General features: G+C 47.5%; 2 protein-coding genes across 4 annotated transcripts; one reads left to right on the top strand and one right to left on the bottom strand.

Annotated features, from left to right (window-relative positions):
* The first annotated feature begins 14,179 nt into the window (after nucleotides 1-14,179).
* Nucleotides 14,180-33,689, top strand: Strip1 (striatin interacting protein 1). Of its 2 annotated transcripts, none has more exons than XM_034499972.2 (21): nucleotides 14,180-14,390; nucleotides 17,642-17,711; nucleotides 18,416-18,490; nucleotides 18,816-18,950; nucleotides 19,039-19,159; nucleotides 20,166-20,234; nucleotides 21,240-21,346; nucleotides 21,458-21,585; nucleotides 24,014-24,196; nucleotides 24,592-24,809; nucleotides 25,858-25,923; nucleotides 26,024-26,087; nucleotides 26,950-27,021; nucleotides 27,517-27,591; nucleotides 27,776-27,873; nucleotides 29,201-29,327; nucleotides 29,529-29,629; nucleotides 30,307-30,373; nucleotides 30,814-30,918; nucleotides 31,405-31,609; nucleotides 32,769-33,689. In XM_034499972.2, exons 1-21 carry the CDS (start codon nucleotides 14,211-14,213, stop codon nucleotides 33,014-33,016), a joined length of 2,514 nt encoding a protein of 837 aa, XP_034355863.1. In that variant the 5' UTR covers nucleotides 14,180-14,210; the 3' UTR covers nucleotides 33,017-33,689. The 2 variants fall into 2 exon arrangements, with proteins under 2 accessions (XP_034355863.1, XP_034355864.1); XM_034499973.2 differs by having other exon boundaries at nucleotides 14,182-14,390; nucleotides 31,405-31,569.
* A 6,952-nt stretch (nucleotides 33,690-40,641) lies between these two features.
* On the bottom strand, nucleotides 40,642-51,128 carry Alx3 (ALX homeobox 3). 2 transcript variants are annotated; one of them, XM_034500648.2, is made up of 4 exons: nucleotides 50,820-51,128; nucleotides 45,528-45,855; nucleotides 42,082-42,210; nucleotides 40,642-41,726 (listed from the first exon to the last, which is right to left on the bottom strand). In XM_034500648.2, exons 1-4 carry the CDS (start codon nucleotides 51,094-51,096, stop codon nucleotides 41,459-41,461), a joined length of 1,002 nt encoding a protein of 333 aa, XP_034356539.1. In that variant the 5' UTR covers nucleotides 51,097-51,128; the 3' UTR covers nucleotides 40,642-41,458. The 2 variants fall into 2 exon arrangements, with proteins under 2 accessions (XP_034356539.1, XP_034356537.1); XM_034500646.2 differs by having other exon boundaries at nucleotides 45,539-45,855; nucleotides 50,820-51,123.
* Between the last annotated feature and the right edge of the window lie 907 nt (nucleotides 51,129-52,035).

The following is a 52,035-nucleotide window of genomic DNA, read 5'->3' as shown; positions in this document are numbered from 1 at the left end:
ATTTTGCCAAGCAGGAAATGAACCCAGAATTCCCGTGGGGCCCACATTAGACTGAACCTGAGTCTCCTGTGAGGCAATATAACTTTATACCATCTGAACTCACTGATTTACACTATCTTTCTGTTTGGCCCTCTGCCTAGAACAGCTTTTTATTTATACCATCTATCTGTTTGGCTCCGCACTCCAGAGCAGCCTCTATTTATACACTGTACTCTCTACTCTAGAGTCAGTGACAATTTCCCTATCTTAGTTCCATATCTTATCTTAGTGATAATCCCCATGTGATTCGGACAAATCTGTTTCTAAATCTATCTTAAAAACAAATAATCTCAATTTTAATTCACAGTTCAAATCTCTCTGCCCTAAAAGTAAACTACTTCCTTCTTTTCCTAACAAAAAGCAACCTGTGTTTCCCCACAGCAGGGGAGCTCAGTCTGGGGTTTCTTTGTGTAGTTCCTCTCCCCCCACCCCCACCCCTAGGAATCACATGACCTTGTCTCACTCGCTCACTTTCTTTTTTAAAAAACATTAAAATACAACTTTTATTCTCGGGTGAAAAAGACTTAGATTTCTAGTGAATTCATGCCAGAGGTTGTTCGCCACTTTGTTACTGGTAATATTTAAAACAGAGCACCCGATCTGGCTTGTAGTTACAGAGCTGCCATCTTCCAAACTAGGCAAGGCCTGAGGCCATAAGCGAGCGTGTCTATGCTGCCGTGGCTCAGGCCTCTGACTCAGGTGGGCCAGAACACTGGCCCTGGCACCCACAAGAAGCCAGCATGGGAGATGGCTCTGCCTATCTACCATGCTGTCTCCACAAGGCTGGGCTGAGCCCAGACCATCCTGCCATCCACTCAGTACCCGGTAGAAATGAGACTCTAATGTTTAAAGATTATCCAATAGCTTTATATATTTGGTAATGCTCAAAATAACAAGATGCCCACACAAATTAGAAGTGTTAACCAATTAACTAATCTAGATATAAGTTGTTACCCAGGGCTGCTCTTGATACATGCAATACATTCGTGGCTCTCCAAGGCTCCTCCATCTCTCTCTCCTCTTCCTTCTCCTCTTCCTCTCCTCACTCCCCCTACCTCTCATACAGCCCAATCGCCTAGCTTTATACAAATGTAGTGGGATGGTATCCTGCTACAATAACTTCCTACAATTCCAGTTCCAGGGTATCCAGAATTTTCTTGTGGCCTCCTTGGGCATCTCATGGCAAACACTCACACAGACACATCAACAAAAATTTTAACCACTTCTTTTTTTAATCCTTTTATTTTATTTATATGAATACATCGTAGCTGTCTTCAGACATACCCAAGAAGAGGCATCAGATCCCATTACAGATGGTTGTGAGCCACTATGTGGTTGCTGGGAATTGAACTCAGGACCTCTGGAAGAGCAGCAGGTGCTCTTAACCACTGAGCCATCTCTCCAGCTCCCTTAACCACTTTTTTAAAAGTTAGCATTTTGTTTTTAAAAAATCCTAAGATCAAAATTAAATACAGATATAAAACTAAACCCTAATTTTCTACTTATAGCAATAAGCCTTTACATTACAAAAAAAAAAAAAATAAAGAAAGAACAGAGATTTTATGTTTTGTCTCTTTATTGAATGGGCCATTTAAAACCTAGCAATTAGATTTTAATCCTGATTCCTCTGGCATTAGGATATAAATATGTGTGTATATTCTTATTGGGCTGAAGTTTTCTCTTGTCAGAAGGCTGCTTGTCAGAAGTATAAAAATTATTAGAAATAATTATTTCCATTTGGGGCGTCTCTGCTAAATTACATAAGTATGGAACTCATTTTACTAGGCAAATGTTTAAATCTTTGTAAAATTTGGGCTATTGTGCAATATTCTCCTTGTGTCTATGGTGATCTTTAGTCCTCTAGGTTAGTGGTTAAGTTAACATATAGTAACATTAAAAAAAAAAAAAAGTGGTTCTTCATATGCCATGGCTTGTTGATATCCAGGGGTGGCCTGCCCTTTTCTGAAGAGAAACAGAGAAGAAGTGGATGGATTGGAGTGCGGGGGCAGAAGGAGGGAAAACTGTGGTAAGGATGTAAAAAAAAAATCAGTTGTTAAAATTAATTGAAGCTCTCATCTTTCTTAGCCCAAAACATGCCCATTAATTCTAAATCTAATGTTTACTTCTTTTGGAAAACATCAATTATTTTCTTGTAAAATAATTAATGGGTGTACTGGTTAGTTTTGATTGTCAGTTTGACATGAGCTAAAACACACTTGGAGGAGGGAAACCCAAATGAAGAATTGCATGGATCAGAATAGCCTGTGGGTTGGTCTATGGAATGTTTTCCTGCTTGTTGGTGGATACAGGAGAGCCCAGCCCACTGTGGGTGGCACCATCCCTAGGCATGTAGTTTCCACAAGTAAAACAAAACTAGTAAAGCAGAATCCAGAGAGCCAGCCAGTCAGCAGCAGTCCTTTGTGGTTTCTGCTTCAGTGCCTGGCCAGACCTCTCTGGTTGTAACCTGAAGTGTAAGATGAAATAAACCCTTTTCTACCTGAAGTTGCTTTTGGTCATGGTGTTTATCATAGAAACATGAAGGACAATAAGACAAAGGACTGAACTATTGCCCAGAGGGAAACATTGCACATTATTAGAAGAGACTTTTAAAATAATACCTATATGCTAGAGAAATGGCTCAGCAGTTAAGAGCACTGACTGCTATTCCCATCAACCACATGTTGGCTGATAATCAACTATAACAGAGCTCAGGTGGGACAACTACTGGATTTGCATAGCTTCCAGGACACTGTTAAGGCTCAGCTATGAACATTTGTCTCCACCCGACTCCTGGACCAGGATTCCTTGTGAAGGTGGGAAAGCCTTCTGTCACAGGCATCCTTTCTTCATAACAATAATCACTCTCCCATTTAAAAACAGTGCCAGCCATTTTCAGGATAATTTCATATTTGAAATTTGAATTCATCCATAGCTTCAGAAGGTGCGTGTGATTGTCCTCATTCTTCAGACCAGGCAAAAGAATAATACTTGAAGATACTTCTGCAGCTCCCGCTCTTCCCCAGGTTGTACCTTCCTGGAAGTCTCCTTATGAGTTTATGACATGAGCTCTGCAGCTGTACTGTGACTCAGTACATTCGTGTTAGTCTGTTTTCTGATGCTAAAAGCAAAAGACCGCTGGCTACGTTGGAAAGGAAATGGGTGAGTTTGTCTCATGGTTCTTTCTTGCTGTGTACCCCATGGCAAGAAACATGTCACCAAAGCACCATCCAAGAGCTGAGTGGGGTGGTCAGTGTCTATAATCCTAGCACTTGGGAGGCTGAGGCAGGAGGATTACTACAATGTCAAGGCTAGCCTGGCCTACATAGTGTGTTCTGGGCCAGCATGCCCTATGGAGTAAGAACCTGTTTAAAACAACCAAGAATTCATGATAATATCAAATTCAAATACTAGAAGCTTCTTTGTATTCCAGCTTGCATATGCTACTTTATTTCTATGTCTCAGATTGGCTTTGCCTCTCCTTTATAGCATGGAGAATATCCTGCCTACAACATGCCACACAGATATCCTCATCAAAATCTCTGATGTTTCCTTAGGACCCATAATATTAGTAGGAAGGGAATTATTGAACCAGAGTCCAGTACATATGGTAGTGTAGCAGAGTAGGTTCAAAATCTGTTGTTCTGAAGGTTAACTGAAATAATCAAGCATGTTTCAAGGTTTAAGATGTTTTTCTCCATTGATAGAATTTATGGCAGCTCAGTCTGAGAACCTGACCAAGGTATGGCCACCAAAATGAGGTCATTTGTGTGTTAGATCCTGTGTGATTTACTACCTATCTATCTGTCTGTCTATCTATCTATCTATCTATCTATCTATCTATCTATCTATCATCTATTCATCCATCCATCTATCCATTTAGTAAGAAGCCTCTAGATTAGTGGTTCTTATGCTGTGACCCTTTACTACAGTTCCTCATGTCCCCAACCACAAAACTATTTTGTTGCTACTACATGACTGTAATTTTTCTACTGTTATGAATCATAATGTAAGTATTTGACATGCAGACTATCAGATATGCAACCCCCAAAGGGGTTGAGAGCCACGGGGTGAGAACTAATGCTCTAGATACTGACATGTTCTTCCTTGGTTTATCTCTTCTGCTTGGCCTAGTCCAGCATGAATGGAATGTTAATGAGTTTACTGGATATGAGGGGGCAAAGTGACAAAGCACAGGACCACATGAAGGACGAAGCAGCAAATGTTGGCTTGGGGGTTATTCATGAATTCACAGCAGCAGAGACTTAAAGCACCTTGAAGTGGAAACTTCTAGTTCTTTGGAAAATTAGTTATGTCAAACAATGTTTAACTGGGGTGCACAGATGAAAGGATGCTTTGACATAGCAAACACATGAAGGAACCCATGATGAAGGGGTATAAATATGGCTCCACAGACAGTAGGAGACGGGCACTGAGCTTGGGTTTGGTTTACTCTGCCCAGCTACTCTTCGCTAAAGGAATGCATGTATTTTGGTTTGCCTTACATAGTATTGAGCTCAACTTGTGGTAATGCTGCCATTGAGAGAAACTCACCTAAAAACTGCTCGTGAGGTTCCTGTGGCAGCTTGTCACCTCTGCAGCCGTGCCTTAAGCCTGTCGGTGAACCTGGTGATTTCTTCAGGAGTGAACTACAGCTGCCTGGTGTCTGCTTGCTGAAAGGACTGGGCTGTAGCTGCTGGTTTGGGCCTGGTGTCTGCCTGCCTAGAGCACTGGTCTGCAGCTGCTGAGTCGTATTCGGTGTTTGCTATGGGACTGAACTGCTGCCCAAGAAGATCAAGCTCGCCCCCAAAGAACTATGCTGAACAGGTCCACTCCCCCATAGCCTAATAACTTTTCTCTTTCACCATCTCTGCTGGGTGGTTGGCTAAAGGAGAGGTTGAATCCTTATTAAAAGTAGGTTGCAAAAAAATTATGCCTACAACACCTACTAGGTGCGACTCTAGGAGAAATCAAACAAGAGTTACATCACAGAAACTATTTTTTAAAAACTGTTCAATTCTGCGATTATTTTATCATATATAAATATTAATTTATATCACATCAAGAAAGATATATACTTTTAGTCCAAATTAAAATAAATGAGTAAAGCAGTTAGACCTAGAATTATTTATCACAAAATTTTAGTTAATTTTGAAACAGTTGCTTTCTTTGACTGTGTCCACATTTCTCCTCTCAGATCATCAATAGCAAATACCAGAATATGTCTCCCAGAACAAATATGACCTATCTCAATCTAAATAGCTGCCATAGGAAGATTTATCTCTGATCACCCACCAATAGGCCCAGTAAAAGGAAAAAAAAAAAAAAAAGGATACTTCCAGAGATTTAAGTGCTGGGTAATTGCTTTCTTATTTGTCTGGGAATAACAGTTGGATGCTTACATAGGACATTATATGTTTCCTCTGAAGTCATAATAAAGATATTTTTTTAGTATTTAAAAAATCTTTATTCTACCTAAATTTTATTGTATTAGTTGTCATGATTGGCTTGATTGGGTATTTAAATTTTTCATATTTTTTTTTATCATTTTGACCTTCACATGTAGTAGTTACTACTTTGTTTTATCATTTTTCCTTTCCCCCTTCTTCCTCTCTCTTCCCCCAGTTCCCCTTTCTCCCAGAACCACCCCCTTCCCTAACCTCCCCTCAGAAAGGGGCAGGCCTCCAAGTGAGTCAAACAAACTCAGCATGACAAGTTACAAGACCAGGCACAAGGCTGGACAAGGCAACCCAATAGGAGGAAAAGGGCCCCCAAATCAGGCAAAAAGAGTCAGGGACAGCCCCTCACCCCCATTTAGGATTCCAACAAGAACACCAAGCTACTCAGTCATAACATATATGTAGAGGCCCTAGGTCAGACCCCTACAAGTTCCCTGATCTTGGCAAGCCCCCAGTCAGTTGACTCTGTGGTTGTATTCCTCTGGTATCCCTGACTCCTGGTTCCTCCGACCCTTCCCTGCCTTCTTCAGCAGGACTCCCGAGCTCCCCCTAGTGTTTGATGTGGTACTCTGCATCTACTCCTATTGGTTGCTAGATGAAATCTCTCTGGTCTCTCTGATGACAATTCTGCTAAGCTCCAGTCCCAGAACACTCTGTAGGCAGGACAAACTGTAGCTTGAAGGTTTTGTGGCTGGGTTGGTGTCCCACTCTTTCCACTTGAGGCCTTGTCCATTGCAGAAGGTTGCTGACTGGTTTAGGCCCCGACATCACAGGAACTTCAGGAGACTTCAGCCGGGCCTGAGGAGCAGCAAAGATGTAGCACTGGAGAGACAAAGATGGATAAGATGCCTGTGAGCGTTTTACTGCCTAGAAACAGGTGACGGCAGCCAGTAATTATTAGCCAGTTCCTCTAGACATGTAATGGCCACTTCAGTGTGACATGTAAAACAGAAGTCTAGACTCTCCCCCTGAACCTGTTCTTTCTCTTCTGCCTTTCTTATTTGTTATAGTGATACAACCATCTACCCAGTTCAGTTGCTCTGAGCAGATTCCTAGGACTTCTCATTCTATTGGCAAATCTGTTGTCATAGTTTCATTTCTGTTGCTGTGATAAAACCCCCGACAAAGGCACCTTCAAGGGACATCAAGTTTATTACAGCTCCAAGCTATAATCCATTATTTCAAGGAAGTCAAGGAAGGAATGTAAACCAACTAGCCTACCTCAATCAAGAACAGAGAAAGAACCAATGCACATGTACTGCTTGGCTCCCTTTCAACTCTTACACAGTTCATGACTCAGGCCCAGGGAAGGGTTTCAGCTGTTTTTAAGTCAGGTCAGTCCCCCATAGACTTACCCATAGGTCAATTTTGATCTAGATAATTCCTAATTGAGAAAAAATTAACTCCATTAGTAATTAAAAATTGAATCAATACTGTTAATAAAGTTTACTGCTTTGTGTCTAAAAAACTTTAAAAAATGAAAAAGTTCAGCAGTTGTATTGGAAATCTATTATTGTTGCAACAAAAATAGTCAAAATAATAATCCTTAACAACACTCAGAAAATTCTGGTTTCCATACCAATAACTCATTACAATGAACATTTGCAAGTAAAGAAGTGTGAACAAAAGGGTGTACTGTGGGACACACTGTGACACACTACTCCTTCCACAACAAGACTTGTTTTTCTTTTGGGGAGGAGATTGAAAGAATGGAGGGCAGGTCTGAGGGGATGAGGAGATGAATGGGCACAATGCATAATGTGAAATTCACAAAGAACCAATAAAAAGATGTGTGTGTGTGTGTGTGTGTGTGTGTGTGTGTGCGTGCGCATGTATGAGTGAGAGAGACGGGTGCAGGGAGGAGATCCTGGTTTCTATGTACCTGAAGAAATGAAGCCAGGCATGGTAGCACACACCTGTAACCCCGGTACTGGGGATGCTGAAGCAGAAGGATTTCTGTGAGTTTTAAGTTAGCTGGGCTACAACAAACTAACAGAAACAAACAGACAAACAAATGCTTTGTTTAAAAAAAAAAGAACTTTGCACAAAAAAATTGGTTTATTCAGAAGGTTTTAGTTGATTTTCTGAAATTGTAATTATGGGGGGGGGGGTTATGATTCACAGAGGTCTCAGGAGAAAACAACCTGTAGAGATGTTATTATATCCTAACCGCGGGTCATTAAGAGAAAGTATATTAGATAGTGCCCTAGCTTGTCTCTTATTGCTGGGCTAAAAACAAGCAAATCCCACCAAGACCTAAAGTAACTCGAGGAGGAAAGGGTTTATTTGGCTTACACTTTCTGATCACAGTCCAACATTAAAGGAAGCCAGAGCCGGAACTGGAGCAGAGACCACTGTGACTGGCTTGCTCTCCATGTCTAGCTCAGCCTGCGTTCTTACACACCCAGAGCAGCTGCCCACCCATGGCATTGTCAGCATTGGGCTGGTCCCTCCCAAATCGCCATTAATCAAGAGAATGACTTACAGACTTGCATACAAGCCAATATGTTGGGGACATTTTCTCAGTTGAGATTCACAGTCCCAGACGGCTACCCAGGATGGATTTCCACCTGCTAACTGCAGGTGTCTAGTCACCAAAGTCTACTAGCATCTGGCGGCCTCTGTTAAGATCTGCACACCCTGGATAATCTTATCAATCAGATCATCCAGAAATCCCAATCCTTGACGTTCCCATGATCTCCACAATGAGCCTTCATTATAAATCCCCACTTTTAGGGTCTCAGAGTTAAGTCCAATCTCCCGATGGCCTTCCTTCCACTGCAAGCCACAGTCACAGTGACTCCTACAATTATTGCCATGACCCCCACTTCGAATACAAGCTGTCTTACCATCTTTTTAAACTTTAAAAATAATTTTTAAAAAATTTTGAGATTGTGCTATAATTACATCATTTCCCTCTCCCCTTTCCTCCCTCTAAACCCTCCCGTGAACTCCTCTCTTTCAAATTTATAGTCTCTTTTTCTTTAATTGTTGCTGTATATGTGTAGGTATATATTCCTAAGTACATAAGTACAACCTACATAGTTCATATACTTGTATGTATATGTTTTCAAAGTCGAGCATTTGGTGTTGAATAAGTGACTGGTGAGCTTTTCCCTATGGAAGACTGTTGCCCACTCTCAGCACGCCTTATTGCCTGTACTTCTTTGTCTAGGGTGGAGGCCTCATGAATTTCCCCTTTCCATGCTAGAGTGTCTGTTGCTGTCATCCTCACTCAGCTCACATTTAGGCAGCCGTGTTGGTGAGGCTCCATGAGTGTAGCCTCTGACATATCTAGGAGACACAATCCCACAGCACACTGTTCTTCTGGTTCACAGGCTTTCTGTCCCCTCTTCTACAATGATCCCTGGCCCTTAGGTGCAAGTGTAGTGTTGTAGATGTATCAGATGGGACTGTTGCTTGCCATCTTTTAAAAACTTTGGTAATTTCGTGCATGTATGCAACGTATTTCGATCCTAGCCTTCGCCACCTCCACTGCTTGCCATCTTTAACAAGTGGCATGGATAATTTTTGACAATTATGGTGCTGTGGCTCAGACAAGATCTGATCTATCATTCAATCCCAGGATCCCAGCTGTGAATCACTGAAGACTTAGGCTTCATTCTTGATGACTGATTGGTGTATTGGTTAATCTACTTAACCGAACTTAGGATCACCTGGGAGGCAACCCCCTGAGCATGTCTGTCAAGGCATCTCCAGAGAGGATTAACTGACATGGAAAGACCTTTCTTAAATTGGGCAGTGCCATCCTGGAGACTGAGGTGACAGAGGTGGGGCGGGGGTGAGGAGGGGGAAGAGGAACCAGCTAAGTACCAGCAGTGGTACTTGACTGTGGATGCAACATGACAAGCTTACACACTCCTATCACCAAATTTCTGCCACCATAGATTGTACTCTTCAACTGTGAGTCAAAACAAACCCTCCCTCCCTCCCTCCCTCCCTCCCTTCCTCCTTCCCTCCTTCCCTCCTTCCCTCCTTCCCTCCTTCCCTCTTTCCTTCCCTCTTTCTCTTCCTTTTTTCCTTCCTCACTTCCTTCAGATGATTTTGTTTGGTAATTTGTCACAGCAGTAAGAAGAGTGACAAACAAGGACTTAGCGACTTTGAACAAGAGCATATTGTTGGAGCTGGGAAGGAGCTGCTTTAAGCTCCTGTGGGCAGTTCCTGAAGCAGCTGCAGAGTGCCAGGCTTCTTTTGAGAGGCACCTGCAGGCAGAGAGGTCTTGCTGGGCCTCTTCCCTAAGTGGAAAATACTTCCTGACTCCGGGGCAGGAAGTCCTCACAGCTCTGTGTGAGGCCTTTCTATTCTCTCCACTTTTCCTTCAGCTCCCATGGGAACGTTCTTGCTGGATGACCTTCTTGTTGAGCAGCTCTGAGTCCTGCCAGGCTTCTCCCTTTCCCTGTCCAGAATTCTAGTCGTTTGAGCTTTAGGTCCCACTGTTTTTGAGAGACACAGGAGTCCCCAGAACTAATTACAAATAGACTGGATCTTTTATGTGTTCAGCTGTGATTTGGGAGCGTTCGTCCCAGTCACTCACTTAAATAAAGTCTAAGGACTCCACAAAACCGGCTGCTAGAAGACAAATGTAATGTAAATCTCCTTTTATTTTTATCCTAAAAACAAAATTTCAAAGCTAAAAAAAAAATCAGCAAAAGCAAGTGCACAAAATAAAACACAAATTTAGAAAGCGAACAAGGGTCTTGGAATGTATCTCAGTTGTCAAGTGCTTTCTGAGCATGGATGAGGTCTGGTGTTTAGTCTTCACTGAATAACAACCAACAAGAAGCATAAAAACTAACAACACACACACACAAACACACACATATGCACACACACACACATACACCAAGCACAGACACACACATTCACAGGGCATAAGAAAAACAGCTTACTTCTGTGTTTTAAGATATAAATCTTCTACCTCACCATCTCTAGGACCTGAGGTATCCTGAAGAATTTAGGACTCAGGAAGAGTAGAGGGGTTGAAAAAGATGGGGCAGGGGCTTCCAAAACAGAATGAATGTTCTTAAATCTTCCAAGTTTTCCCCAGAGAGCCTCGTAAGAAACTCTCTTTATTGTGAATAACCTTAACTTATTCCACCTGTCAGGAGCATGGCTTTGGTCTAACTGTTCTGTAATAGTGAGTTTGGTACAATTACTCCTGCCTAAAGGCTGAAGAATTTGAGTAAGAGCTCTGTGACTTGTGTTTGCATCTGTCAATATGTTTATAGATTTTTGTGTGTGCTATCCTCCTATCTCCTTAAAAAACTTGTAAGAGAGGCCTACTGAGTTAGCTTAAACCAAAAAGCTTTTATGTAACTGAGTAGTCCTAAAACTCTCAGGAAACGAGAATCAACCCAAAACTTTAAGATTCTGAGTAATCTTTCTTAAAAACACTGTTGGATTAGGAGAGGGATTTTGCAGTTGGGTGTGGTAGTGCATACTTGAGCCCAGCTCTAAGGAGGCCAAGACAGGAGAATCACAAGTTCGAATGCAGCCTGGAGCACATAGTGAGTTCCAAGCCAGCCTGAGCTACCAATCATGGCTTTATCTCAAAATCAAAACAAAAACAAACAAAATCCCAGTAAAATAGGGGGGGAAAAAGGATTTTATTTTAGAGTTGTATTAAATGTAATCCAGGCATAGGACTTTGACTCCATTTAGGTTTCCTAAATGGTAAATCCATATAATTTCAGTCATGGAGTTTATGAGAATGAGATGATTTTTAAGTGATTGAATTGGTAAACCAACTACAATTGTTACAAACAAGTAAATGATTAGACAAAATTACATAAACAAAAATGTCAGCTATGATTGTTGTATAATATGTCTACTTACAAATAATTTCCTAAGCTGGGTTTGGTGGCTCACACGCATACAGGCTATTTCCTAGTGAAAGGAGAGGCTGAAGGACATCGTCTAAAAACAAACAGACCTAACCTAAAGTGATAGAGAAAGTTGTAGAGAGAGAAAGAGAGAGATCAAACAAAGCTTAAATGCACTTAGTATACTTGTTTTAAAATAAGCTTTATTATAAAAAATGCACTGATTCAAAAAGTAGAATTTGGTCTCATTTCTGTCATCATAGCAAAGTTTTCCTGCAGATTTAAGGAACAAAGGTTGAGTAATACTGCCTGCTCCTTGGCAAAACTGGCCTGATAGCTTGCTTTAAAATGTTCCCAGCCTTACAGGTAAGTAAAGAACATCACTTTCTGGCACTCCTGAGAACTCACGACTATTTGGGAGATCCCCCAAGGCAGAAGAATTCAGCCAAATCAAAGTCTGACCTGGATGATGGCTTGTCTTCCTATCCTTGAGGGGCTTTCAAAGTTCTTTCTGTGATCTGGGAGGTTGCTCAGTTAATAGAGACTTTGTCATGCTTGAGGCCCTGGATCACACACACACACACACACACACACACACACACACACACACCCCTAGCCTCACATTCCTTATGAAGAATTCCAGCAAATACATAATTAACAGTGAGCCCATGGACGGATCACCGCCAGGCTACATTTCTGTAAACAACCAGGCCACATTTAGTCTTGCCTGATTATCTTTAAAAATGGGGGAGACTGGTATACAAGGCACAGGGTTTAATTTCAATTCCAGTAACAGGCACAAAGTTATTCCATCAAACTACACTCCCGTATCTGTAACCCATGTGTTTAAGGCCAAAATGTTGGCTTTTGGATCTCTATTAGTTCCGGCTCTATCACCGGTCTCAATATACCCAACAAAGAGACAGATGAAGGAGGAGGGGGGAGGAGGAGGAGGAGGAGGAGGAGAAAGAAGAGGAGGAGGAAGAAAAAGAGGAGGAGGAAGAGGAGAAAGAACGAAGAGGAGGAGGAAGAGAAACAAAAACCAGAAAGATTTTCATCGATGTGCACATTGGAAAGAGAAACAGATAAAGGGTTTACTGCCCCCAAGTCTGTCTTTGGGGGAACTTTAGATTTAAATAGAAGAAGAATTGAGTTTGGGGGCGAGAGGTAGGAATAATCAAGCAGACCTGGTCAAGTGTGGTCTGGTTGATCATCCTCTCTGTGTTGGTTCTACGAGATGGTAGAAGTCCTTTTTGCTTGAGGGGACAAGCTGGTTCTCAGGAGGTGATTCTTTCTCCTCCAGGGTGAACATGCCATTATAGAAAGAGCTGTCACCTGGGGATGCTTTGCCCTGTGAGGCTTTGCCACTCCTGATGACTAGAGGGTTGAGGCCAGTGACTAAGAATTTTTGACATGCTTCTTGGAGAGGAAGGTCTCTGGATAGAGGACACTATAAAAAGTGACAGTAAAAACATCTTGGTTACTCCTATGTGTTTGGCACTCAGACATGAAGGAGAATGAGGTAAGATGCCACAGTTTTTGGACAATTGCTCCTTGAGTAAATTCAGAAGTGAGCAGGTAATTCAGAGTATATGAGACAGCTACAAAACAAAGGCAGAAAAGCAGGAAGTTAATGCTTTTTGCAAGAGCCATTTCTAAGTGATTATTAAATACACCCCCACCTCCCCCATGATTTCTGTTATAGTTTCATTTTCTGTTTTATTTATTCATTTGTTTGTCTCCCCCATGTGAATGTAAACTCCACGAAGACCGGGATTCTATTTTTGTTCATTATTATATTCTTAAAGTATTTATCAGTGGTTTGGGGACAGATACAAGTCCACAGTATCACCCTCAGCCCCACAAGGAGTTCCCCTAATCTTTTAGGAACATCAACTCAGGCCAAACCAGAATTCCAAATTTGGTTTTTTGACTGTGTAGGGGTTTTTTGTTTGCCTGCATCTATGTCTTTGCACTATGTGTATGCCTCAAACCATAATTTGTGTCTTCAATGCAGAAAAGAACTTCAAGAGTATTCATTATGAAGCAGACTTGGGGCTTGCAGTAAAGATAATCTAATATAAACTTTAGGTTGAGGGTTAGAAGAAAGAAAAGTGCTAAAAGGAAAGGAAGTAAGATATCCATCCCCGAGTGTGGGGATGGTCTCCTGAAGGAAGCCTTCACTGCCTTAGTGTTAGCCATACATACCAGTTTGAGGGCTCTCAAGTTATAAGGCTAAGAAATCTCCACTCCGCCCCTGTGCATTTTGTCTCTTTTGAGAAGTAAGACTATTAATGTGTTTCTAGAGGTGCCTTGGACAGAATTATAATCTGATAAAGTAAATTCAGGTGTCTCTAGGGTTGCACAAGGTATTTCTTACAGAGTCCTACAGACTTTTCAGTTGTAAGGTGGGAGGAGAAAAGCCATAATCAGTTGTTAATTGTACAGAAATTCTTTGCTAGTAAAACTCTTCAACTAGAGCCATGAGTAAGGGATTCCTTTCTCTACTGATGTCTCCCTAATGTCCCCTTTCATCCTGCCTCACCTTGAATAGGGAGGGTCGTGAGGACAGGCAAAGCGATGATATAGGCAACTAAACTCACTAAGGTGTTATGTCTCACAGAGAAAAAGACACCTAAAGGGGTTCCTGTGAGCCCAACCGCACGGCTCTGGCTTAGTTCCACGGGAAACAGGGAGGAGAAGCCAAATGACAAAGAAGGGAAAGACCTTGGGAGGTGATTGGCAGTAACGGCTTTCAACACACGCAGCCACACTGAACATGGCGATTGGGGAAATTTCCTGGAGGAAATCACGCGAGAGTTGCCTGACGGAGGCCGTCCGCGAATTGAGCCGGGGGTGTGGAGCAGCCAAGATGGAGCCGGCAGTCGCCGGTCCCGGCCCTCTGATTGTGAACAACAAGCAGCCCCAGCCGCCACCTCCGCCACCGCCTGCCACCGCACAGCCTCCTCCCGGGCCGCCGAGGGCCGCCGGAGGCCTCCTGCCGGGGGGCAAAGCCCGCGAGTTCAACCGCAACCAACGCAAAGACTCCGAGGTCAGAGCTGCAGGGGGGCGAGGCTGGCACGGGGCGGGTGGCAGAGGGGGTCCCGGGCCCGGGGCGGCATCCGGGCCCAGCCGGGCTTCCGGATGGCTTGACACGGGGCTGGGAGCTGTCAGTTTACCGAAAACCGTGTAGTTAGCGAGGCTGGCAGCCGCCACGGCCCCGGAGAGAAAAGCCCGGAGCCCTGTCACAAACTCTGATGCGGCCAGGGGAGAAGGTCCTGGAGCCGGGGACAGCGGGTCTGCTCCCGGGGGCGTGGCCTGAGGCACAGCCCCCCTGGGGTGCAGAATCGGTGGTCTGCTTGATTGTTAGCCCCTCATCACTTCCGGTCTCTAATCTTGGGAGGATGGTGGGCGACGTTAGTTGGCAGCGAAGGGACTCAGGAGAGTTTAGCGAGCGCTTAAAACAGAGCTTCTCTCTCTAGTGCTGCTCGGCCCCAGATTGGGAGTAGCAGAGAGGGCATATTGTGGCTTCCCTCCCAATTTTAGTCAGTGAAGGATCAAACCACCGCCAGACATTGCAAAGTATTTTGGTACGCCCAGTGAGCCCAGTTGCCGAGCTGTTAAGGATCAGAAGTACACAAAGGGCGCGGGATTCTCCTTGCTAGTGAGCTGTGATTCCCTTTGCCCGCGCAGTCTGGAGCTATTCACCTCGCCCCAAGTTAAAATTCCTCCCACTGCTTCCGTTTGCAGAATTCATGAATGAACACACACCCGTCGTCGTCGTCGCAGCATTTCAGGGCTTCTTAATCAGCACATTCATTCCCAGAGCGCTTACTACGCAATCTCCTCCACCTGAGACAACTTCCAGTGTGATGATCAGCTAGGCACTTACCGAGAGGGAATTCCTCCAATCCAAATTTGATGCTCCAGCTCGTACCAGAGACTAAAGACTTTAAACCTCTGAAATCAGTTCCCTTAAAACATTGTTTGTTGTTGTTGCAGGCTCAAATTCTTGATAACACATGTCACAGATAAGCAAGCCCGGAGTAGAGAGGATAAGCTTAGCTTGGCTTTTTTGAAAAAGATGGACCTTTTAGGACCTTTTTATTGTGGAATGATGGGTGATCAGTGGCTACTTCTCAGTGATCTCTCAAATATGGAGGAATATGGAAGTTAAGTTTGTGAGACCTTTAGTGACCAGACTTGTCCAGTTTTTCTGAAGAGGACCCTGAGAATTGAACTACACCCCCAACTTTCTTTTTTAAATGTTTGAGTAGGCTGGAGAGATGGTTCAGTGGTTACAAGCACTTGCTGCTCTCTCAGAGGATCCCCATCCTCCATGTTGGGCAGCTCACAACTGCCTATAACCCCAGCTCCTAGGGATGCAGTACTGTTCTTCTGACCTCCATGGGCACGTGTATGTACACATGCATATACACACAGATAGACACACAAGTACGTCTTAAAAAAATGTTAGGGATGGTGAGATGGCTCAGCAGGTAAAGAAGTTTTAAATTTTCCTAAGAAGCCACAAAAATAGTCAGATAAATACCCTTTCATGCATTTTATTTTGTTTGTTGTTAGTTTGTTTGGGGTTTTTTGTTTTTGTTTTTGAGACAGGGTTTCTTTGTGTAGCTTTGGCTGTCCTAGAACTCTACTCTGTAGGTGGGGCTGACCTCAAACTCAACAGAGATTCATCTGCCTCTGTCTCTTGAGTGCTAGGATTAGAGGTGTGCACCATTGCCCAAACTTATTATTTTGTGGTGCTGAGAATCAAATTCAGAGCCTTGTGCAAGGTGGGCAAACACCGGGCTGCTGAGGTCTAGCTTCTGCTTCTATTACATATTTTAATTTCTCTTCCTACCCTTTAATTTCACTGGGTTCAACATTTGGAAGGCCCATCAAATCGATCTGCCTCCTTGCACTGGAGGTGCTGATGCTTGCACACGCCTCTGGTGACAGCTGAAGTCAGTAGTTTGGGGATCTGATCAGTGCCTAGAGCACAAGGAGGCTGACATTGGAGGAGAGCTCAGTATGTGCCAAATAAACTTTATTAGTCCTCAAAACTAGCCAAGGCAGCAGAGCATGCTTCCAGTCTCAACTTGTAGGAAGCTGAGCAAGAAGGATCAGAGTTCAAGGCCAACCTGGCTGCACAGTGAAACCTTGTCTGTACATAAATACATTGGGAGGGGCTAAGAAATGGTGATGGATTTGGTGGTGAATAAGATCACAATGCATTGCATAATGGGTATGAAACTCAAAAGAGAAAGAAAGAAGATCTTAAGCAAAGTTCCAAGCAGATTTTTGTCATTCCCATTCCGTAAATGAAGCTCAACCTCAGTAAAGTGAGCAACTATTGATTTTATTTGTATTTTAATGGTACTGGAACTTGAACCCAGGGCCCTACACATTAGGTAATAATTTTACCATAAACTCAGTAGCTTATGAAAGTGTCCATTAGTATCCATGAATAAGGAGCAGAGTTATTGTTTGTGGGTTTATTATGTCATTTTGCCAGAGGTCATTATCTATTTGAAGGTTTTTCCTGGCCCCACCCTCCATCTCACTCACCCCCCCTCAACCAAACCAACTGAGAATTAAGCCCAGGGTCTAGCACATACTGGCAAGGTGTCCTACACTGAACTGTACCCTGTGGCCTTCCAGTCCATTAGTCAGGACCGGGCTTACCCTTTTTATCTTGATGCTCCTTTCTTCCCAGTACAAGGCTTCCAAGATGGCGTGTTCTCCGGAATCACCTGTCCCTAACAGATTCTCTGCTGTGTGTGGGAGGGAGGCCAATCTGTTCCATTTCTGCTTTCTCTGTCAGTTCTCACTGAAAATTGAGATGGGGCAGGGCGCCTGAGGGTTTCAATACTCATTTTATCCTTAGCTGTTCAGAGTCCACAGTTCAGAAAGAAGTGAAACTCCCACATATGCAGTACTGTATGGAGTGGTTGGTTACTGCACAAAGTAGATAGAAGTTTTGTGTTTATTATTGAACAGGTATGTAGTGGATATCAATGGTAAGTAAAAAAAGAGTTCCTGTTCTGAGGAACTTGCCATCTTATGGAGAGGAGGATGAAAGAAAAATAAATTCAGGGAATAATTGTAGTGCAGAGTGGGTGCTTTGAAGGTGAAATACAGGGTGCTGGACAGGGCATAAATAGGACTTCCATTAGTCCAGAAGACAAAATATTGTGATAAAATATCCATAAAAAGTCACGAAGTGCAGTCTCTGAGGCATGTGTGTTTACCCTTAAACACTCAAGAGGATCATTTTGTGACGTTCTTTCCGTTCACCAGGGTTATTCTGAGTCTCCAGACCTGGAGTTTGAGTATGCCGACACAGACAAGTGGGCTGCAGAGCTCGCAGGTAAAGACAAACAGACCTTTGTATTATTTGACAGGAATTTTGACTGGGTTCCTAAGAAGATTAAGACTGGCTGTTTTCCTAGTTATTCCTATTAATGATATTTAAAACATAAAGTTAGCTATTTAACTTGGACTGTGTATCTGGAAATTTGAGATTGTCCTTTATTTCCATGAAGACTCTGGTTTGGACTCAGCTGAATTGCTTAGCTCCCAGTCCCATGTAAGGCAGTCAGTTAGTGGTCCTCATTGATATACCAACTGGACAGTGATCTCTCACACACGAGTAAGTCGTGGGAATGCTAGCAACTGTGCTTGAATCTTGGCACATCTGTGGTTGCTACTGTTGTTGATGGAGAGTGTGAGGTCAGCTTGAGCTGCTCTCCCGTCTTCACAATCCTAACTCAGGAAATGACACTAAAGACGTATATTCAGGGTGATGGTCAGCCTCTGGTACAGTACAGTCTGATGCACATCTTACTAGAAATGCCCAGATGTATGTTCCACTGACATTGCAGTGGCCAGTGTTATCTCTTCAAGCGAATCAGAACACTAAGGCCTTCCTCACTCAGTAATTAGAAGAGTAGTCTGAGAATCACTGTGACTCAGGCGGGAATAGAGGTGGGGCTGGGATGGAAAGCCTGACTTTGTCTGCTGCGTGTGAGGCCTGATGTGGAGTGTGGTGATAGGAGACTTTGCTCTTTTCAGAGCTTTACAGCTATACAGAAGGACCAGAATTCATGATGAATCGAAAATGCTTTGAGGAGGACTTCCAGATCCATGGTAAGATCATTTCCCTCACTTCTTGGTTCCTTGTCCCATCAGGACAGCACAGGACTTCTCTTCATTGTCTAACTGATCTAAGCCATGCAGGAATATGAAAAAATAGTTGTGCTACTTGTTTAAGGCCAGACATGACATGTAGAGTGGGCCTTCTGGGCATTCTGATGGGAATTCCAATTTACAGAACAGCAGTGTGACCTTACCTCTTATGAAGGAGTAACTTGTCCTTCTGGTCCTGTGACTGTCCTGATTTGAAAGATTAATACAGTCCATTCCATTGTGAGGAATTGTGTGGGCTCAATTCTAAGTGTCTCTTGTTCTGCAGTGACAGACAAGAAGTGGACTGAGCTGGATACCAACCAGCACCGTACCCATGCCATGAGGCTTCTGGATGGCTTGGAAGTCACTGCCCGAGAGAAAAGACTCAAGGTGGCCCGAGCAATTCTCTATGTTGCCCAAGGTACTGTGCCAATGTCCCCTGGGCCTCTGCCAGTGATAATGCCTAGTTGTGTCTGGAGGGCCCAGTAAGCTCTGCCCTGTGTTTACAGGAACCTTTGGAGAGTGCAGCTCAGAGGCAGAAGTGCAATTCTGGATGCGCTACAACATCTTTCTGCTCCTGGAGGTGGGCACGTTCAATGCCTTGGTGGAGCTTCTGAACATGGAAATAGAGTGAGCACTTCTATTGAGGGGCTACGCAGGGAAGGAAGTGGTGGGAAGTGGGCTCGAGCTATAGAGCTAACATTTGAGACAGGTAAATAGGCCACTTAAGCTGAAGGGTCTGTTCCAGGAAGTATGGAGCATACAGGGTTGAGTAATGGAGCACCTACTTAATGATTCCTTAGAAAATAATATAATAGAGAGAGGAATGAGAAAATAAAATGATAGAGAAGGGTGAGAGGTTCCCATGTTGATAGAAAGTCATGAGGGGTTCTTGTGCTGACTGCACACACTCTGTAATGCTGGGCCGTTGGTACCTGGGCAGATCCTGCCCAGGCCCAAAACACACCCCTCCCCCCAAAGGAAACTTCTTGTCTTAAACTCTTTGATCCTGTGAACCCCCTCTATATATTCCCTTCAGCAGAACACCAAGCCGAACTCTGACATGTAGGAACAGCAAAGCTTGTTGCCCTGGTCCTTTGTCTCATGGGCTGGTCAGCTACTGCTCATTTAAGGATAACAGCAGCCACCATAAATAAGGAAGTTTGCTATAAGTCAGAGGCCAGCCTGGTCTACATAGTGAGTTTCAGGGTAGCCAGAGCTTCTTAGTGAGACCATATCCAAAACCAAACAAAATTAAAACAAAATGAATATAGTAGTAAGTGAAAATGCTCACCAGTACTACATCTTCAGGGAGAACTCAGTGATGTTCTCGGACGTTATGTATTCTGATTCATGTTACTGAGGCAGTGCTGTTTTCACCCTGATTTTGTAGGTGAGGCAACTAGACACAGGGAAGTTGGCTCTACTTTGTCCACATATTAAATGTTAGAGCCAGCATTCACACTTGGAAACTTGACAGCCTAGTCCAGGGCTTGAATTCTTAACCACAGTGGTGTCCTAAGGTCTCGAGTGGAGCCTAAACACGCACAGCATCGTGTTGCCTGATGGGACAGTACTGTCAAGGGCGTCACTTCCCTCCCTCGCCCTGTCAAGCTGATTCAGATCTCTCCTGCAGTAACAGTGCCGCATGCAGCAGTGCAGTGAGGAAGCCTGCCATCTCCCTGGCTGACAGCACAGACCTGAGGTGAGATGAGCTACAAGCCTGATACCCTGAGCCAGAAAGTGAGCAGGGCAGAGCATTTCTTAGCCATGTGTGCGTTGCTTTTGCACACATTAATCAGCTCAAGTGATAGGCTCACTGGGAGTCATTAGTAGGCTTTGATGAGGTCTTAGGGGAGGGGGGCGACCTGGAAAATCCAGAGGAAATCTAGGATCAGGCCTCTTATAGACCTGCTGAGAAGCTGGCTGTAGAGTACCTTATGTGTAGAGAAACCCAGGACCTTGCCCCTGGGCTCCCACCACCCATGTGTACAACCCCCATCTACACTGGGTTATTCCGACAGTGCTTCATGGCTGCACAGAAATAGCAGCTGCCAAACAGTGGGCTCATCTCTCCATGTCTCAGGGCTGAAGTCTGGTTTTGGAGTCTGAGCTGCGGCTCTCCTCCCAGTAGTCAAGGTCTCTGCATTTCACCTCCTGTGTCCACTCCACTGCTCGGCTCTGCCCCCATTTCTGGAACCCTGCCTTGCTTTGACCTTAGTAGCTTACTCTAAGTAGTATTGTTCTCCTTTCCAGGAGGCTTAGGACAGTGAATTCTTTAGGCCGTTCTTGTTCATATTTGTCAGCTTTGAGTAAGCTCCTTTTAAAAGCTGGAGATACAGAGTGAGTTATGGTCTGGGACGAAAGATTCGAACATCTCACTACTCTTCAGGGTCTCAGGTATCATTTCTTTTCTTGGGTTTCTCTGTATTACAGCCATCCCCTACCACACGCACAGATGTTTACATCTTAGCCAGGAAGTGAGAAAGCCCAGAGGCTCCTCCCTCACATTTTTGTTTGTTTGAGACTGTCTTCATACATGACCTAGGCTAGCCTAGAGCTCACTATGTAGCCCAGGCTGACCTGAAACTTGAGACCCTCCTGCCTCAGGTTTCTAAGACCTGGTATTACAAGCATGCACTACCATTCCTGGCTGAGCATGCTCCTGGTCCCCTGTCTTACTCTATTATGAGCTGGTTCTTGTACTCAGGGTCCTGCTCAACATCATGTACCTGATTGTGGAGACTGTTCACCAGGATTGTGACAGTGACAAGGCCGAGTGGAGAACAATGCGACAGACCTTCAGAGCTGAGCTGGGTAAGACCCTGGGGATGCTCTCTTAAGGCCTTGCTTGGGAGCTGAGACTGGAGGGCTTTGGCTGGGTCCTGTTGCTGCCTGGGGTCCTGATTATCTTTGAGTCACTTCCAGGTTCCCCTCTGTACAACAATGAGCCATTTGCCATCATGCTGTTTGGGATGGTGACCAAATTTTGCAGTGGTCATGCCCCCCACTTCCCCATGAAGAAAGTTCTCTTGCTGCTCTGGAAGACTGTGTTGGTGAGCACCTTCTTGGGGGCACTTGTATGCTAGGATACTGGGAGGAAAGAGACATCTTTATATAGTTGGCTTCTGTACCTGTAGATTCACATTCATATATACATCCAAATACAGGTCATAGAATGAGGTTTGCATCTGTATTGACTGTATGAATCTTGTTATTGTTCCCTAACTAGTGTGCCAATAATTTATGTACCATTAGGTTATTAGACATAATTTAGGGATGATTTCACGCTTGCATAAGGTTGTGCATAGGTTAAACACAAGTACCATTCTGTCTAATGAGGGATGTGATGTCTACCTGTGGGAGATGGGTGAGGGAAAATTCAGAGCCAGTCTCCCATGGATAATGATGAATATCTACATTTCTTTCTGAATACTGAATTATGTGAAAATGTAGCTACTTGGTTGTATTTGTTTAGTGGTGTTGCAGACTGGACCTAGGACCTCGCTGTGCATGCTAGGCCAACAGATCTCACTGAGCTACATCGCTGGAGCTCTTTTTGTTTTTTTAATTTATTTATTTTAATTTTATGTGCACTGGTGTTTTCTGTGTGAAGGTGCCAGATCCCCTGGAACCTGAGTTACAGACAGGTGTGAGCTGCCATGTAGGTGCTGGGAACTGAGCCATCTCTCCAGCTCACCCACTGGAGCTCTTTTTCACTTTTTATTTATTTGCTTATTTCCTGTGCATGTGGGTATGCATTTGGTGTATGTGTGGTATGTGCACACACTTGTGTAGCTGCACAGAGACCAGAGGAGACATCAGTTTCCTGCTGTATCATTCTTGGTTGTATTCCCTTATGACAGGTCTCTAACGGAACCTGGTTCTAGGCTGGCATCCGGCAAGCACTCCCAGAAGTCTCACTGTTTCTACCCAGTTCTGTTGGGGTTATGATCTTACTTGCAGCTCGTCTGGCTTTTTACATGAACACTGGGGACTCAAACTCATATCCTCATCTTTTCAAAACAAGTGCTCTTATCCTTTGAGCCTTTCTCAGTCATTTACTTTTTATTTTGACAGAAGGTCTGGCCTTAAACTTGAAGTATTTCTGCCTCAGGCTTATCAGTATCTGCTACCAGGCTCAGTTTAAAAAAAAAAAGTTTGAGAAAAGAGATGAAAAGGAAATACAGGACGTGGTGGCACACACCTTTAGTCTCAAGACTCAAGAGGCTGAGGCAGGCAAATCTCTGTGAGTCTGAGGCCTTCAAAGGCTACATAGTAATAAGACCTTGTCTCAAAAAAAGCTGGGTGTTGGAGGCAGGCCTTCAAGTGATATTAGATTAACTCCCTGGCTTTTGTTAAAGCCATTTTATCAATCATGCAACAGCTTCACCCTCAGATGAGATGCCTCTTTGGAGACCACTCGCAGACCTATATCTGTAAAGTGGTGTGAGGCAACGAAAATCCACTGGGCAGATGACTTTTGTTACTTGGGTTGTGAGCCTACCCTTGAACATTGTAGCTCTCCAACCCACGAAGATGTCTTTTACAGAAAGCAAAAGTGAGCCTCTAGGTGGTCTGTTTCTTGAGGATGTGATGTGAAATGCACTCTGTTTCTACCCAGGGAGGGAAGGGATACTGGGTGGACTGGCCATCACACTTAGGGCGGGGACATTGTCAGAAACCAAGCCCCAAGCAAGCATGGAGCCCTCTCTCCAGGAGGCTCACTGTGCTCAGTGGCCAGAGCTTAGTGAGTTGAGCGCCTTGCAGGGTGTGTACAGGCTTTATCTTGACCAGACCTGCTGTTTCCTCAGGAAGCCGCACTCAGGCTGAGAGGAAAGCGGAGTTACTCCCGTCAGTGGCGCTGAGCAGCCAGTGACTACAGACTAGAGCCTGGGCCTCTAGTGAGGACTTTAGACTACTTTCTATCTTACTTTAATATATGTAATTTCATTTGAGCTACACACAGTATGTTCTCGTCTTATTGGAAGCTTGACATGTCTAGTTTTGAAGCATTAGTCTGTTGACATTTGAAAGAACTGGCTCTGCTTTGTTTGTTTGGCTGGTTGGTTGGTTGGTTGGTTGGTTTAAAAACATGGTCTCTATATAGCCTTGTCTAGCCTGGAACTTGCTATGTGTACTAGGCTGGACTTAAAATTATGGTGGTCCTCCTTTTGGGGATTATCAGTCTGTGCCACCACACCATGCTCTCCCTGCTTCTTTTTAAAATTAGAGACTGTATCTCACCTATAGAGCTGTGTGTATCATGTGCCAGCTTCTGTCAGCCAGTGTTTCATTCTTCATCCTTTTTCTCCTGTCCCTTATAGAGAGCACTGAACTGTCCTTGAAGGCTTTAGTTTTTATCCAAGTGGCTGTGTGGGTCTCTATAAAGTCCTGAGTTTCCATGATGTCATGCATGCTTTTTAGCATAATGATGTCAAAAAGGACATGGCAACCTAAGCTCTGTACCCCCATTTTATACAGTGCACACTGGGTGGCTTTGAGGAGCTTCAGAGCATGAAGGCTGAGAAGCGCACTCTTCTGGGCCTTCCCCCCCTGCCTGAGGACAGCATCAAGGTGATCCGGAACATGAGGGCTGCCTCCCCACCAGCCTCTGCCTCGGACCTGATTGAGCAGCAGCAGAAGCGGGGCCGACGGGAGCACAAGGTGAGGTAACCAAGGGCCCCAGGCCTCCTGAGAGATCTCAGAGTACATACTCAGGGAGTGGGGTGAGGGCGCATGAGAGATCTCAGAGTACACACTCAGGGAGTGGGTTCAGGGTGCATGATCCCTGGGGCCAGCAGGTTATTAGAAGTCAGCTCTGATCAAGCTGATCAGGAGGAGTGCCTCCACAGAAGGGACACTGTCCCTAGCCTCAGACCCAGTGTATAGTGGCTACTTAACATCATGGCACCTTCTGAGGTGCTGGAGAAGTGACTTGTCACTTCATTCTAGTCCTAACTCCTTCTCCATATTCCCCCACTGTTCTCAAGTCCCCATCTGTCCCTCAGCCACCATCTCATTGGTTGGCTGCTTTTTTCAGCTCTTCCCTGTGCTTTCAGGCTCTGATAAAGCAGGACAATCTAGATGCCTTCAATGAGCGGGATCCCTATAAGGCTGACGACTCTCGGGAGGAGGAAGAGGAGAATGATGATGACAACAGCCTGGAGGGGGAGGCTTTTCCCCTGGAGAGAGACGAGGTGATGCCTCCCCCACTACAGCACCCTCAGACCGACAGACTCACCTGCCCAAAAGGGCTCCCTTGGGCTCCAAAGGTTAGGTGAGTCTCAGAGTTTTAGAATATTCTTGAAGTAGAATATTCTTGAAGTGAGAGCCCTCTTATCCTCAGGCCAGTGCTGGCCTGGAGCCCTCTGCAAGGCTAAGATGACCTTAAATTACCCTGTGCTGTCCTAGGCACTTCTGTGAGGATGGCCTTGTTGATGTCACACAGAGTAACCCTTGTGGGGTTCCTGTGTCAGTAATTTGAACTGGTCAAACTTGATAGTGAACAAAGACAAGGAAAAAAATGAGTATTTAGGCAAATTTATCCCCATTCATCTTGGAGTTGTATGTGAATTTTTATTTAAAAATGATAGATGAAGAGTTTCAAAAAAAACCCCAATGTATTAAACAGTATGCTTGTGTGAGTTTATAGATGGGAAGGTAGCTGGGAATGTTAAAATGGTGTATTGTAGCTGGGCATAGTGGCACATGCCTTTAATCCTAGCACTAGAGAGATAGAGAGAGGCAAATGGATCTCTGTGAGTTCGAGGCTAGCCTGGTCTACAAAGCAAGTCTAGGACAGAGGAACCCTGTCTTGAAAACAAAAATAAAAAAAGAAGTATATTTGATAGGCAGCAGCTTAATAAAGAGATGTGTATATTAACTGATATAAAAGAGGTTGTCATCAGCTTTCTATGTTGTGTTAGAAGAACATAGGACAGGTCATCCTCAAAGCCAAGGTGTTTCTGTTGAGACAAGAAAATGACCTGTTTAAAGTCAGTAGCTTATGTCTCTTACACTTTGTGTTTAAAAGTGTTAAGTATTACTATTGTTTGAATAAGCAATGTTTTTAAGTTTTATATATGTCCCTAATTTTAAGTCAGCTTGGCCATGTGTATTACAGAAATATAAACATACTTTAAATTTATGGACCCAACAAAATTATGTAAAAAACAAAGTAGCCAGAATTCAGATTTTACCCCTTAATGTAAGAGACCTGTCTTGGAATAAGCATCTGGAGATGCTTTGTCTATTAGAACAGAGGCCTGTGACTGGTACACCTTGAAACAGTACTTGATAAAATCTGCCCCTTTCTTGTTTGGTAGAGAGAAAGACATTGAGATGTTCCTTGAATCCAGCCGCAGCAAGTTCATAGGCTACACTCTAGGAAGGTGAGTGTGAGGTCCTTTTGAAGTTCACTCACCTGGCCTTGGGGCAGCGGACTGGTGAGTGGCTCTCTGGGCTCAGCATAAGGCCTTCTTTATTCTCCAGTGACACCAACACAGTGGTGGGGCTGCCAAGGCCAATCCACGAAAGCATCAAGACACTGAAACAAGTAAGTGGTGCTAAGGGAACTTTTGCCTTTGTTTGGTCCCAGGAGATTAAAGTGAGCCTGGGCCAAGGGAGAAGCCTTTCAGGGCTATTGACTGCCAGCAAGAGCCTGGGAAGCTTCTTTTCATAAGTATGACATGGTTACAGATATGTATGTACCAGTCTTTAGAGTTCAAGGAGCCCACGAGTAGCCTTCCCTTTTCCTTAGCCAAGTTCTAAGGAGAGGAGTTGGCAGATGGAGATGATGCTGTCAGCTGTTCATAGAATGGTTGGAGAGCAAGGCGTACGAGCACCATGGTGGGTGTGCTACTAGCATACTTTAGAAACCAAGCAGACTCAGTTACCCCATCCCAGACAGAGCTGGAGGGCAGACAGGACCCAGGCTCTCAGCAGGTGGGCAGGTGGAGTCTCAGACCTGGTTTCCTCTTGTGCTCACTGCTGAGAAGGAGTTGGGGGAGCTGTGGGTGTCAGGATTAGCAGGGAGAAGACACAAGGGTCAGGAGGAGTATCTCCAATGCATCTAAACTTGTAATATTTTTAAGTCCAGTTTTGAAATTGGCAGTACCAGATGGTCTCTGCAGCTAGGCTTTTGAGTATACAGTTACTTTTGCCTCTGATGTCTTTCTTCTGTTATTTTTGCTTCTGAAAGACCTTTCCACTTTATTTTGCTTTTTGCTAACCACTATAGGCTTTTCACAGAGGCTGTCAGAAGTAGGTTGCAGTTTTAAGTTAGGAATCTTTGTTGTGACTTAGCTCTCTCTCAGAAGACCAAAATAAAATCTTGGATCTTTGTCAGGTTGGGGGAGGTATGGCCTAAGAAGAAGGGTGTTTTATCTCAGCACCTTCTCTCCTGCCTCTCTCTTCAGCACAAGTACACATCGATTGCAGAGGTCCAGGCACAGATGGAGGAGGAATACCTTCGCTCTCCTCTCTCAGGGGTGAGTTAAGAGGCCACAAAGTCCCCAACTGCTCTCAGTCTCTGAGCTGGGCCTGGCCCACAAGGCCTCTCCTTGAAGAGATTCCCATCCATATCTTTCTTTCAGTCTGCAAATGGCACCTTGAGCATAAAACTTGATCTCTCTGTGCTTCGTTTCCTACCTGAAAAAGAAGACCAGTGTTAGACTAGTGCCTTCTCTCTTGTTATCTGCTTGTTTATTTGAGATAACATCTATCTGTAGCCCAGATGGCCTCAAACACCTTTCTCGGCCTTACTGGTGCTGGGTTACAGGTATTTGTTAGCATGCATGACTGTGGTACCTTATGAAGAATTAGTTAAAACTATTCTAAGTGACATTCTTGGGATGCCGTATGTTTCACAGCCTACTGTCAGTATCACCAACGTCAGTCTTCACTTTGATACTTAGAGATTCTATTGCAGCCAGTTAGTAAGCTGGTTCAGGAAACTGTAGCCTGAGCATGGTTTTGTGTTAAAGGGAGAAGAGGAAGTTGAACAAGTTCCTGCAGAAACCCTCTATCAAGGCCTGCTCCCCAGCCTGCCTCAGTACATGGTGAGTGCTGTGTCCCAGACCCCTCAGGAAGCTCCTGTGCTGAGACCACGAAGGAGCACCGGCTGGTCTCCTGTACCCTCCAAGGCTCCTGCCACCTGAGGACCCCAGGAGTCCCACTTCTCAGGGCTTCATTATATTTTGGTCCTAGGCTCTGTTGCTCATCTGAGTGGTCTCTTTTTCCCAGATTGCCCTCCTGAAGATCCTACTGGCTGCAGCTCCCACATCAAAAGCCAAAACAGACTCGATCAACATCCTGGCAGATGTTCTGCCTGAGGAGATGCCGTGAGTATCAGTGCTGTGAGTGGAACAGGTGGAAGAGAGGGTGGAGGGGCAGGGCCAGGGGTTTTCAGGTGGGTTTCTCTCCTTGGCCTAACTTTGCTGCAGGTGAAATGTAGGGTATTTCTGATTCAGACAAAGGATTTGATTGGATAAGTTTCACCTGGTAGGTGATGGCTTGGCCTGAATCCCAACACAGACTGTCACTGAGTGAACTTGTAAGTGAATTAGGAATGCCAGTTTTCCTTTGTGAAATAGATGGGCAGTAGACTTTCTCAGAGCCCTTCTTCTAGAGCCATGTGGTTGGCACACCCTGCATGGGATGGGTAGTTCCTGGTCAGTTTGTAACCACCATTGAGCCTGTGCCTTTGTGGGGTTTCTCCTACTGGCTGGTCAGCTGGCAGGCAGAGCCCTGGCAAATGTCTCAGAGGAGAGAATAAAACTCTTAGCTGTTCTTCTTCCCTGGCTGACAGGTCTTTTCATGTAGGAGAACAACCTGAGGTCATATTCTGCATTAAGAAAAGACCCAGGCCCACACCTGATCTACTTGCTTGCCAGGCCTGCCTTGTTCTAAGCTGATCCCCATGTCTGGTGGTGGTGGCCAGGTGAGGGAGAGAGGCAAGGATTGGCTCATACCAGAGGGATGAGAACAGGTTCCAAGAACAGTAGGCCATCTTGATAATTGTAGGAAATATGATCAAATGCCACATTTCTCATGAAAATTTCAGTGAAGAAGTCGTGAATTAAGAAACAGATGTACAGAGGCAGGCGGATTTCTGAGTTCGAGGCCAGCCTGGTCTACAGAGTGAGTTCTAGGACAGCCAGGACTACACAGAGAAACCCTGTCTCAAAAAAAAAAAAAAAAAAAAAAAAAAAAAAAAAAAAAAAAACAAACAAACAAACAAAAAAAAAACAAAAAACAAAAAAAAAAAACCCAAAAAACAAAAAAAAGAAACAGATGTAATCCAGTGCTTCCTAAATGTATCTAACTTCAGCATCCCCCACCCCGCCACTGTAGCGTGAAATTTCCCCACATACTGGTGTTCCACAGAACATACTTTGGGGAACTCAGGGTAATAGAGTGGCCAAAGTTTAGGGAAAGTTTGGAACAGAAGTTCAATTTTGGAGGAGAAGCAGAGAAAGGGACTGAGTATGTATTGGAGGGAAGAAGCTGTTCTCAGCTGGGTCGCTTGGGAGATAGAACCTAAGGCTGACCCCTGAGATGTTTGGATTGTGGGGCTTTGCCAAAGGGTGCTGGAGTCCATCTCCTCTGGAGACACCTAGGAAGGAGGTGCTGTGTGCTGGTCACTCACCCGGGCACTGGTGTTTCTAGCACCACAGTGTTGCAGAGCATGAAGCTGGGTGTGGATGTGAACCGCCACAAAGAGGTCATCGTTAAGGCCATCTCTGCCGTGCTGCTGCTGCTGCTCAAGCACTTTAAGTTGAACCACATCTACCAGGTACCTGGAGGGTCTCTCTGCCTTCTGTGGGCTGCACAGGGCCTCAGGCAGTGCAGCTCCCCCAGCCCCAGAGAATAGGGCTTCACTTCTGAGCCCACTTGAGCTTTGCACAAGTGATCTAACATGAGGGCCTCCAGCCAAGGCTTTTTATCTCTAGCAAGAGAGCAAGGGCTATGCTTATTTTTCTTCTGTTGGTTTCAGTTTGAATACATGGCACAGCACCTGGTATTTGCCAACTGCATCCCTTTGATTTTGAAGTTCTTCAATCAAAACATCATGTCCTACATCACTGCTAAGAACAGGTGATAAGGACCAGAGACCAAGAAAGGGTGGTGTGGACAGGTGGCAGGACTTCCAGCTGTCTCTCCACTATTAAACGGACTTCTTCTTTAAGCATCCATGGGTTAACATTTTGCCAGGCCTCAGGAGACAAAATGAATGACAGTGTGTCAGTTATGGAATTAGCTACTCTAATGACTTTGTGTTTGACCAGGAGGCTCTCATCCTAGGCTCTAGAATTGCCACTTCTATCCTTACCCCCTTTCTACTTCCAGTTCTCTGTACAGAGATTGGCCTTATGCACTGTGAAGCCTTGTCTGATGATTCTTGTATACCCCTAACTTTGTGCCCGCTGTACCCGGTAGCACCTGCTTGTCAGTGTGAGACATCACAAGGGAACTGTCCAGTTAGCTGTGGCCTCCAAGAGGGCTTGGCATAAATCAATTGTCTCGAGCCCCACCTTCCAGATTCATGTTAAGGGGAAAGCTTCAATAGTGTCTCCGCCCCTTACAGTTACTAATTACATTACAAACTCATTCACAGAGGGACTGTACATACCGTCTTGTAGCAGGTATTTCCTCATCTTACAGTCAGGGAAACCAGGTTAGAGCAAGTGGGGTAGATTGCTACATCTGCTTCAGTTCAATCACGGCTGCTCTGGTGAGCACAGTGAGCACCTGGGTCTTTTTGCATTCTGTAGCATTTCCGTCTTGGATTATCCTCACTGCGTGGTGAATGAACTTCCAGAGCTAACTGCAGAGAGTCTGGTGAGTGGCTCAGATCTCCCTGGCTATCCCTTTGATAACACAAAGAGGTATCTTCCAGAAGAGGTCACCTTTGGCTTTTAAAGTACCAGAAATGGCCATAAAACCAGAGAGAGGGATGTTGTGGAGCAGATTGATTGGGGATTGGGTATATCGTTAGTCAGGGAATGTTCTGCAGGGCTGCTGACCTAGAACTTGCCCACTCAAGCTGCCTACATCTTCCCACTGATGTCTGGGGCCTGCTGCCTAGTTTTATGGCTCATGTTTCCTGCAGAAAAAGTCTGAGTCCTGGATGCTCTGTCAGCTTGTGGGTGGAGTTCCCCTTGGGCTGTTAGATGGGCATTCTGTGATAGAATTGTTGAAATCAGTCAAGGCCTTTGCCTGCTGCCACTGAGCAGCCTGGAATCGTGACAGCTGTGTTTGTCTCTGGCTTTTCCCTGCAGGAAGCTGGTGACAACAACCAGTTTTGCTGGAGGAATCTCTTTTCTTGCATCAATCTGCTTCGGATCTTGAACAAGCTAACGAAGTGGAAACACTCAAGGACCATGGTGAGTTGGTGCTGCAGCCAGCTTGGGCATGCTGTGCCCCCCTCCCCTGGGACACAGTCCTCAGGGTGGGGCTTCCCAGGCAATGTCATCCTCATTCAGGTCTGCAGACTTCTGGTTCTCTGATGAGTACAACCAGAAGCTGAAAGAGACTCTCAATCGAAACAAACCCCCAGCCACAGACACTTTCTGGTCCTCCTGATCCTGGGTGGAAATGATAGCTAGGAGCCACCTTAACCCTGGGATGCCCTTGGAACAAGGAGGGCCCATGAGTGTTTAGAAATTAGATTACAGAGTGACCCATAGTTAGGATGACCAACCTTTGTGGTTTGCCTATAGCTCTGCTAGTTTTAGTGCCTTAAGTTCCATGTGCCAGTGAACCAGTGAGTTCAAGAGAAAGTGCATGGCTTGTCGTCCTGTTTGCTACCCCGGAAGTGATAAGTGACCATGGAGTGGCGCTCACACTTACTGCTTTCCGTGGCTGCCCAGATGCTGGTGGTGTTTAAGTCGGCGCCCATCCTGAAGCGGGCTCTGAAGGTGAAGCAGGCCATGATGCAGCTCTACGTGCTGAAGCTGCTCAAGGTGCAGACCAAGTATCTGGGGCGACAATGGCGCAAGAGCAACATGAAGACGATGTCTGCCATCTACCAGAAGGTGCGGCACCGGCTGAACGATGACTGGGCATACGGCAATGGTGAGGCCACATAAGATGCAGGAGTGGGAGAGGGTAGGACCAGGGTCGTCTTGGACTCCTTGCCCGTTTTCTCTGCCCTTAGGCACTGAGCAGGGCCTGGATCTAGTTTTAGTGGCTCTGGGCAAGACTTTGGGAAGGTGCTCAGTATCTGCGTTCATCTGTTTCTCTGTCCCTCCACTCTAAATCCTGCCATTTCTAGAAATTGCCATAAGATTCTGCCCCCTCTTTATCCCTGCAGCTGCCTGCTGGCTGCCTACGTCTAATAGATCCTCAGCGGCTCTGCCTCTGGTGTCTCCCCTCTGTGGGCCTCAGATTTGGCTCCTGTAATCTCTTCAACACACCCATCCTATGCTGTTGCCTCCTGAGTAAAACTCCTGCTCACCTTTCTAGTTCCTATAGGAATGAAACCAAACATTAAGACAGGAAGGGACACTCATTCACTGGCCTGGCCCCATAGTCTGCAGCTTTCTTTTCAAGCCCACTATGTGCTGGTACCCAGTCTCTGTCACACCCAAGACTCCAGGACAGAATATGAACCCTCAGTACCTGCTGAGGATTGCTTCCAGAAGCTGTGTAGATCCCAACAGCCGCAGATGCCCATGCTCCCCAGTGTGCCCTCTGTGCCCGAGAATAGACTGTACAGGGACAGAGGAAACTACACTTGGTCCCTGAGCATCAGCCATGTTGCTCCTGCTTCTGGGCCTCTGTATCCTGTTGGGTATCTACGACATCTTTCTGACATCTTTCCTCAGTCTAGCTGTTGTCTGTCTGGTGTTGCTGTGTTGTGCTGTTGCAGTTACATCACTCTGTAACTATACCTGGCATCTGGGCTCAAGGTGGTCCATGACATTTTGTCATGGAGGTGAGAGAATGAGCAAATGATGGAGTCAGGGATATATCTCTGTCCTCCAGAACCAAGGGGAGACTGGGCTTTAAAAAGAGTTTTCCAGAGCTCTCCCGTCTGTCTACGTGTTTTGGGGGAATGAGTCTCTTTCTCCGACTTCAGGACTTCCTTCTTATATGTGACTGTCCTCTACCGGGGAAGAGTTTCTGTTCATCGTCCTGAGGATGGGGTGATCTCCTGGTTAAAATCATACTTTAACTCTTGGGGAGCTGCTATAGGTATGACTCCTAACTGAGTTTTCCTGCTTTGTCTCAGATCTTGATGCCCGGCCATGGGACTTCCAGGCAGAGGAGTGTGCTCTCCGTGCCAACATCGAACGCTTCAATGCCCGACGCTATGACCGGACCCACAGCAACCCTGACTTCTTGCCAGTGGACAATTGCCTGCAGAGCGTCTTGGGCCAGCGGGTAGATCTTCCTGAGGACTTCCAGATGAACTATGACCTATGGCTAGAAAGAGAGGTCTTCTCTAAGCCCATTTCCTGGGAAGAGCTGTTGCAGTGAGGAGGGCTGAAGAGGACCATGATCTATCTCATACCTGAGGGACTGGCCTCACCATTGCTGCAGTGCTTCTGTTCCCCTCCAGGTGGCAGCACAGCTCCATTGAGTCCTCCACAGCCAGCCCTGGGCCTGGGAGTGAACACAGGTTGGCCTCTGGTTGATTCCCAGTATCCTTTTCAGGAGCAGTCATCTCCAAGCTGGGATCTAGTCTTCCTCCACTTCCCCAGCTTCTACCCTCCTCTCTTGGATATGATGGATTGAAACTCATTTCACAAGTAGCTGGGAAGAGCTGAGATGGGCTTTGCATCCCTTCTCAGCAGCAGCTGTAACTTGAGGTCACACTGACTCCTGAGCAGTTCTGGCATGTCAGTTGGTCAAGAAGGAGGGTTGGCATGAGGGCCAAGAACAGAATCAACGCCTTGGTCGTGCGCTGGGGTATCCCGTGCTGTTCCAGCATCCTGCTGAGTTCTGTTCAGAAGTGATAGATTCCACAGCCTCTGCACCCTGGTTTTGGATGTGGTCAAAGGTGGAGTGAGGCTTCCCGAAGCCAGAGGTGCTGGTTTCCTCTTGATTGCCATGGCCTGTAAATATACAAAACTCAGTGTGATCACTTGTGTCATGGTGGGGTTTTTAATGTGTTTGTGTATTCTGTTTACATTAAAAGAAAGCAAAACTGTCCCTGTTGCCTTGCCTGTAGGTGCAGGTTCTGGGGACCGGGGATGTAGCACAGGTCTACAGTACTTACTTGGCAGGTAAGGAGCCCTGGGTTCCATCTGCAGCACCACATAAGCCAGGCATAGCAGTACACATACTTGTAATCTCACCGCTATTGAGGTGGAAGCAGGCGAATCAGAAGTTCTAGGTCAGCTTGGCTACCTAGTTTAAGTTCAGCCTAGGCTATGTGAGATTCTCTCTTAGAAATATGGCCTGAAAGTTATCAGTTCTCTAAAGTATCTCTTCCCTCCAGCATGATAGACTACCTACCCAGTTAAGCTCTTGCCTGCCTGCCTTCCTGTCTTTCCTACATATTGTAGAGGGAAGGAGGAGTTGGTACTTCGGTTGTCTGCCCATGTCAGTCTGGGATTGCTTTAGGGTTCTGAGTTTGGTGAGGATCAGTGTTCCTGACTAGTGGGCTTGCTGTGGTTTCAGTAGAAACTTCGCGTTTCTCAGGATGACATTCCTTGGCTGTCTTCAGTCAAGCCAGTTAGTGCTAAGTTTAAGTGAAGTCATTTGGTTGGAACTTCATTGGGACAGAGGTGTTTGGGACAAAGAGGAGAGTTGTGTGTTCAGAGCTATAAGGAATCGGTTTCATGGTGAGTGATGGAGAGTGCAGGTGTCTCCCGTGGCTAAGGGAGAAATGAGGGAAATGGTCCTTTTAAGTCCTAGAACCTCGCTTGGCTCAGATAGCAGCCTTGGCCTCTTTTTCTTCAGGCTTAACCTCCTCCCGATTTTAGTGATAGGACTGTTCTTTTTCATAATTCCTAGAAGCTCCCTGTAGGCAACATGTACAAGGTCTTAAATCACTAAGGGGAGAGCCTTGACTGATAAAGGAAATGTTCCAGGGCAAGTCTGTTTTGTTGATATTTAGATACAGTGCCTGCTGGGTCCTCAACCTGCTGAGCCCCGGAATGTGCTTTAATGTGGCAGCATGGTTAATAATAGCCAGGTAGAAGGGTCGGAACATGAAAGTCACATAGTCTTATGGGCTGGAAGTCCCTGACTGGCTCTTTTCCCCAAAGTAGCCTGCATAGGACAGTGGAGTCTCACCACTCCTGTTTGCATGGTGGATCTGCTGCTGCATGCTGGAACTAACAGGAAGGAAGTATAGATGCTAAGATTTCTATCTGAGGAAGGTGGGTTCCACATTCTTAATCCAACATGCATCTAGCTCTCTGAACTTGCTTAGCCTAGTGCTTTGACCTCCGCTTCAAAGACATTTGCTGCTCCTCTTTGCAGACATCCCCAGACTCTCTTCTTCCTTGCAGAAGAAAAACAAAACAAAACCCACAACGCCAGTGAATCAGGGCAGATGCATCCCTTCATCTTTAGATTCAGGTACTGGCCCCAAGGAAGAGAGCAAAGCAGCTTCTCCGACTGTAGCATGTTACTGTCATGTTGCCTTTAGAACCCAGGTCCTTGTGTGTAAACATCTTGGAGACACCCAATTTCTGGCTATTTCATCTGGGTAATGAGATGAACATGAAGACACTCTGAAAACGGTTGTGTTACACAGAAGGGTCCAGTGCTTCTTAATGTGCCAAGGGATAAATTACCCTGTGGGACAGTGGACCATGCCAGAAAACTTAGTAAGGTTGAGTGGGCCCAAGACCCCAGCACCCAGGTACCACCTGAGACAGTAGGCGTCTCCCTGCTCCCTGCTAGATTCCTGGCCCAGAACACATCCCACATATGAAACATGACCATGAGTTTTGGGCTGTGACGTCATAGGTCAAGTAGCCCAAAACAGAGTTCTCCATGCTAATGAGGTATCTAGAGGCCCTGAGGGTTTCCCAGACATTCCTTCCTGCAAAAGGTATTTAATCTATGGTCTGCCCTGAGGAGTTGGTATGCATCATTTCCAGGCTGAACAGTCAATAAACAGTATGGATAAACATGGACCTTATCTTTCATCAAGAACCACAGTGGGGAGCATGGCGAAAGCCTTCGACTACCAAGCTACTACCTAAGTCTCTTGTAGAAGGCCTCTCTGAGCTCCCAGACGGCCATCACTAAGCTAAAGACTTGAGCTAAGCAATGAGCAAAGCCAGAGTTGGCTTCCCCATTTCCCTGGCCAGAGTTCCCCATTCCCCCGACCCTGGATCATTGTAGTCCTTAGCCTGTGGGCTCCTAACTCTTACCACCTCCTCTGTGCCGCACCCCAGCAGTGACTGGACACCCAGGAGTCAGGGAACTCCAGCTTCAGCCTCCCACATCCTATGAGAGATCCTCCCACATCCCACCCCCAGAGAGGTGTCTCGGCACTTCCCTAAAGCCCAGCAACCCCATAGTGCTTCCTGCTTTTCGCCTCCCTGAGGTACTTCTACACCCACCTACATTACCCCAAGGCTTGTTTTGTATCATCTCAAAACATTCATGGGGCGGATGTGCTATTAGGTGTCTCTTAGTCGAATTCTCTACATATTGGTTAGCAGTTAACAGAACATCTGTCATAATAGCCCTGTGTGACGGTTCCTCTTCACTGTCAACTTAACTGGATTTAGAAATCACCTAAAAAAGACACCTCAGTGTGTGTGTGTCTGTGGGGACATTTCCAGAGAGGTTTAACGGAGGAAGGAAGGCTTACCCTAAATGTGGGTGGCCCCACTGCATAGGCTGAATAAAGGAAAAAGTGAGCTTTTCCAAGGGTGGTTTTCCCGTCTACATGACGCCCCTTGAGTGATGGTTAACGTTTTCTTTGCTCTTTATTATTTAATCAATAAAGTTTATGAACCCTAAAAAAGAAGTGAGAAAGTGTACTGAGCACTGGCGTTCATCTGTTTTCTGTGAACACAGTGTGACCAGCCACCCCACACTCCATTCACCATGCCTCCTCCATGATGGCTGTATCCCCTGAAACTAGGAGCCAAACAAGCCCTTCTTTAAGTTGCTTTTGCCAGGCATGTTGCCATAGCAACAAGAGAAGGCGTAAATGTACCATGAAATCTAAATGCCCCTGCAGTTCCCATTTTGCAGATGTGCAGACTGGCACAGAAAGGGTAAAGAACTTGCCTGAGGGCATACAGAAATAAGGGATAGAGCCAGGATTCAAACACAGTCTCCATAGTAAACATGTCCTCCCCGCCCCATCCTCCTAATCATTGCCATGCCTGGGCACTCAGGGCCACTGCTCAGTTGTTCATTTGTAGGCCATCCTTGCTTGGTATTGGCTCTGACATGGTCCCTAGTGCAGAAGATTCATGGCAAATGTCCCTTGCTTTAGGCCCTAACTGGGCCACCCAGGCTTAGCCTTGTCTTAGCTATTTGCTAACCCTGAGTGTACCCTCAAAGGAACTTAGATCACGGCTGTGTTTTTTGTGTTTTGGTTTTGTTTTGTTTTGTTTGACACATTAGTGGTTGAATCCAGGGCTTTATACACACTAGGCGAGCTCTCTGTCGATGGGACACATCCCCAGCACTCTCTTACTTTTTATTTTGAGTCAAGGTCTCAGTAAGTCTACCCAGACTGGCCTTGAACTGACTTGTAACCCAGCAGGACCTTGAACTGTAATCCTCCTGCTTCAGCCTTCCAAATAACTAGGATTCCAGGTATGTGCCATTTGGTCCAGCTTTGAGCCTCAGTTTATACCTTTCCTGGTCTCAGGACTCCTGTGTTAGCTTCCTCAATGTACATGTTGAGCTTGTCTCTTGGGAGGCTGTTTTCCTGCCTGTTGTGTAATAAGCTCGTTAGCCCCACAGAAGCTGCTATCATCATTTGACACTTGGCACAGACAGCCTTAGGCTGCTTCTCTAAAAAGGAGTTCACTCCCTTGGGAGTCAGGCAACCTTGACTCTTTTTTTTTTTTTTTTTCCACTTTCTGAGACAGGGTCTCACCATGTAGATGGTCTCACTGTGTAGTCCTGGTGGCCTGGAGCTAACATTATAGCTTGACTATGCCTCTCAAGTGCTGCATGAAAACCTTGTGGTACCACACCCAGTTAGCCCTGACAAGGATTTAAGCTTTTACCTTTACTCTCTGAGTATCTTGGAGTTAATGTCGCACCAAGCTTCAGCTGGCTTGTCTGTAACATCTGCCTCAACGATAGCCCTGTTGCAGAGGCTGAGTAAGGTAATGGGTATTCAAGTCTCATACCTGGCTGAGGGACAACTATAACTCATTAGCATGGCTGATACCCTTTTAATTCTGACCTGTGAATTTGCATACACTTCCTGTGTCTCCTAAAACAAAAATCCTCTAAGGGCAGAACCTCCTGCCATCCTCTGCTCCAGGTCAGGTGCTGTGCTAGGTGGTTTGAAGGTCCAGGTGAAGGGGGTATGGCAGCCTACCACCTCCATCCACAGGGCCCACCATGGGCCTCAGAGTCCCAGTCTGTGCCTTCCTCCTGGACAGAAGACTGGGCTGGGGAGCCTCCAGTCATGGACTGGGAAGGGAAACAAGGAAGCTGGGGTGAGGGTGAGGTATATGCTTCCTCTGCTGGGTCAGGGAAATGTCTGCTCAGTCCTGCTTCCTCTGGGCTCTGCTCCTGCCTGGGGCTGCAGAGAGTCTGTACATTGGGTTATAATTCAGGTTGATGTGTTGCTGTCTGAGGAAGGTGGGGGAAGAAGGACTAAATGCCTCTAATGGGGAACAGTCTCTACCACTGACTGAGGTAGAAGCCGGACTAATGGGTCACTGTGGCCAGGGCCCTGAAATTCTTCTGTGGAGTCAATGTGTGTGCCACAACTGAGATTTACTGAGATTTAAATACAGAATCTAAGACCTTCGTACCTCTGTCTCTTCAACATCCCTCGCTGGTGTACATCACCACAACTGGAATAAGGCTTGAATCTGTGGGTGACTCTCATGGGACCCAGAAGGGCCTCAACAAAGACACACTGTGTGCAACGACTCTCCTGAAGTTGGGATTCCAGGTGGAGCCACTTTAGTTTCCCTGCCCAGGAGTGAGCAGAACCCCAGCCTGACCTTGGTAAACTACAGGATCTAGCTGGGGGTGGGGTGGGGTTGGGTGGGTCCCGGATAACCTCTAGAGTGAACTTGGAGGCAGGGTATCAGGAGACCCAGGGGGCTGTGTCTTAAAGGCATGGAGGAGGGGAACATGGCTAATGGGAAGCAGGTGAGGGGCTGTCTGTGCCCCAGCCAGGGGACAGGCTGGCTGGGGTGACCTAGTCAGTGGGAGGATCTGTCAGCTCACAGATAATCCCATGAGACAGGCTCCGGGGTGCCCATTCGTATTCATTATGTGTGAAGTGGGCAGTTGTAAAGTTAGCTTTCTCTTCATTTAGTTGTCATGGGACAGAAAAATATGAGCTGTGGGCAGATGCACCTGGATGGGAGCCAGTAGCCAGCGTCCGGCCTCCTTGTGCCCTCGCCACCGTCCCTTTTTGGCTGATGCCCATGGCCTTTGTGGAATCTACCACTCTTGCTGACTTGATCTTGGACTCAATGTTATTGTCTTCTGTCTGGTCCCATCCTTATTTCAGACCCCTTTGCTTGTGCTTTACAGAGTCTATCCTATCTTTCTATCTTTCTAAACTAGGAGATAAGAAATTGTGTGTTTCTTGACCATTGCTGTCTCTAGCATAGCACAATGTTCACCCAGCTCAGAGTAAGACTTTAACACGTTTCTAGAATAAATCAACATCTTTCTGCATCTGTGGCCAGTACCATTCCACAAGCTGGAGTCCCAGACTGAAAATAAGGAAAGCAAGCTGAGCGGCAGAATGTGTCTGTCTTCCTGACTGTGAACCCAATGTGACCAGCTGCCTCACATTCTGGATGCCATGCTTCCTCCAGCATGGTGAACAGTGCCTTTAAAAGCTACCATGAGCCAGAACACATTCTTCCTTCCTTAAGTTGCCTCTGTTGTGTATTCTGTCACCATGAAAACCAACTACTACCAGAGAAAGCCAGAGTAGCTCTCTGGCTTTTGTAGGACAGAGGGGCTAAAATGTCACTGCCCATTCCATGGCTGAAGACATTTCTAGTGAACTGCTGTGTACCCTGGAATTAGAGATAGAGTCTTGAGTCCGGATCCCCTTATAGACCAGTGGGTAAACGTCTAGGTGACTTATCAATGGTAGTTCTAGATGGTACTCTCTTTCTACCAGTGTCAGGATAGAGAAGGCAAAAGTTGCCATCAGCTTTCTCTTCACCAGTTTGGAAAGAGAAGAAAGAAAGACAATACTAGCTTCTGTGGGGATGTGTGGCCCTCACAGTAATTGTCTTGGCTAGGAAATCTGATAGAGGACTTAGTCCCTGCTTGGAAACTTTGTGTCTTTGCCTGCTTAGGTTTCTCTGTGCCTGAAAGATGAGGCATGGGGTGGGGGGAATGGCTGGGCTGAGCTGAGTGGAATTCTTCTGAGCAATGTGGTTGTGTTTACTGGGAGGGTGGGAGGGCCAGGCCTGCTTTTTTCCTGCCTTCCAGGCTCCAGAGATAAGGCAGAAAGTGGGGATGAGGGAGAGAATGGGTAATACTCTAAAACCACAAGAAAGGGTTCTGGCTTTCGTCTCTGCCCCACAGCTTAGACATGCTCTCTGGGGCATCTGGGAGAAGACAGCTGCCCCACCCCCAGCACTTGGGGTCCCAGCCCACAGGCACTCAAAACCTCCATATGATCCCTGTCCCTCCATTCTCTCCGTGGTCAGTTCAACCACAAGCTTTTCTAAACTTACTTACTCTCATTCCCCACCCCCAAATTTCTCTGCTAAATAAGCCCCACACGAGAGGCTCTCAGGACCTGCCAAAGCCAAGGAGCTTATGCAGGTGACAGAGCCAGGCAGGCAGCATACCTTGGCCGTGAGGCTTCTGCACTGACTCTACACCTTTTATTATCATAGGCTCCTGGATTCTTATTGTCCCCACAAGACAGCTTGGCCCAACCTAGATCCTATATACAACTCGGCTCTAAAGTAACCGAGGACCACACCCTGGGGATAGACAACCTAGAATAAAAACCACCACTGTGTTTATTACTATGCTGGGTAGCGCACTACAACAAAAGAATCTTTACAAAAATCAGGGTCTGGGTCTCAGGGGCTCAGAGACTGAAAAAAAATTTTTTTTTTTTATTTTGATTGATGTCCAATATGGTCTTCATGACACATCCCTGGTCCTATGAAAGCAAATCCAAATATTTAATGTTTGGTGGAATTTCTTCTCCCTACTTGGAGAAAATGACTTTATAGTATCTCAGTAAACTGGGCACAGGACAGAAGTGAGGGATGCTTGGAACAGAGGAAACACCCCCCACCCCCATCTATTATTGAGCTGACCTTCACCTTCTGGGATCCTGTCAGTTCCAGGAGCTGAGCATACCACCCTAAGAAGGCAAAAAGTGAGGCCAGCCCTAAGAACCATAGAGAGCTCTTCTCTCTTGAGTCTTCATCATCCCCCCATCCCATTCCTGGGCTCCCTGGACTTAGAAACAGTCTTTGGAAATCAGGGGCATCTGTCACCTTTTCTCCAGCCCAATTTAAATGAGGGGATGAGTCCTGCCTGTTTTGAAGTCCCTTTCTCCTAGGCAGCCCTACCTATTTTAAGAAATAAGACCCTGTAGCCTGTTCCCTGCAGGAGGTGGAGGGTCCCAGCTCCTCTCCCAAGCCTCTGGAACCACCCAAGTTATAGAGGTAAAAGGGTTTGCTGGTGGTATTCAGGTAGAGATGGGCTAGGAGCAGGCCAGAGCAGGAAGAGAAGTGGACAGCTCAGTCTGTGCCCATGTAACCCATCACGTGGTCCAGTTCAGCAGGCTGGGGGGCTCTTTGGGCTTCATCCTGAGCGAGACGAGGCTTGGGGACTTGTAGTCGCCATCCGGAGAAGGCTCAAAGCTGTGCCCTCCCAGGGCAGGAGGAAAGCCATGGATGGAATAGATGCCAGGGTGGGCTGCCGGGGAGGCTGGCACTCCCATGAAGCCAGCCACGTTTCCATGGGAGTGGGAGTATGGGGACATGCATGGAGAGGGGATGCCCTCTGGAGACATGAGGCAGGGTCCCCCTGGGCTCCCAGATCCTGGGCTGGGCCACAGGGAGTTCTGTAGCTGCAGAGAGAAGGGGAAGAAGGGGATGAGCTACTTGCCCAGAAGCTGTTTGCCTTACCCTGGTGGCTCCCTCGTTCTTGAAGCCTCAAAAGCTTTCTAGAAATCTCCGCTTGGTTCAGACTCATCCCCCATACCACCCACTCTGGCCTCCAGGGCATCCCAGCCGTGGCCTCTCAGAACTATACTTTCTTCTTTGATTTTTCTATGTTCTGTATGTATCAGAGTAGGCAACAGCCCTGTTCTGTGGAGGAAGAAGTGATTTGCCCACATAACATAAGGACAGCCTTCTCTCCTCCATGTTCTCACTGGCAACTCCAGGGACACACCTGATGAAGGGTGGGACTAAAGGTCTCACCTGAGGATGGCTGTCAGTTCTGGGCAGCACAGAGATGTCATAGGCAGTAGTGAAGGGGTTCCGCCCCTCCTGCATCTTCCCATAACGCTCACGCTTCCGCCACTTGGCTCTTCGGTTCTGGAACCAGACCTGGGGACCATTGGGAAGGGTTAAGGGGTACAGGAGCAGCCCTGAGGCCTGAGGCCTAATAGGTGAGGGTAATCACTGAGCCATTTCTTGGTATCTATAGCCAAGACGCAGAATCCCAAGTGGCAAGAGCTTAGAAATCCACACTGTTCCCAGGGCCAAGGGAGCCTGGGAAAGGCCCAATTCCAGAGCAGTATTACTGGCTCCCAGAGCCCCCAGCAACCATTCGCTAGGCTGAGCCACTCTCTTCATCTCCAACCTGGATAGATCTTTTCACAGTGTTGTAGGGGAAGGGGGCCTGTGGGCCTCGGGGGCCCAGGACACCTCTTAGGTGTGCCCGCGTGTGGGTAAGGCTTGTCCTCTTGGCTTCTCTGGTTGATCTGCCTTGTAGCATCCTATTTAGGCTGAGGTCCTGTTTAACCCTTCAGCGGCTCCCTGGAACACCTGGAACTCATAGCAAGGCTGCTTAGATCTGGCCCCACCCTCATCATAGACTCATATCCAGCCAGGCAACAGCACTTGGTTCTTCCTAGGTGACCCTCAAACTCCCACCCATGCCTCTTTTAAGATATCTGCTGGGTCACCTGTGAGTAAGCTTCCATTTCCTGGGCTACTCACCTCTTCAACATCCAGGCTAGGTTCTTCCACTGGACCTCTACAATGTCCATTTCTCAGTGCACTCTGTTCTGTGCCCATGATCTCCTGAGAGCCTCCTTCTCAATCATTTATGAGTTCTTGGCAGGTGTGTGTGTGTGTGTGTGTGTGTGTGTGTGTGATGTATTTTATACACATCTGAGTGTATATGTGATGAATTTGGCCTACCCAATCCAATTTCACTTATTTGTATTGGTATATATGGCTTTATTTCTTTCATTAAAAAAAATTGTGTGTCAGATATTGGGATTATCAAAACCAAGCCAAAGTGAGTATAATGGTACATGTTTGTAATCCCAGAACTTGGCAAGTGGAGGCTAGAGGATTAGGGGCAAGGCCAGCTTCAGCCAGATATTGAGTTTGAAGCCAGCCTAAGATACATGTAACCCTGCCAAAATCCAAAACCAAAGCCCAAACCAACCATGCCAACCACACACAAACCAACAGCTGTTTTCTAGGGATCCAGCTAGAAATAAAAAGTAGAAGAAGCTGTGCATGTGCTTATATGTGCGTGAGACTCTCTTACCCTGTCTGGGATGAGGACACCTCAGTCCTCATCTATTCTATAGAAGAAGCTGTGCATGTGCTTATATGTGCGTGAGACTCTCCTACCCTGTCTGGGATGAGGACACCTCAGTCCTCATCTATTCCTTGCTCCATGGTGACCTCTACTCACCTAGGTCAGTAACTTGAGAAGTAACTAAGAAGAGGCTGTACAGTCTCCATTCTCCATGCTTCTGGGTTGTTGTGATACCAGGGCAGGTTTGGCCAAGGTCAAGAAATTGCCTCCCCTCTTCCCATTCCTCAAGCAGACAAGCCTTTATTGGGAGTTACTTTCCTGTCACCACCCATTTCCCCTGGAGCTTCTCCACTGTGGCTCTCTTCCTGGTCTTGGGAGTTGCCCTCTCCATTGTCCCATGTGTGGTCTTAATTAGTCCTCTTCATGGGGTGGAGTTTATGGTGAGCATCACGCTCCTGTCAGAGAAAAACCTCCCTACTCTCTAGGGCCTTGGCAGTTGGGGAGGCTTCTGGACTGGGTTTGGGAATCCCGAGACTACTCCTTTATTCTTCCAGGAGCAAAAAGGCCTCAGAGCTGGGCCTGGTGGCCCATGCATAATAAAGTGTTCATGTCAGCCCCCAGGGGGCTGAGGTAGGAGAATCTTTAGTTTGAGGTCAGCCTGGGTGTCAAATGAATCCTGGAACAGCCTGGGTTCTAGACAGAATTAGACCCCATTTCCAAATTAAAATAAAAAGAAAAGGGGAAAGATGGGGAGGAACTAGGAGAGGATGGGGGGCTAGGAAAGGAGAGGGAGAGCCTAGGAGAAGAGGGGGAGGGCTTAGGAGAGGAGTGAGAAAAGTGTGAACCCCCCAAATACACACTCATACTGCATTTCCACAGGGAAGAGCAATTCAGACACTGCTCCAACAAAACATTCCTGAGACTCCCTATTTTGAACTCCCTTGGCTTATAAAGTCTGGGGTTGTTCCCATAGCTTGGAGAATTGTGATGGACAGTCACGGGGACCGTTTTAGCTGCCACCGAGATAGAACAGGAAAGCAGGACACAGCAGAGGAGAAGAAACAGCCAAAGCTCCTCTGGTCCTGTTTTGGATCTGGCTGTTAGGTCTGCTTTGATCGATGGTTCTGGCTTCTGTAGAATGGTCTGTGGGACCCCATAGCCTGCTAGAGCTGGCCTCCACCCTTGCATCTTCTCAAGAGTCTCTAGAAGGGGCCCATCAGGGAGCGGTTAACAGGAGACTCACCCCTTCTCTTCCCTCAGGGTAGGAGCAGCAGGTTCCTCTGCCAAGGCAGCCACCTCACCTTTCTCTAGAACCCCAAACACCCCTTCCAGTGCCTTCTTTTCTGCCACTGGAGAGTCTGTTCTGACTAAACCATGATCAAATCAAGGCCACCAATGTTCAGTCTTTCTCTTCCCCCGCCCCCCAGTCTTGCTTCTCACCCTCATGCACTCCATTGCTTCTAACATGGTTGGCCATAGCTTTCTTTCTCTCTGAGCATCCGCCTACCCCTTTTTTCTCCTTCCCCAATGGCCCGGTTCCCCATCACATGAAGTGATGACCTTAGGCAAAGAGCCTAAGGGTTGCTTTCTGTACAGAAGGACCTGTTGGAGTAGGGAAGGGTTCCTGGTCAAGTTCTCTTAACTAGGAGCTACTTGTTGGCTCACGTGGAGGCTCACATGCTCTTCATCGACCCTGCTGTTCCGGCCAACCACCTTCGAAGTAGTATGTTAAGCAATCACTTCTTCCAAAATGCTGCTCAACGGGTGACCCTCAAGAATTCTCTGTCTTGCTACTGGTACCCCCCTTTCCAAATGTAGGCAACAGAAATCCATTGAGTGACATGTACCAGATCACCTGGCTAGCTAGTAAATAGTAGAGGCCTCCTATACAGATATTTGGACTCCAAGAGGCTATTACCTGCAAGCCTGTGCCTAAGCCTTGACCCAGTGACATATTTTGTTAGGAATACAGAAAAGTCTGTGGCCACAGCAGAGCTGAGCCTGAAGGCTGGGCTCCCAAAGGCCAGGTGCCAGCAGGGCCTGGGCAAGGCAGCTTTGTGGGACACTAGTGTCCACCTCTCCTAGCTCTTCCGTGATTTGGACCATGGCCCGAGTGTCTGTGGTAGCCAGAGAGTCTGGTACCCACCATGCCCTCACCTGTACCCTGGCCTCAGTCAGGTCCGTTCGTAAAGCCAGCTGCTCCCGAGCATACACATCAGGGTAGTGGGTTTTCTGGAAGACTTTCTCCAGTTCTTCCAGTTGGAACGTGCTGAAGGTTGTGCGGTTCCGGCGCTTCTTGCTCTTGCTCTTGGCCAACTCCATGGAGTCAGGGAGTCCCGGGGAAAGAGGGACACTCAAGCTGGCCAGGCAGGGGCCCGGGGAACCTTGCACATTAGAGGGTCCGTCTCTAGGACCGCCTCGGCAATCCACGGGCAGCTGGGGGAAGCTGGCAGCTTTGGAGGCCTTCTCCTCAGCTGCAATGGAAACAGAAAGGAGGATGGAAACCTAACAGAGGGTTTTGTGGGTGGGATAGAGGGAGGGAAAGAGTATTGAAGCTTCAGTCTCCGCCTCCTCCTTCCCCTTCCCTTCCTCCTGGCAGTCACCCTCCCCAGGAGCCTGGCATTCAGAGGCCTGACTGCTGAGCCTCCAGCTGGGGAGGGGGCCCTAGGGAACCATGTGCTCTGTGGTCTGGGAAGATGTGACGGGGCCAGAGGAGAGGTTCATTTCGGGGAAGTGCTCTGTGGTGGTGTATCCCACAGGGTATGGAGGTGCCAGGATTGGCGCCACAGCAGGGACTGCCACCCTGGCAGGGCCAAGAGTGGGGGCAGGGGTTAAGGATGGCGTGGTTGACATCTCCCACTCCTTCCAGAGTGCTCTCTTGTTCTGGCTGAGCTGGACTTGGTTCCCAGGCCCTCAGGCTCATGCCTCTGCTACCAGATCCAGACAGAGATGCACATACCACCTCTGGCTGCTTTCCCTGTGCCTCGGTCTCTGAAGCCCAAGTCTCACATCAATGTTAATTTTCCCAACTCTGAGGTGGAAGAGCAAGCCAGGACAGTGATGATTCCACCTGTCCTCACGCATCCTGAAGTTGGGCCGTCTGAGCTAGAACTTTTATGCTCCAGCATAAAAGGTGGAAGCCAGATAGGCTGGGCTTTGGAGGAGTTGATGAGAGACCAGTACCACAACTCCCTTTCCCCCTCATCCTCAGCGTTGTCTGCCCTCCCACCTCAGCAGTTTCTGACTGCTTCTTCACCTCCATTAGCAGTCAGGGAGGGTTCCAGAGCAGGCTGGGAACAGTCCTCAGCAGCCTCATTCTGATATGCTGTCACTCAGGAACCCCATAGGACCCACCTTACATGGTGAAAAATAGGTCACCATGCTCATCCCCCACCTTTCCCCTCTGGAAAGGACTCTCAGCAGTGTCCCCATAAAGCTCCTCCTTAATAGTCCTTAGCAGGGATGGAAGCTACCAAGCCACAATGATGCCCTGCTGACTCAGAGGGCCCCTTCTTTGGCCCCAGGCCCATCTCCAACGGGGGCCTGGCCCCCAGGAGGCCTAGCTAGCTGGCACCAAAGAAGCAATTTCCTCTTGGGGACTTAATGTCCTGATCACAGCTGTGTGTGTGTGTGTGTGTGTGTGTGTTATACAGAGTCAGATGAGTCCCTGTCTGGAGGGCAGGTTGGTAGTCTTTTTCAACTAGAAAGTGGTCAGTGACCTCTCTGGGCCACCCAGACTGAAATAAGCTTCCCAAGTGTGTACTGAAGACCTGGGAGAATCTGGCAAGGCCTGGCCTCTGGCTACCCCAGCCTGTAGCAACAGTCTTCTTCATGACCCACAGGCAATGCAGGGAGGAATCTTCCTGCAACCCTTACATTCTGTTCTCCATCATCACAGTTTGGTTTCAGAGTCAGTCCTGTTTGGTAGGACAGAGAGATGGATGATGTCAAACAAACAAGAGAAAATTGTCAGACAGAGCAGAGGGCCTGGAATGGTTCACCCTAGAGATATCAAGCCCTTGGTGTTCTGGATTTTCAGGGAGATGAAGATGGACTTCTGGCAGAGATGGGTGAGGGGAACTCAGGGCAGGGGCTTAAGGGTACTAACCCCAGGACACAGAGCTCCCCATGGTCCAGACCCTTGTTTTCTGCTTCCTTAACCTTCATGTCTGTTCCCACAGGATACAGCTCAGAAGGAATACTCCATTCTAGGTCCCAGGCACTTGCTTTTCCTAACCTTGAGCCCATAAGCTGATAAAGTCAAGAGATCAAAACACAACAGAGCAGCTAGCTATCCCCCTCCAAAAGAGGCTAAGCCTGCTGGCCTCTGCTTCTCTCTCATGTCTGTCCCATCTACAGTCCTCTCCAAGGGACGGAGAACTGCTTTCCTCATTGTTAGTTTCCTTAAAACCTCCCTGGTCTAGTTGGAGGACTCTTCACTTTTCAGAGGCCCCCAAGTAGCCTCCTGAGTAGTAAGGCCCAGGGAGAGCAGAGACAAACAGGAGAGGGGGTGGGGGGTGGGAAGAACCGAGGCCAGCAGGCTAAGTTTAAGCTTGCCAGAGAGAAGGTTGTTCTGTTAAGGAGGGCCCATTGGAAGTTTGAACTATTGTCCTTACTACACCACTCTGGGGGTGGTCCAGAGAGTACTAAAGTTGGTTGTTGGTCACTGCGAGCCTGTACAACCACAGGAATGCAATAGCTCTCTGCAGGAGTGAAATCCAGGTGCTAGGGCTGGGACCTCTAATGTGCCAACAGGGGGCAAATTCTTTACCTCCCGACTTTTCTTTCAAACCTGTGCATCCGGGATGGGGAGAATCTCTCCACAACCCTATCACATGCTGTCTCAATCCATCGTAAGCTTGGTCAGTGAGCAGCTCCTCTCCTGGCTGCTTCAGACTCAGATCTGTGGCATCCAGTGTTCCCGCAGAATTAGTCAACTGGCTTTCAGCTGTCACGGCAGTCTTGCTCTAAGGTGTGCTGTTTTTTGTCGCCATGCTGGGGTCGCTAAATGAGTCACAGTAGTCTCTGAAGCCCAGGCTTCCTCAGCTCTGACCGCTGCGTTAGTGGAAGACCTTAGGTCCTTAATAAGCGCCAAGCGCAGAGACGCCAGCAAGGCGGTGGTATTCTCCTTAGAGGTTCTTAGCCAAGAACTTAAATTCTTTGGTGGTTGTCGGCCGGGTCTTAGGGCTATGGATCTCCACTGAAGCAGGTGGGTAGTACTCCTGCGGGAGCCTTTCGTTCAGACAGCGTAGAGACAAATTGGCAGCCCTGGAGGAGCTAGGATGAACAATTCCTGCACACACAGCCACTGCGGAGAGTGCATAGGTGACTGGAAAGGACGAAACAAGGCCCTCTTAAGGAGAAGGACAGGACGCCAAGGCCAATGGCAGCGGGATGCGGGCGCCGCGGGACGAGAGAAGGGATGTGCGATGTGCACCAGGCCCCCGTGCAAAAACCGGGTCTCAGCACAGACTAGCCAACGTTCGGGAGACCGACATTTTAAAGGCAGGGACATGGGGATGTGGGTGTGTGTATGGGGGTTACCTTTACTAAGAAGAATCCCTCGCGCAACCAAGACCAGTAAAGAGAAGCTCCAGCCGATGCATCTAGAGGGAGCGGTGGCCAGGATCCCAGCTCAGGCTGGAGCTCGGTCGGCTGCGCCTTCTTTGCGTTTGTCCCTACACTGCCTGAATCGTTAATTTTCATATCCTACTTGTTCATATTTTGGTGTACTTTATCCTTTTAGGAAATGCCTTCTTCCATATTCTCTCTCTCTCTCTCTCTCTCTCTCTCTCTCTCTCTCTCTCTCTCTCTCTCTCTCTCTCTCTCTCTCTCTCGTCTTTTTCTTCCTCATTTACCCGCATCGTTCGATCTGCTGTTTGCTCTTTTGGTTCGTCCATTTATTCCCCTCCTTTCGTTTCTCTCCCCATTTCACCGACAGACTTCACCTGTTATCTTTGTTCTTCAGACTGTAGTCCGTTGTTTTGTTCAATTTCTCTCTCTCCCTTTTTGACTGCATCGTTTGACTTTCTTTCGCCTCGTTGTGACAAGACTCACTGCCCGCCCATTCAACCCCACTGCTTTTCGTAGTGCGACCAGACTCACGGCTGTCCAAGAACCCGAACAGTAGGTGCAAGAGCCTGCGCAGCGGCAGGGACACTGGACTGTGGTGGGGTGCTGCGGGGTGCGATACCGACCCAGAGGGGTACCTGTCCCTGGCGGTGCTCTGGGCGCTGCGTGGCTGCCGCCGTCTGGCAGGGATCAGAGGAACCAGGCCAACTGCTTCTCATTAAGTTCCAACTGTGGTTTTTATCAGGAGAGCCTTTTTCAAACGGCATTAGACGCGAAGCTCCGCGGACTTGCTCATTTCCTCCGATGACCCCAACACACCTCCCGGGCCTCCCCAGCACACTCTCATCACCCGGACCGGACGAAGCCGGGAGCTGCTCTCAGCCCAGCCTCTATGAGGAGGCCCGCGAGGAGCAGGCGATTACCGCATTGGAGGATCTCCCGGGATCTAGTTTTGGGTCTAGGCTACAAGGGGTGGGCGTGGGTGCTGAGCCACTCGTGGGTCAGCGAATAAAGTAGGCGGCAAACCAATCTTGGCAGGCCCTGCCATTCAGGCGTATTCTCAGATAAGGTAAGGTCCGGCCGGCCTTAGCACCGTCCCCGGTATGCGCCCTGAAATTTAAGACTGTTCAGGGCCGCTTCCGACGGCTCAGCCGTGATGATTCGGTGCCGAGATGCCAACTGCAAGAAAGGCAGCCATCCCTGTGGCGACGGGGAGGCCAAGTTAATCTGAGAAGCAAGAACATAATTATTTGATCTTGAAGACAGTGCCGGTACTGAGGGGGAGCAGCCGCCGCCACTCTGCGGAGCGTCTAGGGACAGCAGAAAACCTTTTCCTGCAGAGGCTGGGCCCGAGGAGGAGAGCTGGGTAAGTCCAGGTCGTAGCCTTTCCTTCGCTGAGTCCAGCTTGGCCACTAAGTCGAGGCTCTGCCTCTACGCCCTCAGCGGGCGCCATGCACAAAAGCAGAGCTCTTCTCTCCCAGCTTTGGGGCCCAGTTAGGCTCCCGGGCCCTCGACCCAGTCCCCTCTTCTGGGTCGGTGGCAGCAGAGGCTTGGCTCCGGATGAGCAATATTTCTCCTCTCAGGTTCAATCGCTTTGGGGGCCGGAATGGGCCCAAGATCGTCGCTACTCCACCCTCATTTGACCTCCCGCCTCCCATAGCCTCTGCCGGCCGGCGACACGGGGCAATTCTGCCGTCCCCGATGCCCTGGCCTTGCCTGCCCAAGCCAGCAGCGATCTAGGAATCGTGGAAAATGAGAGACGTACCCAAGGTTGAGAAGCAAGAAAGCGGGAAAGAGAGTAGGGGAGATCAGGAAGGGCCGGGGGAGGGAACGACATGGGGTTCCCCCCTCGCCCCCTGCGCGTTACCTTCCGCGGAGCCCTCGTAGAAGTGGCCGCCGTTGAGCACCGGGCCGGGCCCGAGATCCTGCAGGTACTTGGCGGGCGGCTTGGCGGGCTCTGGGAGGTAGGGTTCCAGGGACCCGCAGGCCGGGAAGCGACTCAGTCGGGGACCGCGGGGTGGCGGGGGATGCAGGTGAGGTGCAGCATCGGGAGTCCCCTGGGGGCCCGGAGCCTCGTCGCCCGCGGCCGCATAAGGACCGGCTGCCGGTCCCACGGCGAAAGGCGCGCAGCGCTCGGGGTCCATGCCGGCTCCGGCTCACAGGCCGCCGGAGCTCCGGGGCTCCCGCTAACCCGCGCGGCCTGTAAGCGCCTGCCAAGGAGGAGGGACCTGGGCTCGGGGGCGCGGCGCCCCCGGGAGCGGCGCGCGCCGCGGGGGGTGGGGGGCAGGAGAGGGGGCCGCGCCTCTGACTTAATGCTGGAACCATCCACGTCACGTGCGGCCCCGTGCGGGTTAACCCCTCGGATCCCAGGAACACCCCCCACCCCATTTACACCGAGCCTGGTATCACAAGCAGTTGGAAGAGAGGAAAGCTGCTTCCCTTCGAGGGCAGGATCCCTTTTGTCTAGCAGTCCGGGTGAGTCCTTGGCTCTGAGCTGCACCCTCAAGTCCTGATATGATATCCATCATAGTGGCTCTTGGCCCTGGGAAGGTGAAGCCGTGAGGGCAGACCTACCCCCATCCGCCCCTGCCCTCCTCCAACATACTCTTTGAGGCCTGATCTGACATCAGTCTGAGAGGAGAGGCCTCTACAGTGGTAGAGTTACCTCTTCTCCTGGTTCCTTTTATTTTTGCTGGTATCTGGAAGTACATATCCCATAGACACTGTTTTGCCTAGGCGCCCAAGTGATTGGACACTGTGGAAACAGTGGGGGCTTGGGGAGCTTGGGCCTGAATACTATCATTAATTATCTGTGATGCCTTGAACCTATCATTTAGTGTTTGCATCTGACTATAGTCCTTCTACTTATCAGTGGTGAGTTCCAAAGCCCAGGCAGGCCAGACCAGACAGAGAGGTTTCTAGGTTTCACAGTCATCTGCCCAGGTAGCTTTTTGGGTTAGGTATGGAAGAGCAGAAGGGTCATTGTCCTTCTGAGCAGCATGAAATGAATGTCATTCAGATTGCCCGGGGATCCACAGCAAATGGACTGCTTCAGGCCTGCTGTTTTGGACATAGTGTGGGTA

Source organism: Arvicanthis niloticus, chromosome 4 (genome assembly GCF_011762505.2).
Source record: "Arvicanthis niloticus isolate mArvNil1 chromosome 4, mArvNil1.pat.X, whole genome shotgun sequence".
NCBI classification, from domain to species: domain Eukaryota; kingdom Metazoa; phylum Chordata; class Mammalia; order Rodentia; family Muridae; genus Arvicanthis; species Arvicanthis niloticus.
This window is presented reverse-complemented; position numbering and strand designations above follow the sequence as displayed.

Bases quoted from the DNA above. Each gene is read 5' to 3' on its own strand.
- Strip1 (XM_034499972.2), top strand. From the start codon at position 14,211: ATGGAGCCGGCAGTCGCCGGTCCCGGCCCTCTGATTGTGAACAACAAG. The intron at 24,197-24,591 runs GTGAGGTAACCA...CTGTGCTTTCAG, and splicing joins GGGGCCGACGGGAGCACAAG to GCTCTGATAAAGCAGGACAA. The intron at 27,592-27,775 runs GTGAGTGCTGTG...TCTTTTTCCCAG, and splicing joins CCAGCCTGCCTCAGTACATG to ATTGCCCTCCTGAAGATCCT.
- Alx3 (XM_034500646.2), bottom strand. From the start codon at position 51,096: ATGGACCCCGAGCGCTGCGCGCCTTTCGCCGTGGGACCGGCAGCCGGT. The intron at 45,856-50,819 runs GTAACGCGCAGG...TTTCCATTGCAG, and splicing joins CTACGAGGGCTCCGCGGAAG to CTGAGGAGAAGGCCTCCAAA. The intron at 42,211-45,538 runs GTGAGGGCATGG...AATGGTCCCCAG, and splicing joins TGACTGAGGCCAGGGTACAG to GTCTGGTTCCAGAACCGAAG.